At 37.8% G+C, this 72,089-nt stretch overlaps 1 protein-coding gene across 1 annotated transcript; it reads left to right on the top strand.

The window, feature by feature from the left end:
- Positions 1–50,216: 50,216 nt before the first annotated feature.
- LOC121987481 (eyes absent homolog) lies at positions 50,217–61,970 on the top strand. Its single transcript, XM_042541250.1, has 5 exons — positions 50,217–50,445; positions 55,669–55,836; positions 59,731–59,824; positions 61,008–61,202; positions 61,477–61,970. Exons 1-5 carry the CDS (start codon positions 50,233–50,235, stop codon positions 61,770–61,772), a joined length of 966 nt encoding a protein of 321 aa, XP_042397184.1. The 5' UTR covers positions 50,217–50,232; the 3' UTR covers positions 61,773–61,970.
- Positions 61,971–72,089: the final 10,119 nt, after the last annotated feature.

Here is a 72,089-nt window from a genome sequence, read left to right as displayed (position 1 = left end):
CATGATAATTTTAGCATAAAAAATATCTAGATTTTCTATCTAAGTATCACTAACTAATCGCTAAATTAAAATTAAATCTAAGTTTACCCTTATCTCCCTAAAAAATTGTCAAAATTCTAACTTGACATTTCTTTGACTTTAATCCTAATTGTACCAATTTGATCAAGTTAAATTCTTCAACTTTTATTGGTACATTCTTACTCTTTCAAGAGTAAAAATCAACTCTTCATTTTCAAGGTTGACCACTACCTTAAAAATATCCCAAAAGTGTCAACTATATCACAGTTGGATTAACCAATTAGAATTGATACTCTTTAAACTCATCTAGGGTGTAGATAACACACTCTTAAGAACCCAAAAATTATTGGTACTCCTTGAGTGTTCTAGGTACTCATTAGGGATACCTTCCTAGTGACTTTCCTAGGCTTCTTAGAAGTCCTAGTCACAATAGTCTCCTCAAGGTCAACTCTAGGGATAACTTTTCTTGTAACCTTGGCTTGACTCCTTGACACCTCAAGACTTGACTTTCTATCTTTGAATTCTCAAATTTTAATTTTCTATTATTGCCTTGGATATTCTTATTTTTAGGCACATATCTAATTTCTTTTGGTTTATTGCCTAAATTATTTTCTACCTTCCTATCCTTAGGTAACATAGTCTTAGTATGAAAGGACTTATATTTTTTCTTAGGGTTTTCATGTTTTTTATTTTCATAATAAATAGAATTAAAATGATGGAAATTATTTCTGGCTTGCATTTTATCATGATTTAAATAAGTACCATTAACTAATGGTACCTTAGTTTTGTCCTCGAAAACTTTCCTTTAATTTAAGCTTCTTTTTTGTTAAGCTTTTCCTTTAGACATTGATTCCGGTAATACCCTTTTTTATTGCATATGAAGCACATAACGTGCTCCTTGCCTTTACGTATTACGGGTAAGACCTCCTTTGACTTCTTCTTACTCTTAGGTGCACTTGAGCTTTCTTCTTAGCCAATTTTGGATGCTTGCACTTGTAGTGTCCATTCTCCTTATACTCAAAGCATATGATATGATTTTTTATTTTTATAAATTAAAATTGGTATACCTTTGTTTGTGGAGGAGACACATAATCCTTCAGTTGATCTAGATGTAGACATTTCTTCTTATTCTAGTGTCAATGAACCACACTCCCCCTCAATCCTTGAGGTGGGTGGCGCTTCAATTTCATCCTCGGATGTTGAGCATCTCTCAACTTCCGAAACCTCTTGTTCTTGATCTTATGAGTTTTCCTATTTAGATTTTGCTTCACTTTGCATTGAGGTTGGATCTTCATGAAGGATTGTTAACTTGCTCCATAGCTCATTGGCATCTTGATATTCTCTGATTTTACACGAGATGATGCTTGGCAATAAATTAACCAATAATTTGATTAGCTTGTCATTTACCTTGCATCTCTTGATTTGCTCCTCAGTCCATTTCTTCTTCTTGAGGATATTCCCTTTGCTATTCGTTGGAGCTTGAAATCCCTCCATTAGAGTAAATCAGTGTTCTATCTCCATCATAAAAAAAAATTGACCTTTGATTTCCAAAGATTGAAGCTTCCCAATTTGAATGGTGGAGGTGCTCAGATATCAAAAGTATGGAATAGGATTTTTCAATGAAAATATGAGTGAGAGAAATTTTTTCAAAGAAAATATGAGTTGAGAGAAATCCAGTGTTGATTCAATAATTAATAAATAAATAAGTCTTTTTTTAATCCATATATCTAGTTCTTCGAATCGATAAATTTTAGAGGTGATTGGTCTAGCCTCACAACTCACTTCTCATTAGAGGAAAAATCCCCTATAGTATGTTGTAGTTAAGACTTAAATCTTAGATCCCTTGATGGCGGAGATTAGTGTTGCAGACGATATAGTCATGGCTCAGCCCACTGCATGAAGCATTTATTGCATTAAATTAATTTTATTTATTTATTTTTTACAAAAATATTGAGCATTTTCTAACCCTAGAAATTATTTTTCTTAAAAATACTTGCAGCCCTAGCATTTGATGTGATAAAAAATATTAAATCAGGTAACATTAAACTTGGGGTGATCGGTCTAGCCCCATAAAAGTTTTCCACTAGCCACTAGAGTAAATCAGAAAGCGCTTGTGACGGATGGCCCAGAAACCCAGCATTTGATCCATTCAAGGATTATATTTAAATGGTGAGAAGAGAAAATTTTTGCCCTTATTATACGTAAATGAATATATGTATATGTTTTATAAAATTAAATTTCTACTTACACTAGATTTTAGAGATTTAATAGCAAGGGGCGGTATATGTTGGTGCAATTAATACCAATGGTCAAACTTAAATTTTGATGAATGACAAATGGATTAAAATTAGATATTGTGAGATCTAACATTTCTATCAAGTGTGCAGGACTTGATGAGTCTGACACAGGGCTAAAATCTAGCTAGGTCTGGAGAACCTGATGTTGGACCGCGTTGGCCGGCTAGAAGGGGGGTTGAATAGCCTGCACAAATAAAAAACTACCCTTCTCAGACTTTCAAAAGAACATTTGCATTAATTAAAGAAAGAACTAAAAAGTAGAGGCACCAGAGTTTTGACTTGGTTACAACCTAGCTGACTTTTGGTCCGGGCCATCTGCTCCGGTGCTGCTCTCCTCGATCTGGGTCTTCCGCTCCGACTCCACTCGCTTGGGTGACTTCATCCAACCGAAATAAGGCTCATCCATACCCAATTTCAACCTTCTCGAGCAACCTTCCGCTCCGGCTTCTCGTCCCTCAGAAACGCCGCGTGCCTCCTGTAACGACCCGGCCCTTTGGCCTCTTGGGCGGCCCTTGCGGCGGCCCACTGCCGGCCCCTTATGTCGTCGGCCCATTTGGTGACCTCTCATGTCGTCGACCGACGACCCTTGGCCGTGCCGTTACTCACTAGGACTTTCCACCCCTGACAGTGGATTTTTGCCTTCCCCAGGATTCGAACTCTAAACCTCCAGGCTAAGTAGTAGAGTTTATGAATCCTGGTAACCAAGTGAGATGGATCTCACTTGGTTACCAAGATTCATAAACTCTAATACTTAAGCCTGGAGGTTTAGAGTTCGAATCTGGGAGGCAAATCAAAGCCAGGTGGAAAGTCCTAGTGAGTAACCACAAAAAGTCATCGGTCGACGACATTAGAGGTTGTCAAATGGGCCGACTACATAAGGGGGCCGCCAGTGGGCCGCCCAAGAGGCCAAAGGGCGGTCGTTACAATAAAAGACGCTTTTTTATTGTAACGACCCGCCTCCTCCTTTTATGTCGTCGACCGACGACCCTTTGGCCGTTACTCACTAGGACTTTCCACCTGGCGTTGGATGTTTTCCTTCCCAGATTTGAACTCTAGACCTCCAGGCTAAGTAGTAGAGTTTATGAATCCTGGTAACCAAGTGAGATGGCGCTCACTTGGCTAACTCTACTACTGGAGGTCTAGAGTTCGAATCTGGGGAAGGTAAAATCCTGGAAAGTCCTAGTGAGTAACGGCCCGGCCGACGACATAAGGGCCGCCAGTTGGGCCACCACAAGGGCCGCCCAAGAGGCCAAAGGGCCGGGTCGTTACACCTCCTTCTCGTCCACCCGCGTACTCTTCCGCGGCACCTAGTACCTCAGATGCACCGAGCCCGTAAACTGTCTCCTGTGTCATCCTTCTCACTAGTTGCATCTTTTGCTCGACTTCCTGTGCTCCTAAGCTCCTGCACACTTAGACACAAGGTTAAAACATCACAAGACCAAACTTAACATGTTGATCACATCAAAACAACCTGGGGTTCTAACAATCTCCCCCTTTTTGATGTGAGCAACCTAAGTTAAGCCAGGGTAAATAAACATAAAAGTAAAACGAATAATATTGCAATAAAGTGCAAAAGAATAAAAAAAAATTGTAATCTACCTCCCCCTAGACTTAACATTTTCCTTCTCCCCCTTTGATCACATAAAAAATGGGGTACCATGAGAAAATCTAAGAGAAATAATTTTTTAAAAAAATTTTAAAAAAAAATTTCCTTTCCCCCTTTCTAATAATTTTCAAAGAAGAAATTTTTAAGTAAAAATGTTTGAGAAAATTTTCTAAGTTTTTGCAAGTAAAATTATTTTTGAGAATAGGTAAAAAATTTAAGAAAATTTTCTAAGTTAAAAATTCTACGGTTAAAAAGAATTTTAAGTATTTTTAAAAAAATATATATTTGAAAAAAAAACTTTTTAAAGCATTATTTAATTTCAATTTTAATATTTTATCAATAAGTTAATTAAATATTTTATTTCAATATTTTGGCTTCCAAGCAGTGATGAGGCACTATGCCTTCTTGGTTATTGGAGCAACAACTACTTTTTAGGCAAAACCTCATAAAGAAATTTAACGTTTAATTTTCTCGCTAAAAGCGCTAAGTCTAATTTAGAGTTTAGGTTAAACAAAACTTTGGAACCCAATATAGGTTCCAACCAACTGGATTAACTAAGAATTTTTTAGGGACATACTTTTTTGAAATATTCCTAATTTGTCCCTTGTGATATCTATAATACCAATTTAAATTAGTGAATTTTCTAAAGCTTGTATTTGATGAACAAGTATGATTTTTCAAATTATCTACTTGTCTTTTCAGATTTTCATTTTCTAGTTTTACTTTGTCTAATTCTTCTAATGGGCAAGATTTAGCTAGAATTACTTTTAAATTTGTAATCTCTTTTTCTAACTTACAGCAATCCTTAGTTAATAATTTAACAAATTTAAATAATTTATCAAGAGAAAGGGATCATACTTGACTTACCTTGTCGATCTCATTGTCCGTGTCTCTCCTTGAATTGTTGCTTTCTTCCGACGTAGCTCTCCCTTCATCAATGCTCTCGATAGTCATTTCAGACGAACTTGAATCGTAGTCCTCGTCTTGATGACTTGCCATTAATGCAAGTCTGGAGAAGGCCTCGACTTCCAATTCGGACGACGTATCGTCCCACGTCGCTTTTAGTGTCTTGAATTTCTTTGTTTGGACAGGCTTCTTTCCTTTGTACTTGTCCTTGTTTCTTAGCTTGGGGTAGTTGTCCTTGACGTGTCCTTCTTCATTGTAGTGGTAATATCAGATTGTCCTTTTCTTTCTACCCTGCAGATTATTAGTTTTCCTAGATTTGCATAATTTCTTAAATTACCTTACCATCATTACCATTTCTTCATCGTCGAGAGAGGATTCTGACTCCTGTTCGTCTCTCGATGCCTTTAGGGTGATGTTGTGCTTCGTCTCCTTCGTACCTGCAAATTTCAATTCATGCACTTCAAATGTGGAAAATAATTCTTCTAAAAAACTAGTTTCTAAGTCCTTAGATATATAAAAGACATCTACTAGTGATGTCCATTTAGTATTTCTAGGAAATGAATTGAGTGCGTACCTTAGCGAATCTCGGTTACTTACCTTTTCTCTGAGATTCAACAGTCCGGTGATAAGCTCCTTAATTCTCGAGTGCAGATGTGCAACTGTTTCATCTTCATCAAGTCTCAGGCTGGTGAGCTGGTTGCAAAGCAAATCCCGTCTTGCGAGCTTCGCTTCGGACGTCCCTTCGTGCAACTTAAGGAACTTTTCCCATAGTTCCTTTGCTGAGTCATAGTTGCTGATCTAGTTGACATCTTGTGGCGGAAGGATGCTCAGCAGATGAATTCTGCTTTACCGTTTGCCACATAGTCGGCCTGCTCCTTTTTCGTCCACTGGTATTTTTCTTTGCCCTCCGGTACTACAAAACCAAATTTCATAATTAAAAATAAATCAAAGTTAGTTTTGAAAAATATCTACATTCACTTTTTCTAGCTGGCGAACTCCCTCTCGAACTTCAGTGAGTATATGCTTGGTCCGACCATTTGTTTGGTGCTTCGATCTGCGGTTATTCCTCTTGAAACATCCTGGCTCTGATACCACTTGTTGAACCGCGTTGGCCGACTAGAAGGAGGGTTGAATTGCCTATACAAATAAAAAATTACCCTTCTCGGACTTTCAAAAGAACACTTACATTAATTAAAGAAAGAACTAAAAAGTAGAGGCACCAGAGTTTTGACTTGGTTACAACCAGGGAGGTTGTTAATATAAGGAATGAACCACACTAGTATCTCCTTCAGGCGGAGAAGTCTCTTACAACAATGACGTACAAAAAATAGAAGCTAAACTAAAATTGGAAGCACCCAAGTGTTAGTTTGCTAATTGCTTGAATGAATAAATAGCTTATGGACCAAGACTGTATTTATAGCCATAGTCGGGGCGCTTGGAGGGTTCCAGGCACCTGGGAGGGGATAAAATTTTATCCCCTTCGCAATGGATCACGGTCAAACGTGATCCGGTCAAAATCGAGTTCCGGACACCCGGAATCGCTCCAGGAGCCCAGACTGGTCCGAGCGCCCGTCTAGGCCCTCTGCTCCTGTACAGTTCACCGCGGTCTGGGTCTTCCGCTCCGGCTCCGCTCGCTTGGGTGACTTCATCCAACCGAAATAAGGCTCACCTGAACCCAATTTCGGCCTTCTCGAGTAACCTTCCGCTCCGGCTTCTCGTCCCTCGGAAACGCCGCGCGCCTCCTTCTCGTCCGCCCACGTACTCTTCCGCAGCACCTCGTACCTCAGATGCACCGAGCCCGCCAACTCTCTCCCGTGTCATCTTTCTCACTAGCTACGTCTTTTGCTCGACTCTCTGTGCTCCTAAGCTCCTGCACACTTAGACACAAGGTTAAAACACCACATGACCTAACTTAACTTGTTGATCACATCAAAATAACCTTGACATTCCAACACCTGATAGCTGGTGTAGAAGTTCTGATAGGTCAAAAAATGATCCGATATTTGGCGGGAAGTCTGGTTAGGTCCGTGGGACCTGACAGTTCACCGAAATCAAGTTAGGTCTGTGGACTTAACAACTAGTGGAAAGACCTGGTGGATCGAAAGGGAGTTAAGCTATTATGCGTGGTAAGTAAGGTAAGTCACTGGAGGAGAGTGTTGAGTGAGGACGAGTCCCATTTAGGGACTTTAGGCACAAGTCCAGTTTAGGTCCATTTTAGAAACTTATATTGAGGCCATGACTAGATCCTGGTCTCAGGAAGACATGATATAATTAATAACGCTTATAAATTATGTTAACTTTGTTTTATAGGTTAAATATTTTTTTGTTAACTTAACATGTTTTTGCAGGAGCAAAAACTAAGTTAAGCCTCAGATGAACAGTGTCTGAGGCGCCTCAAAGGATCATGGAGCCTCCTCGGAGTGGCATGGAGGCGCCCTGGATCCAACGGAGGCACCCTCGCACGGATGAAGTTTAAGGATAAACTTCTTGCGAAGGGGAGGCGCCCTGGAGAGTGCTGTAGTGCCCTAGAGAGAACTAGAGGTGCCTCAGAATGCTTCGGAGGCGCCTCATAGAGCATGGAAGATGCCCTCCAATGGATAGAAGTCGAAGTTCACACTGTTTATCATGACCAAAATTTATGGAATTAAACTTCGCGTTGGAGGCGCCTCCTACGAGCTTGGAGACACCATCAACACTCTTTAAAAGAGCAGTTCGAGCAACATAAAGCATCAACTCAATTACAAGCTTCAAATGACTCTTCTGCTACTTCGACTTCACTCTGCCGGTGTACTACTACTCCGAGGACATTTGACCGTTGTCGGTAGATCAACACTGACACACGAGTCCATTCAAATTCTCTATCTTTGAAGTGTTGGTAATAATTTAATATTCTTGTATTTTTTTTATACTTACAAAAAGGGAAATGTAGGCTGTTACACTTTCTCATTTTCCATACTTATATTCGATTCCTTTTCCAGGGGTTCCAAAAAAGGTTTTTAGTGGATTGCCTATCAATACGGTCTGAGGGATCATAGGTCTTGGAGTATGAGTCGCTAAAGGCTCCGAACCAACTAACTCCTTATGTTCGCGTTCTGCTTTTCTCTACTTAACTGTTTTTAATTTTTTTGCTGCACTTTGATTTCAAAACGTTAAAAAGATAAGTTTTTAAAAGTCACGTGATTCATCCCCCCTCTCACATGCGCACCGATCCTACAAGTGGTATTAGAGCGAGGTTCACTTTGAATTGGTGCAACTAATAATTGAGCAAGGGGATTCTTTTTGTTTTCTTTCATTTCAACTTTAAGTTTTTTCGAGTCTATCTAAATTGGTATAATTACCTTTTCAGAAAATGTTCTCATTGTAATTTATTTGAATTGCTCGACTAGTGCAACACCAATTGAGTTTTCTTATTTTTATCATTTCTCACACTACTAATCCAAGACATAATCTTGAGATTTCTTTATTGTTTTTTTTGTGTGCAAGGTTCTAATAGCCCAAAGCGAAGGCTTCAACATCGCGCGCCCTCCACTCTTCATCGAGGATGACTTCCCGTATTGAAAGAAGAGAATGGATAGGGATGGCAATAGGACAAAGTGGGGACGGGTTTGTCATCACCGTCCCTGAATTTCATTCCCACCCTCATCCCCGCCCTTATCCCTACTTTTTCGGGTTCGGGAAATCCATAAACCCAAACCAACGGGGATCAAATCTCCATCCCTGTTTTCATCCCCAAAATTAATTTTATAATATTAATATTAATTTTATTATTACTATTTTAAAATTTTTTAATATTAATATTATTATAATATTATTTAATGCCACTATTATTAATATTTTTAAAAAATAATATAATAATAATAATATTATTATTATTATTATTATTATTATTATTATTATTTTCGGGATGAGTTCAGGGATGGGGACAGTATCCTCGTACCCGTCCCAACTCGCCCCCATCACGGAAAAAATCCCCGAATCCACCCTATCCCCGAATAAATCAAGGATCCCCGTCTCCGTTTCGGGTTTTTCCTATGGGCATCGAACTTGTGGGAAAAATTATCATCCCTAGAATTAAGGTGTACCTCAAGACGGATATTGGCCAGTGGTTCTCAATCCGACGCGGGTACTAGGCACCAGTTGATGAAGTAACCAAAGTACCTATTGATCCAGAGAATTGAAACCCGGACATGAAGAAGAAAGCCTAGGTTGAATCCAAAGCACTAAACACTCTCCAGTGCTAACTGACCAAGGAGCAACTCAACTAGGTCGACCCATTTGAAAATGCAAAGGAGCTCTGGGATAAGCTAATCGAACTGCACGAGGGCACCGACGACGTGAAGGTAACAAAAATGAGATCTGTTATTAAAATACAGGATGGAGAAATGATAACACAACTTCACGCAATGATTAAAGACATCCTCAACGGGTTGCACCTCATCGACCACGAACTTTAAAATTGTGATGTCATAAGGTATGCTCTAAATTCGTTTCCCTGAAATGCACTGTGGACATCTATAATAGATGTTTATAAAGTTTGAGGAATTTAAATAAACTTCAATTAGATGAATTATTTTGTGAACTAGAACTGTATGAACAAACTAACACCCAAAGGACCGAGAAAGGTATAGCTTTCCTTGCAGGTCTACAAAGCAGACAAAGAACAAGATCAAGCAAAAGGAAGAATCTGAATCTAACTTAGACTCAGATGCAGAAGAGCAATTGGTGAACATGGTAAGGATAATATTACCAAGAAGAAGAACTTCAGCACAAAGGACCTTCAAAAGATGATCAAGCCCAGCAAGTCAAGCATCACCTGCTTCGGATGCAACAAAAAGGGTCACTACAATTACGAGTATCCAAACATCAAGGAAGAGAAACCCAAGAACTTCAAGAAAAAGAAGGCACTCAACAAATCGAAGAAACACAACTATCTTGCACTAATGGCAACCGAACTAAAATCAGAACAAGATGAAGAGTCAAAATATGAGTCAAGTCACGAGTCCATACTCATTTCTGAAGATTCTACTGAGGTAAAAACTACTCTCAGTTCTAAATTTTATAAAATTATGGCATATCTAGATAGAAAATTAACTGCTACTGAAAATCAAGTAAACATATTTAGTAAAGCAAATAAGGAACTAACAAAACAACTTAAGTCAAATCCTGAACCAAGTCAACTTGAAAATTCAACTCAAAATATTAAACTTGAAGAAGAAAATTCTACACTAAAATATGAAATTATAAATTTTAAAAGCTTACTAGAAAAATTTACAACAAGATCCAAAAACCTTGACTTAATACTTGGATCTCATAGAGTTGTTTATAACAAATCTAGACTCGGATACAAAAATAGCTCAAATAAAATATTTACCTTATTTTTTAGTCAGAACAAAAACCAAATAAAAGCTTGGGTTCTAAAAGCTTGTCTAATTAAGCAAGTAGGACACAACCAATATTATATACTCAAAAATAAAATTTACTACCTAAAAACAAAATGAAATAATCCTAACAAATCAAAACCAAAGTACAACAAATCAAATCAAAACTTAAACCATAAAACCAATAAATCAAACTCAAATATAAACTATAAACTTCATTCTAACAAATCAAATTCAAACTCAAGGTATCATCAAGTTTACTACAATTATAAAATAAATTGACACAAGTCCAATTCAAAATTCTATAATTCAAGGGAGGCTCTAAATTAGTTGACATCTCAATAACATGAACCTTACCCAGTAAGGATAATTAGGACTAGAACAATTAAGATTAATTTAACTTGGCAAACAATACTAGAAAAGTTTGGGATGATAGTAGGTTAGGGAAGCTTTGTCTATGCATGTCTAGGAAGAATGATGTGTTTGACCTGATACATTTGACTTAGTAAAACTAACTAAAGCTACCCATTACCAATCTAAACTGGTTAGACCAAAGTTTTGTGTTAAGTTCTTTGGGTAGAACTATTTGAAAAATCTCGAAGCATGTGGTTACTTTAATGATATCCAGGTGACTCACTTTCACAGCCTAGAAATTTATTCAAAGAATGCTTGCTTGATGGACCTAAGGCTAAACTTGAATCTAGCACAAGTTAAACCAACCCCTAAAAATCAACTTAACTCATCTCACAAAATGATAGGATGCCTTTGTCTAAAAACTTAGATTGAGTGAGATGATTAGATCAATAGAATTTAAATTTAACCTAAACCTAACTTAATTTAAATTAAATCCAGATATAAAATTCAAATTCAAATTAAACTTAAAATTAAAAATAAAGTACATTTAAATTAAATTAAAATCAAATTAACATTTAAATAAAATTAAAATTAATTAACAACCTAAGTAATAAAATAAAATTTGAACTAGCTAGATAAAATTGAGTTAACAACTCTAATCAGACCTAACTTAAGCTTAATCATAATTCAAAATTAATAATGACTCATACTTTTTGTAGGAATCCAAGTGGATATTAGATAGTAGTTGTTCCAGACACATGACTGAGGATCACACCAAATTTACTCAATTAAAATTCAAGAGCTTAGGAACTATTACCTTTGGAAACAACAACAAACTTAAGGTAATTGGGGCAGGTAATATTGAGCTTGAATATGATTTTGTTATTAAGAAGGTATTACTTGTTAATGATTTTAAATTTAACTTAATTAACATTAGTCAATTGTGTGATTCTGGTATAAGGTTAAGTTCTTATCCTTTGAATGCTTGATTAAGCACACAGACAATCCTAATATAAGACTTAAAGGGTTTAGAAAAGATAATATCTATACAATCAACTTAACCAACTCTCCACTTAAGTGTCATTTGACACAAAAAGAGGAAATCTAGTTATGGTATAGGAAACTGTCCCACACTCACTTTAGAAACTTCACCAAACTAAATAACTTAGTTAGAGGTCTATCAAAATTATCTAATTTAGATGCAATATATAATTTGTAATGCTTGTCAACAAGGAAAACAATCTAATTCAACCCACAAACTAACAATCAAACTCAAACCAACTTTATACTAGAGTTATCACATTTAGACTTATTTGACTCACATGAAGTGAACTCAATTAATGGTAACCTATATTGCCTAGTAATAATCGATGATTATTCAAGATTCATTTGGGTAAAATTCTTAAGAAACAAAAATCAAATCTTTAAAATATTCAATAATTTTTGTAAACAAACTAAAAATGAAAAATAAAATAAAAATAAAAAGAATTAGGAGCGATAATGGTGAGAAATTTAAAAATCATAAGTTTATAAAATTTTGTCTAGAAAATGGCTATCACAAAAAAATTTCATGCCCAAAAACACCCCCATAAAATGGAGTAGTGGAAAGAAAATATAGGATCCTATAAGAAGCCACTAGGATAATGATTAATGAATATCAACTACCTAAATACCTTTGGGTTGAAGCTGTAAATACAACCTGTTATGTTCAGAATAGAACAATAATTCATAAAATATATAATAAAACCTCCTATGAAATTTATAATAATAAAAAACCTAACATTAATTATTTTAAAGTATTTGGATGTAATGTCTACATCTTAAATATAAGAGAACATTTAAGAAAATTTACATCAAAAATTGAAACTAGGATATTTGTAGGGTACTCACTAAATAGTTGAGTCTACCAAGTTTACAACAAAAGTACCTTAAAAATTAAAGAAACAATAAATGTAAAATTTAATAAAACTAATAATTCTAAAGAACTTAACCAAAGTTAAACCTAGTTTGAACCAATCGACTTTGTTAGATCTAGCTTTGATCAAGGGGGAGATAGTGAAACCCTAAACCAATTAGAAGAACAAGAAAATGAACTAACTCACCCAGAAGAATATCAACCAACACAAACTGAATCTAGAACAATTAGAATTATCTTAGATCATCTAGTGGATAAAATAATAGGAGACTCGGATCTAAGGGTTCAAACTAGGTCAGCCTTTAGAAATCTAAGTCAAATTTCCTTAATTTCTAACATTGAACCCAAAACTATTGAAGAATCTTTACTTAACCCAGATTAGATCTTAGCTATTCAAGAAGAATTGACTCAATTTGAAGGAAGTAAAGTCTGAGACTTAGTTCCATTACCCAAAGGTAAAAAGTCTATAGAAACAAAATGAGCTTTTAGAAACAAACTAAATGAAAAAGAAGAAATTGTAAGGAATAAAACTAGGTTAGTAGCCAAAGGGTTTAGTCAAATAGAAGGACTCAACTATGATGAAACATATGCCCCGATAGCTAGACTTGAGTCTATCATAATGCTACTAAGTTATGCAGCCCATAAAAAATTTAAACTTTACCAAATAGATATAAAGTCAGCCTTTTTAAATGGGCAAATCAAGGAAGAAGCCTACGTAGGTCAACCGCCGAGGTTTAAAAATTTAGACCATCCTGACCATGTGTTTAAGCTAAAGAAAGCACTATATGGTCTCAAACAAGCTCCTAGGGCCTGATATGAACGATTATCCAACTACTTAATCTCTAAGGGTTTTAATCTGTTAGGATGTATACTATAAGCCTAGCTTTTGTATGAACATCTTTTTTGAAATATTTTGAAATGAGAATCACTTTGGTCAAATGTTTGCATTTTATATTTATATATATGTCAATGCAGTTGTCTATTTAATTTATATTGTAGATAACATGGTGTGTGGTGCCACACAGAAGATCATGTTATCGATTCCTTATAAATTATAAATAGTAGCTCACAACCAAGATGGATTGGGGCAAACCATTGGAACGGTTGTAGTGTAATTTGGTATTAGTCTGTCTTGACTATAAAATTACACTAATACACTATGTGTGTATTGAGTAGGACCGTTTGAGGTTGTTCGATTTGTACTAACTACATAAAAGAACATAACCTCTGCTATTATGGATGTGCGTCCTCTTAATCCCTATATAATAACAATCACGTATACTTAGTATTTATTTCTTTAACTTATCAATGGGTGAGATTTATTCGTTAAATCAATATGTCCGATGAGTTGGGAAATAGTACTATTTATATGGTGTATTGTTGATTATAGAAGGAATTTGTGTCCTAATTATTTAGGCTGATGATGTCCCCTTGAGGAGCTCATAAGGATTATCATGCAAACCCTGCAGGTGGATTTAGTCCGGCATGATAATAAAGTTGAGTGGTACTAATCTTGGAATCAGATATTAATTAATTGAGTTGTTCGTAACTCATTTAATTAACGAGCATACGATAGCTTAAATACAGGAAGATTAACGTACTCATGATAAGAAGGAGCTCATATTGTAATATGGGATTGGTGCGGTAGTTCAATAATAACCCTTTAGTGATATGGGTTATTATTGATGGACTTGAGTTGAGTGTTCGGGTCAAACACAGGAAGCCCAAGCCCATTAGGAGGCCTAAACCAATTCCTCCTCTAGTTCCCTATTGTAGCCTCTATATAAAGTCTCACATCCACCCATCCATGTTATGTTTTTGGGTTCGGTTTTCTCTTACCTTCCTAGGGTCGGCGGCTTCTCTTCCTTGCTAGGGTCGGCGGCTTCTCTTCCTTGCTAGGGCCGACGGCTGCTCTTCCTTGCTAGGGCCGGCAGCTCCTCTTCCTTGCTAGGGGTCGGCACCTCTTGCTTAGATTCCTTGGTGAGCAGTGGCTTGGAGAAGAGGAAGAAGCGGAGAAGGAAGAAGAGGAGAAGGCGCCCCATCCTAGGCCTTCTCTTGGTGGTCGGCGATTTGGGAGAAAAGAAGGGAAGGGTCTTTGTTGTCTTGGTAGATCGTCGCCCACACGACGTCCAAGAAGAGGAGAGGAATACAGTAGAAGATCAAGAAGTCTTTAGCTACAAAGGAAAGGTACAACTAGTTCTTTGATTCCGCTACGTAATTAGTTTAGTTTTCTTTGTATCGATTTTGGATACCAACACAAGACGCCAGTGATCTTGTACTTCAATCAAGGTGTGCTTTGATCCGTCAAAAACTTGCTTGATTGATCAAACACATGTCTGATCAAACATATGGGTTGCTAAGAAAAGTTCTGTACTTGTACAATTTTTGTACAGGGAAATTGAAACAGAACAGAATTCCAACGCCTTCATAATTAAGGTCGAGTTGACTCAACCCTATTTGTTAAAACTCTTAAAATGGACATTTTTATAGCTCAAATATATGTAGATGATATAATTTTTGAATCAACAAATTCTGAATTTCTACAAGAATTTATTACCTTAATAGAATAAAAATTTGAAATGAGTCTAGTAGGTAAACTAACATATTTCTTAGGTCTACAAGTTAAACAAACAAATGAAGAAAATTACATCTATCAACAAAAATACACAAATGAATTACTTAAAAAGTTTGGAATGAAAAATTCTAAAGAAATAAAAACACCAATGGCCACTAATATAACTCTAGATAGTGATCTAAATAGAAAACAGTAGATCCAAAATATTATAGAAGTGTCATAGGTAGTCTATTATACTTAACTGCAAGCCGACCTGATATTTTATTTACAGATAGTATGCATGCTAGATTCCAAACTTGTGCTAAGGAGTCTCACCTAACTATGGTAAAAAGAATCTTTAGATACTTAAAAGGTGTACCCAATATAGGAATTTGATACCCTAGAACAACTAGTTTTGAACTTATAGGTTACTCTAACTTAGATTATGTCGGTTGTCAATTAGATAAAACAAAAATACAAGTGGTGGATGCCAACACCTTGGACCATCACTTGTCAGCCAATTTAGTAGAAAATAATATTATATTTCTCTATCTACTACTGAAGTAGAGTACATAACCATGGGGAATGTGTAGCACAGTTACTATATATGATGCACACTTTAAAAGATTTTAACCTAAACTATAAAAATGTAAAAATATTTATTGATAATATCAGTTCAATCAATTTAACTAAAAATTCAGTGCATCATTCAAGAACCAAATATATTGAAATCAAACACCACTTTATCAGGGATCATGTAGCTAAAGGAGATATTGAACTCAACTACGTTGAGTCCAAATCAAATCTATCTGACATCTTCACCAAACCTCTCCCTAAATCAGAATTTAGTAACTTACGTTGACAGTTAGGAATGTGCATGATAGGTTAGGACTCAAACTCTTATTCTGCTCTTTACTTGCAAGCAATCTTCAACTTCTAGGTCACTCCTATTTTTACTTTTCTAAAATCCCCATTTTTCTAGTATTTCAAAATCTGTTATGGACTTAGCCTTGGTTTTCCCTTAGACAATATGTTCCTATAGCTTTAGCAGCCAACATCTCACAAGCACATTATGTTTACTTTGCTTGTGTATTCAAAAACATAGAATGGTATGAGGTGCTTAGAACTTTGTTTGGACTTTAGATGCTTATTGTTAGAGTCGATTTGTAGCTAGGGGGGTGAATAGCTCATCACGTTCATTTTCTTGATACTTCATGATGATGTGCAGTGGAAAAGAAACACGAAACACACTTACAACGCTAACACGAAGGATTTACTTGGTATTCACCTCAAGATGAGGTGACTAATCCAAAGATCCACACATGCAAGCACTCTCCACTAAGAAAGAAATACTCCTTCTCGGTAACTACTGGAGGTGGAGAAACCTTGTACAATACTCACACAACATACAACACAACGCAAGAAGAAAAATACAAGTACATAAAGGAAAAATCTCTTCTTGCTTGACCTTGTTCTAGTTGATCGCCTCTTGAACCTTGGAAATGCAGCAACACTTGTCCCTAAGAGCTTCCAAGAGCTGGCAGTGAGTGTCAAAGAAGATCGCGTGAGCTGGAGAAGAAAGATTTTTGCGTTTTAACGCTTCATCGCCTTTATATCTGTTCTTCTAGGACTTCCAATCGATTGGGGCTCCTCCCAATCGATTGCCACGTCAAATCCCAGCGATCTCGGCCATCCAAAACCTACATCCTATGCAACGATTGTATCCCAATCGATTGGGGAGGTTTGAATCGATTGGTTGATTGATTCAAAGCACCTTTGTGCTCTTTGTTGGAAAAACCTAAATCGATCGACGGATCGATTGAGTTTCCCCGTGTCACACGTGATTTCCAGTCCACAATCGATCAGTTGATCGATTGGTGATGCCCAATCGATCAACTGATCGATTGGGGAGGCTTCTGTTTGCGCGATAAGCACCCCCAATTGATCAATCGATCAATTGGGTTGTTGTTTATCGCAGCATTCTCCCAATCGATCGGCTAATCGATTGGACTTTGGTCCAATCGATCGGCTGATCGATTGACTTGCTTAACCCAAGATCAAGGGTACCCAAATCCAACATCTAGTCAACCGTGACCTATTGAAACTCCTAGTGCCTTAACCTATTGAGACTTCTTCACCAAGTGTCCGGTCAATCCTTTGACCCACTTGGACTTTTCTCCTTGTGCCAAGTGTTCGATCAACCATGACCCACTTGGACTTACCATCTCGTGCTGAGTGTCCGGTCCTCCATGACCCACTTGGACTTCCACCAGATGTTCGGTCACCCTTGACCCATCTAGATTTCCTCATGTCTAGCTTCACTTGCTAGGACTTTCCATCTGCCTAGCTTTACTCACTAGGACTTTCCATCTTCTTGGCTTCACTCACCAGGACTTTCCATCTGCCTGGCTTCACTCACCAGGACTTTTACCTAGCTTCACTCATTATAATTTTGTCACTGCCCGGCTTCACTCACCGGGACTTTCACCTACCTAGCTTCACTCTCTAGGTCTTTCACCTGGCTTCACTCACCAGGATTTCCAATTGTCTGACTTCATTCACCAGGACTTCCCCTTACCTAACCTCCAGTTAGAACTTTCCCAGTCAAGTATCCGGTCAACTCTTTGACCTACTTGACTCTTCTTCACATCAGACTGGCCAAACCATAACCAGAGGAAAATTACTCTAATAATCGCCCCAATCAGATGATTGCTCTTGTAATCTCCATGTATTGTCAAACATCGAAACTCAAACATTAAAACTCAAGCTTGAGACAATTCAAGCTCAGTCAACCTAGTCAATCTTGACCCAAGGATATTGCACCAACAATCTTCCCCTTTTTGATGTTTGACAATACCTTTAAGTTAGGCTAATCCCGTAGCCTTAACTTTTTCTTCATGTCAATGTATGAATGAGTGTTTCCTTTATTTTCTCCCTTTCCAAGAGGGCAAACTCCCCCGTTGGATAATGAAGGCATAATCTAGACCCTACATTCTCACCCAAACTTTCCTAAAGGGAAAATGCCTAACTTAAACCCTATATTCTCCCCCTATTAGCACACATCAAAAACTCTCCCCCTGAAGAGTTACTCATACGTTGTTCACAACTTTACTCGTTGTTCACAACACCACAATGAAGGTCTCATACCCTTCATTATATCCAATGCTCACCCTTAAGCATTAAACTTCTTTACAATGCTCATCCTAGAGCATTCATCATTCTAACAATGAAGGTCTCATACCCTTTATTGTAGTCAATGTTCATCCTTGAGTATTCACAACTTAACAATGAAGATATCCACTCTCCATTATTTTTCAATGCTCAACCTTGAGCATTTACTCTAAAGAAGGTTAACCACCTTCCAATGTGTTTAAAAAATAATTTTTATGTCCTTAAAGAGTAACTTCCCCTAAAGATATGTTCCAAAATTCCGTCATTGCACCAACAATGACTTGGAATCCCTAAACCTTTAGGAGACCCAAAAACTTAAAGTTTTGAGGGTTAAGTATCAATATTTGAATGCAAACCTCAACCTAACTTCAATCTAGTGGTCCTTAACCATTTCTCCTTGTTTTCATCATGAAAACTACCCTTAAATTTATATAAATATATTCCAAGGGCTTTAGGAGTGGTTAAAGGGACTAAAATTGACTTAAAGTGCTGAAATCATGTTTTCTCAGCTAAAATCTGCCTTTCAATCGATTGAGCTAGGACTCAATCGATCAATCGATCTACTGATCGATTCCGCGAGCTTCTGTTCACTGAGAAAATACTTGAATCGATCCATTAATCGATCCAAGCAGAAATGAATCGATCGGCTGATCGATTCAGTGAGCTTCTTCTCATAGGAACCCCATCTCAATCGATTGGCTGATCGATTGAGCCTGTCCAATCAATTGAGTTTCTGAATTTCTGAAATCCAATTTCAGCCGAAATTCAAAAATACCCTAAAAATTATATAAAATTTTAAAAATAATAAAAATTCTTGTAGACATTATTTAGGGTATATACTACCATGGAAAAATAATTTTCTAAGAAATTACTTCCTATTTTCAAATATTGACACAAATTTGGAAACTTGTAAAAACTTCAATGTTTCTTCCAAGTTTGTGTTTAACTTTTCAATGATGATTACTATCAAAAAATAGTCTTCACTAAGATTTTCCAAAGTATATTTAAAATATTTTTCAAAACCAATTTCCAACCATGTTCTTTGGGTTCAATGCACATGCCTTGTACATTAGCTTTCCCAATGATTGGAGTACACATAACTATGTGTTTTGATGAAATAAAAACTTAAATAGATATACTAAATCAACATCTTGAGTCTTGTTCATTATCCTAGCATCTCACTTGTATTTAATATGTACTAAAACACATACAAGTCACCTTATAGTCTTTGTGAGATGTAGATTTTAGTTTTACCCTAAACTAGAGATCATGCATATCTATCTAGGCATTTTAGAAATTATGAACATCACCTAGAATGTCACTTATTAGTAAATGTCATTGTCTTTAATTACAAGGAAATTAAAATAATACATGATGAGTTATGGTATACATAAAAAAGAAATAATTTTCAAAAGAAAATATACTATAGCTATATAATGTATGTATGACATGACATGATATTTTTGTTTATTTTTCATAATAAACATGAATGCAAAATATGATGTCGTGACATAAGATGGGAAAACAATCATGGCAAATTAGCATAAATAAAATATACCTAGATAATATATCTAAGTATCCTTAATCCTTGCTAAATCTAAAATTGATCCTAGATTTTCCCTCATTTTCTCAAGAAAATGTCAAACCCCAACTTGGCATTATTTTTACTCTTGATTTGTTGTGCCAAATAAAATTAAATCCAATTCCTCAAATTTTGGCATATTTTACTCTTCCAAAAAATAATTAATATATCCTTTTCATTTTTAAAGGTTAACAAAAACTTTGAAAATGTCTCCAAGTGTTAACTTTATCAAGGTTGGGTTAACCACCCTTTCCATTTGGAGTTGACACTCTCTAAACTCATCTAGGGTGTAGAGAATATGCTCCTTGGACCCCAAAATCTATTGATGCTCCTTGGATATTCTACGTATTCACTAGGGATAACTTCCCTAGATACCTTCCTAATGACCTTTCTAGACTTCTTAGGAGCCTTGGTCACTTTCTCTAGGTCAACTCTAGGGATAGCTTCCCTTGTGACCTTCTTGGTGATTTTCTTTGACTTCTTAGAAGTCTTAGTCATATTTGTTGTTGCAAAGATACTCCTAGGGATAACTTCCCTTATATCCTTGACTTGACTCCTAGACCTAGGATTGGTTCCATAGGTATATGGACCTATGATATGAAGCTACATCCTTCTTAGTCTTAGGTTTGTATCTCAAACCTCTATGGTCATTGGATGACCCTTGTTGTCCTAAACCTAGGTTATGCTATTTTTGCCCCTTAAAGATACTTTTCATCATTTTTAGGGTCTTTTCAATTTTGTCAAGCCTTGACCTCAAGACTTGATTTTCTTTCCATAAATTCCTAGATTTTGATTTATCATTAAACTCTTGAGCATTTCTATTTCTAGGCTTATAACTAAGGTCCTTAGTGTTCTTTCCTCATTTATCTACCTTCCTGACCTTAGGTGAGATAATCTTGGCATGAATAGCTACATATTTTTATTTAATCCTATCATGCCTTCTATTATTATGATAAATAGTATTAAAATGATATAAAGTTGAACTAGCATGTTTTTACCATGATTTAAAGAAATTGGCTCAACAAATGATATCTTGGGGTTGCTCTTACAAGCTCCCCCTTGACTCTTGCTTCCTTCTTTGAGCTTGGTTGGTTTTTTCCCCTTTGGACATTGGCTTCGATAATGTCCATTATGCTTGCACAAGAAACACACATTGTGTTCCTTGCTCTTCCTTATCACGGGGCCAACCTTCTTAGGCTTCTCCTTAGCCTTGGGTGCTACTTGACCCTTCTTCTTGGTCAATTTGGGGAACTTACTCTTGTAGTGCCCATATTCTCTACACTCAAAGTAAATAATATGATTTTTATTATTAATTAAACTACTTATACCTTCACGTGTAAGGATGACACTTGATCCTCCATTGATGTCTCTTAATTTTTGGAGGATGCCCCATCTAATTCTTCTTCACTTGACTCGGAAGTAGAAACTTCTCCTTCTTCTTGATCCAGAGTCACCGAATGTCACTCCCCCTCAATCCTAGAGGTGGAGACTTCTTCACCTTCATCTTGTATATGAAACAAAGAATATGCTCCCTCTTTTCCCTTTTCATTGCATTCCATTGAGGATGAAGCTTCTTGTTCTTCTTCTTCCGATGTTGAGCATCTCTCAACCTCGGAGTCCTCTTCCTCTTGATCTTGATCCAATGAGTAACCCTCTTTAGATTCTTCTTGGTTTAGTACAATGGAGGAGACCTCATAGAGTTTAGCCAATTTACTCCATAGCTCCTTGGAATCTTCAAATTCTTCCACTTGCTTCAAAATGTTGCTAGGTAATAAATTGACCAATAGCTTCATCATTTTATCATTGGCCTCATATCTTTGAATTTGTTCTTAGCTCCACTTGCTCTTCTTGAGAATTTTGCCTTTACTATTTGTTGGAGCTTGGAAACCTTCCATTAGAGCAAACCATTGCTATATGTCTATCATAAAAAAATTTTGATCCTTGATTTACAAGAATCGATGCTCATTGATGTGAATGGTGGAAGTACTCTTGTGTCAAAACCGAGCCCATCTCGGAATTCCATTTGAAGTTGAGCCTTTTGATGAAGTCTTTGACTTTTGAAATTTGCTTCAACTTTTTCTCCCTCTAGCTCGTTGCCCTTTCCGGTGGTGATTCAGGTGAAGAGCGACCTTGCTTTGATACTATTTGTTAGGGTCGATTTGTAGCTAAAGGGGGGATAGCTCATCGCATTCGTTGTCTTGATGCTTTGTGATTATGTGCAGCGGAAAAGAAACACGAAACACACTTACAATGCTAACGTGAAGGATTTCCTTGGTATCCACCTTAAGATGAGGTGACTAGTCCAATGATCCACACACGCAAGTACTCTCCACTAAGAAAGAAATACTCTTTCTCGGTAACTACTGGAGATGGAGAAACCTTGTACAATACTCACACAACATACAACACAATGCAAGAAGAAAAATACAAATACACAAAGGAAAAACCTCTTCTTGCTTGACCTTGTTGTAGTTGATTGCCTCTTAAACCTTGGAAGTGCAGCAGCACTTGTCCCCAAGAGCTTCCAAGAACTAGCGGTGAGTGTCGGAGAAGATCGCATGAGCTAGAGAAGAAAGGTTTTTGCTAGGGGTGTAAATGAGTCAAGCCGCTCATGAGCTATTCGAAGCTCGATTCGATAAAATCTCGTTTGAGCTTGTTTAATTAGGCTCGTTAAGATAAACAAACCAAGCTCAAGCTTCACAATATTCAGCTCGTTAGCTCGTGAACATATTCGTTAAGCTCATGAATCAATTTTTAAATAAAAATAATAATAATTTTGATATTGAATTTATAGATTTTACACTCTACTTATGAAAAATATAGACAAATATATTAAATTTATTGATTAGAATAAAATTATAAATTTTAACAAGAATATTATAATTTTTAAAAATATATATAATTTAGTTTTTAATGAATATTTAAATTTATAATTTATATTTATTAAGCTCGTTTAAGCTTGATAAAAGCTTGAATAAGCTCGTGAGCCATGAATATATTCGTTAAATAAAGCTCGAGCTCGGCTAGATTATAAACGAGTCAAACTCAAACATCCAAGAGTTCGGCTCGGCTCGGCTCGATTACACCCCTAGTTTTTGCATTTGAACGCTTCGTCACCTTTATATCAGCACTTCTAGGGCTTCCAATCAATTGGGGCTCCTCCCAATCGATTGCCACGTCAGATCCCTGCGATCTCGACCGTCCAAAACCTGCATCCTGCTTAACGGTCATATCCCAATCAATTGGGGAGGTTTGAATCGATTGGTTAATTGATTCAGAGCGCCTCTGTACTTTTTGCTGGAAAAGCCTGAATCGATCGACGGATCGATTCATCTTCCTCGCGCCACACGAGATTTCCAACCCCAATCGATCGGATGATCAATTGGTGGTGCCCAATCGATCGGCTGATCAATTAAGGAGGCTTCTGTTTGCGCGATCAACACCCCCAATCGATCGACCGATCGATTGGGCTGCTGTTTATCACAACATTCTCCCAATCAATCGGCTGATCAATTAGGCTTTGGTCTAATCGATCGGCTGATCAATTGACCACCCTTGACTTGCTTAACTAAGCTTAAGGGTCCCCAAATCCAACATCTGGTCAACCATGACCTGTTGGAACTCCTCGTGGTAAGTATCCGATCAACCTTGACCTGCTAGGACTTCTTCACCAAGTATCTGGTCAATCCTTTGACCCACTTGGACTTTTCTCCTTGTGCCAAGTGTCCGGTCAACCTTGACCCACTTGGACCTACTGTCTCGTGCCGAGTGTCCAGTCCTCTATGACCCACTTGGACTTCCACCAAATGTCCGATCACCCTTGACTCATTTAGATTTCCTCATGTCTGGCTTCACTCACCAAGTCTTTTCATCTGCCTAGTTTCACTGACTAGGACTTTCCATCTGCTTGGCTTCACTCACCGGGACTTTCCATCTGCTTGGCTTCACTCACCAGGACTTTCCATCTGCCTGGCTTCACTCACCAGGACTTTCATCTAGCTTCACTCACTAGGATTTTCTCATTGCCCGGCTTCACTCACTGGGACTTTCACCTACCTAGCTTCACTCACTAGGTCTTTCACCTGGCTTCACTCACTAGGATTTCCAACTGTCTGGCTTCACTCACCAGGACTTCCCCTTGCCTAACCTCCAGTTAGGACTCTCCCAGTCAAGTATCCGGTCATCCCTTTGACCTACTTGACTGTTCTTCACATCAGACTGGTCAAACCTTGACCAGAGGAAAATTGCTCCAACCATCTCCCCAATCGGACGATTGCTCCTACAATCTCCTTATATTGTTAAACATCGAAACTCAAACATCAAGACTCAAGCTTGAGCCAACTCAAGCTCAGTCAACCTGGTCACGTTGACCTAGGGATATTGCACCAACACTTATATCAATGCATCAACATAAGTTTGGGCATTAAATATCAAAAATACATTAATCAAGTTAAGTCTTCCGTTTTTAACTGCATACTTGGCTAGATTGACATACTTAATTTGATAAACAAAGTGAACGCTACTATCTTCTGGTAGTTAATTAGTAACTAAAGGTTAGGCATTTAAGAACTATTTTTGAATGAATAATATTTTTAAAGTAATATCAAGTTATGGGGGAGGATCTGTTTGGACAACTTAAGAATAGTTTGAAAGATACTTTTAAACTTTGCTTGAAAAATATTTTCAAAAATATTTTGCTTAATTTATTTGAAAATATTTTGTAGAATTCTTGCAAAGTTTTAAAAAAATATTTTGAAAATTACCTTGAAAATATTTTGAAAATATCTTGCAAAATGCTTTTAGAACTAGCTTTCAAAACATATTTTGAAAATACTCTTATACTTTTTAAATATCAGTTTTGAAAATTACTTTGCAACACTATTTTGAAAGTCCTTTAAAATACTTCCTTAATAATTTAAATCTTATACTTTAAAAAATTACCTTTCAAAATACTTGCGAAAGTTTATACTATAAAGATTATCTTGGAAAAAACTATTTAAAAATAGTTTAATTTAAAAAGTGACTTTGAAAAATCTTAGCATTTATTTCAGGACTTTTTTTATAACAAATTTTAAATTACGCAAAACAAAACTCCTCTCTAAAATAAACCTGTAATTTTTCTTATGAAAAATATTACCTTTGAAGGGTTTATTACTTGATGTGCTTACTTTATCTATTTACCTGTAACAAACGGAGTCTTCGATAACTCCTACTCCAAGTAACTCCTTGTGTTCGTGTTCTACTTTTCTCTACTTAACTATTTTTAATTTTTTTTTCCATTGCACTTTGATTTCAAAATGTTAAAAAGATAAGTTTTTAAAAGTCACGTGATCCACCCCTCCCCTCTCATGTGTGCACCGATCCTACAGTACACAGTCCGAGGGGGTATAAGGCAATGTGTAATATACTATCACCACCAGAAAACCAATCAAATTATTCATTGAGAGCATGGTGGAAGTTCATATGGAGCCTAAACATACCTCCTAATATTCAGATTTTTTTGGTGATGCCTATCGAATGATATTATCCCTACTTCATCTAACTTGAAACAATGTCATGTGTCATGCTTGGAATCATGCTTGCTGTGTGATTTTCATCAAGACAGTACATTTCATGCACTATTCCTCTATGCTTCCATAAAGAAATGTTGGAAGAAAACCAACCACTGGAATATTGTGTCAACCCTCCAAGGCACGAACACCTTAGATGGCTGCCTCTATATCCAAGCCAATATACACAAAGTGACTTTTGAGAGGCTAGCCACTTGTGCATGGGGCATCTGGCAGTATAGAATGGAAACCATATTTGGGAATGATGGGAAAGAGCTAAGATACAACTTGAGTTAGTGTGATAGACTGTTGTGTGATTACCAGGAGTATCTAGAATGAAAATATAATCTAAGCCCACTATCTCAAACCAACCAGAGTCTCCACTTGGGATGACCCTGTTGGATAAACAATCTGTTGCCGGAGATTTTGGGGACTTAACTGAATTTAAAATTACACAGAATTTAAATTTAACTTACAATAGAGATGACCTAAGTGGATAATCTCAGGCTGCCAGCAGGGGTTGGTTTCTGCTATGTGTCGAAGAGTAGCAGATCAGACTCAGTCATTGAGCGGGTAGATATGCTGAGTAGCAGGTCTGTGTTGCCGAGACGAGCAGTTGAGAGCACAGAGTCCGATCGGACTGAGTAGCCATCTAACCAGAGAGATCGATCGAGCAATATGGTCAGGCGGGCAGTAAGGCCGATAGGGCAGTAAGCCTGGTGGGAGGCAGGCCAGGCGGGCAAACAGGCTAGATGAACAGACTGGCTGACTTGGCAAGCAGACAGGTCAGGTGAACAGATTGGCTGACCGGGTGAGCAGACAGGTCAGGCGAATAGACTGGTCGGGCGGGCGAGCAGACAAGTCGGCCGAATAGACTGGCCGACCGGGCAAGCAGATAGTGTTGGTCCAAGAAGCATCCGACGATCGAACCCGAGTTTTGATAATGGCAAAGGTTCAAAGTTACGATTAATTGTTGTCTAACGTACTTGAATAAGTGTTTTAGGAAAGTCCTAACTGCGGTTAGGCAGGTGAAAATCCTAAGGGGTGGCAACCTTAGGTCCTAGAGGCGGTAACCCTAGGTGAAGGAAAACCCTAAGGAGCGGCAACCTTAGGTCCTAGGGGGTGGTAACCCTAGGTGGAGGAAAACCCTAAGGGGCGGCAACCTTAGGTCCTAGGGGGTGGTAACACTAGGTGGAGGAAAATCCTAAGGGGGGGGGGGGGGTAACCTTAGGTACTAGGGAGTGGTAACCCTAGGTGGAGAAAAACCCTAGGGGGTGGTAACCCTAGGAAGAAAGTCCAGTCGGTCTGGAGGACCAGACTGGCATCAGGTAATCTCTCCCGAGGGGAGTAGGTGAGGACGCGTTCCCCGTAGAGGGAACAGTAGGCGTCGGGTTGACCTACAGTTTCCGGTTAGATATCCGAAGTCAGACCCGGAGAGTCCGACGATTGTCAAATACTACTTTTACTATATTTTATGTGTGTTAACTTTGTCTTGCAGGGTATGTGTATGTTTTGTGAACTAACATGCTTTGCAGGGACAAATGAGCAAGGCCAACCTCGGATGAACAGTGTCCAAGGCGGCTCCATGGAGCTTGGAGGCGCCTCGGGTGCAAATGAGCTGAAGTCTGCGCGGCAGAGCTGGAGGCGCCTTGGACTGAGCTGGAGGCGCCTTAGACCGTAGCTTGGAGGCGCCTTGGACCATCTTGGAGGCGCCTTCAAGTGGATCAGAGGAGAAGATTTCAGCGCTGATCGACACGATTGACTCGGCTGCTTTGAGGCACCTCGGAAAGACTTTGAGGCACCTCCAGCACTGTTTAAAAGGGGTATTCGAGCAGCAAGTTTAAACAATGAATTCCAAAGCAATCTTCTCCTATGTGCTGAGAACAAGACGACCCAGAAGTGCTGCTACAAGTGCCCGACGACCCAGAGCTTCAAATCTTCAATTTTAGTTGTCGGTACAATGTTTAATACTGTTAATCTATAATACTTTTGTAACTGAATTTGCGCGATATAGTTGTTGCCCACAGAAAGCGATCAGCGATCGCGGGCCTTGGAGTAGAAGTCGTCACATGCTCCAAACCAAGTAAATAGCTTGTGTTCGTGTGTTGTTTTTCTATTTCCGCTGCATTTATTAGAATGATTTTCGAATCTGAAACGCGTGAAAGACACTAGCGCTATTCCCCCCCCCCCCCCCCCCCCCCTCTAGCGCTTCTCGATCCAATAATTGGTATCAGAGCGGGTAGCTTTGATTTGGTGCAACCACCAATCAAGCATTTTTCGTGGTATTTTCTATTTTTCGGAGTCGATCGGAATCGGTATTCTTGTCGTTTTCTGATCCAATTTTTCGTAATCGGATTTTTTTCTCGAGGTTGGTGCAACACCACCCAAGCTCGTTTCTTTATACATCCCGCAGTACTAATCCAGGATTAAGTCCTGGGATATTCTTTGTGTCTATTTTTTTTGTGTGTGCATATCATCTAAATGGCCCAACAAGAAGTCTACAACACTGTCCGTCCCCCGCTCTTCACCGGAGAGGATCTCAGACACCAAGGTAAGTAAGAGAGACTTAATTTTTAATAAATTATACAATATTAAATTGCAGGAAGGTGAGACGGCAATCCAACTCCACGCCCAGATACAAGATCTACTCAACGATCTTCATGCGATCAGACAGAAGGTGGAGAACCGGGACATAATCAGGTACTCTCTGAACGTTTTTCCGAGGAACACCTTTTGGGCATCAATGGTAGATGCTTACAAGGTTTCTAAGGATCTTTCTTGTATTAAATTAGACGAATTATTCTCCGAATTTGAGTTGCATGAGCAGATTAATGCACGCCCTGTCGAGAAAGGGTTGGCTTTGGTTGCAAGTATAGGAAGAGCACGTGAATCGAAAACAAAATGTAGAATCGAACCAGAGACAGAAGAAGAACCAGATTCGGTGATGATAACGACGATGACGAGCTCACAACCAAAATAGTCAACCTGGTAAAGAAACTCTACAAAAAGAAGGGCTTCAACAAAAAGGATGTCAGAAAGGTCATCCAATCCAAAGAAGCCCAACCAAGCTCAAAGGTCAAATTCGAGGTAACGTGCTACTGGTGCAATCAGAAGGGGCACATCAAGGCGAACTGCCCGTACCAGAAGGATCTGAAGAAACCAAGGAGAAAGAAGGCCTGAAGGCAACGTGAGACGAGTCCTCTTCCGAGGAAGACGACGACGAAGAACTCGAGCAAACGAGTTTTCTCGCGTTGACGGCCCGAGACCACACCAACGAATCCGGAAGCGAGGACAAATCGGAAGCCGAGTCCGAGAGAAGCCACAGATCCGTATCCGTTTCCGAAGGGCCAAACCCCTCTGTAAGTACAAATCATCTTTACAGTCTAATTAATTACTTAATGTGTAAAGTAGCTAAGTCCAAGGTTCGGATCAAGTTGCTTCTGAAGGAAGTAACATCCCATAAAGAAGCGACTAATAATGAATCGTTGACTGAATCTATTCAGACTGGAACCTCAACTCAAGTCAAAATGCTTGAGGAAGAGAATTCCAGCCTGAAAATTCAAATCAAAGACTTGAAAATTACATTGGAACGGTTTACACTGGGTTCCAAGAATCTCGACTTGATTCTTGGAAAACAGAAAGTCGTTTACAATCGATCTGGACTAGGATTCAAAGCAAATAGAAAATTTCGATCTTATTTATCGTTAGTGAACATACCAAATAGTAAAATAGTCCAAGCATGGGTACATAAGTCCAACTTAGTTAATTAAGTTGGACTTAGTCAATATTGGATCCCTAAAGATCAAGTACACTATCTTGATAGACCATATCGAGGCTATGATCCAGGGGGAGGCAAAAGAAAAATTGTATTAATAAAAAGATAAATCATCAAAAGAAATATAAATTTAATGTATAAATAAAAATACATAAAGTTATCAATAACGTAGGGGGAGGCTTCAGAATAGCTGACACCTCCAAAAATAACCTACCTGGCAGGGTAAATATGATTAGAATAAAGAAGGACAACAGTTTAACTTGACCAATGATACTGGTGAAGTTTTGGATGATAGTACGTTAGGGAAGCTTAATCTATGCATGTCTAGGAAGATATGGCTTCGACCTGGTGCATTTGGCTAAGTGGAACTGACCGAAGCTACCCCTTACGGATCCTAACTAGTTAGACCAAGATTTTGTACTAAGTTCAGTAGATAGAACTATTTGGAAAACCTCGAAGGCATGGTTACTCTAATGATGTCCAAGTGACTCACCATAGCCCAGAAGTTTATCCAAAGAATGTCTATTTGTTGAGCCCAAAACTAAACCTGAATCTAACACAAAGTTAAACCTAACCCTATAAATGAACCTAATTCATCTCACAAAATTATAGGATTCCCTGATTTGAAATTTAGATTGGGTGAGATGACTAAGGATTAAATTAAATTAATAATTAATGATTCAAATCAAATTAATAATTCAAATCAAGTCAATAATTCAAACTAATTAATAATTCAAATTAAATTAATAATTAATAATCAAATCAAATTCAAATAATATTAAAATCTTTTAAAAACTTATTTAAAAATTCTTTAAAAACTTATTAAAAAATACTTTTAAAAACTTATTTAAAAATTCTTCAAAAACTTATTTAAAAATTCTTTTAAAAACTTATTTAAATTTTTTTTGAAAACTCATTTAAAATTCTTTTAAAAATTTATTTAAAAATTCTTCAAAAACTTATTTAAAATTTTTTTAAAAAATTTATTCAAAAATTCTTTTAAAAAACTTATTTAAAAATTCTTTAAAAACTTATTTAAATTTTGTTTAAAAAACTTATTTAAAAATTCTTTAAAAACTTATTTAAAAATTCTTTAAAAACTTATTCAAAAATTCTTTTAAAAACTTATTTAAAAATTCTTTGAAAACTTATTTAAAAATTCTTTTAAAACTTATTTAAAAATTCTTTAAAAACTTATTTAAAAATTATTTTAAAACTTATTTAAAAATTATTTTAAAACTTATTTAAAAATTCTTTAAAAACTTATTTAAAAATTCTTTTAAAAATTATTTTAAAATTTTATTTAAAAATTCTTTAAAAACTTATTTAAAAATTCTTTTAAAAACTTATTTAAAAATTCTTTTAAAAACTTATTTAAAAATTCTTTAAAAATTTATTTAAAATTTCTTTTAAAAACTTATTTTTAATTTCTTTTAAAAACTTATTTAAAAATTATTTTTTAAAAAAAATTCTAAAAGCGACGAATGAAGGCGCCTCTGCTATGGCAGGAAAATTCCCGCCAAAAACAACTAAGGCGCCTCGGACCGGGTCCGAGGCGCCCTGAACACTTCGTTAGAGGCGCCTTCAATGAGATTGAAGGTGCCTTCAATACCCAAATTTGCAGCGAACAGAGAGCTCACTGCAAGTTTTTCTTCTCGCGAAACCAGCGATCCAAGGCGCCTTAAACTCAGATTTCCACCCTTCAACTCCTTCAAATACCCTACAATGCCTCCTAGGTATACTCCAAACTATCCTAAATCATCCTTTACATGGTTCTAGTACTTTTTTTGCAAATTTTTATGTATATGGTTAAAATTAGGAAACGATACAATGTTGCATCCACCTCAGGCACGACCCCGTCCACTGACGCTAGATTTCCCACTGAGCAGCATAGGCTTAGTTTTTCTCAGCATTCATACTCTGTCATTAAATGTAGATACCTAAGTAGACCCTGTTTCACAAGTTACTGTCCGTCTGTCGTAGAGATGATTGCCCATGATTAGTTGGACAGACTGGTTTACTACAGTCATGTAGTAAATCGAGATCTATGTGCCCAGTTTTTCAACAACCTTGAAAGGGTTGATAATTTGGTATATTCCACTAGAGTTGGTGGAAAGGACATCCAGTTTACACCTGCTTTATTACGCACCAGTTTAGAGCTTAGACAGTCAGCCTGTCCTTACCTGTGCTACCCTAGTAGGGATCTGCCATTTGGTGACCCCTACTCCCACATTACTCTAGATACACTCTATGAGTATTTTTTTGGTGGGGAGAGACCACTTGGAGTCTCTGATTTCAGGTTGATGTCTCTCAGGGTGTAGGATTACATCATGTATAGAGTCCTCACTCATGCATTCTACCCATCACATCTCAGGACGTCCCGAAGATGCGTTCGTCCCATTCTTTCTTTTTGTATGCATTATGTCATCATCTGGATATATAGACATTGCATTATACATGTTCTTTAACATAGTTCATGCGACTAGTCTCGTCACATCCCGAGTAGTTCACATGCCCTACTGCCATGTACTGACGTCCATCTTTTCGACAATAGAGGGAATATATGTGACTCAGGGGACGATCATTCCTCTTACTCGTTATGATGAGTTTGGGATGGGTTCTCTTAGGTTAGCGCATATAGATGTCACTGCTCAGGGGGTCCTAGCATGGGTGGGTAGGCCTCCGCCAGCCGACCCAGCCGAGGATGAGTCAGTTGCTCCGAGAGGGCCCGAGGTAGACGACGAGTTTTTTGCCTTCTTTGCTCCAGCTGAGGGAGAGGACTGGTTAGAGTTTACAACTGATGATATTCATGGACAGCCCTCCACTTTGGCAGGTCCCTCGACCTCGACACGGCCATCCACCTCCTTATCGATCGAGAACCGACTTACACGTCTCGAGGTTCAGTCAGCACAGTCATGACAGCTTATCCTGGATGAACTTCGCTTACTTCGCACAGAGATAGCCTCCGGCTTTACCTTCCTCCGAGACGAGATGCGTCAGGGGCAGTGTGCACCCGAGCAGCCCCCACCTCCAGCTGACGATCCTCCAGTTGATGATCCTTCTTCCTGACTCTATGCATTGTATTTGATCCTAGACACTCATGCATTGTATATTGGATCTGGACAACCCCTTAATACTTTCGTTGCTTAGATGTTTGATTAGTTGGACTATCGTCTATGTTAGCACTTATATGATTTTGCTTACTTGGCTTTCAAAATTGTAGGAAAAATAATGTTTTCAAAATCTCAATTTTACTAGACTTTCAAAAAATTTGAACTTAGCCTAGGCATTTCCCTTAGAAATCATGTACCCCTAGTTTTCAGCCAGAGCATCTCACAAACACACTAGGTCTAACTTACTTGTGTTTGAAAGAAACTTAGAACGGTGTGAGATGTATCGGGTACAGTCTAGACTTCAGAATACTTATTTCAGTGCATCACAGTAAGTCTGGGCGTTAAAAACCAACAATACATTAATCAAATTAAGTCATCCAGACCTAGTCAAATCAAACTGGATCAATTGACTTAACTTGACTAACCAAGTGAAAGTTGTTGCTCTATAAGTAATCAGCTAGTAGCTAACTGGTTAGACATGCGGGTAAGAAAATTAAGTGTTTAATTTTAATATTTGTAAGTTACTCATGCTTGGACTTTAGGGCTTCTTGAAATTATGTGAACATGGCCTTAGTTACAACTTTACAAATCTGTCTCTTCTTAAAGCACTTTTTAAAATTCAGCATTTTTTCAGTTCAAAATCAAAGTACTTTTCAACTTTAGCTATATTTTCTAATAACATTTCCAAAGTTATTTCAACTTTTGCTAAAGCATCTTTTTGAATTTAAACTATCTGTTAAAGGATTTTTTTCAATGTTTTCAACTAAGTGTTTTTCAAAAAGCTTGCTAACATTTTAGCTAAGTGACTTCTATAACCGTGTCCAAAATTAGCTAAGCTAAATATTTTTCTCAAAAGTCTTTTTCGAATTGAATTAAGTACTTTTTAGAAAATGCCTTCAAACTTAGCCAATTTTGATCTCAAATGGAATTAAGCATTTTTTGAAAGAGTTTCTCAAAGTTTAGCTAAACTCTTTTCAAAATAATTTACCTAAGTACTTTGAATCTACAAGATCTAGGTTTTCAAATCTAGCTAACTTGTCAAACTTAATCTTTTAAAGCTATCTTAAAAGATCTCTTGTGAATCCTTAAACATTTACTTAGCTAAACGTTTTACAAGACTATTAATTTCAAAAAGCTAAGTCTTTATCCCTCTATTTTAAGGTCGTTATCTTTTCTAAACATTTTTTGAAAAGTCAAAGCTAAGACCATTAATCACAAATTCCCTGTTACCCCCTTATTTATTTTGATGTATGGCAAAGGGGGAGAGTAGGAAAATTCAAAGCAACTTAAAATTCAAATTATTGAAATTAAAGAGCTCTTATAATAGGAAAATTCAAAGCAACTTAAAATTCATATTATTCAAATTAAAGGGCTCTTATTAAGGGGGAGCCTTACATCGTTAAAGACTTAAGTTTGTTTCATTTATTTACTTAAGTCTTCTTATGCATCTTACTTAAACTTTGAAGTTCATTATTGTAATTTTTTTCTTAAATTTGAATTTCGGTTGCCATAATCAAAAAGGGGGAGATTGTTGGTGCAGGAAGCATTCGACGATCGAATCCGAGTTTTGATAATGGCAAAGGGTTCAAAGTTAAAATTAATTGTTGTCTAACGTACTTGAATAAGTGTTTCAGGAAAGTCCTAACTGCGGTTAGGCAGGTAAAAATCCTAAGGGGTGGCAACTTTAGGTCCTAGGGGGCGGTAACCCTAGGTGAAGGAAACCCCTAAGGGGCAGCAATCTTAGGTCCTAGGGGGTGGTAACCCTAGGTGGAGGAAAACCCTAAGGGGTGGCAACCTTAGGTCCTAGGGGGTGGCAACCTTAGGTCCTAGGGGTGGTAACCCTAGGTAGAGGAAAATCCTAAGGGGGATAATCTTAGGTCCTAGGGGATGGTAACCCTAGGTCATAGGGGGTGGTAACCCTAGGCAGAAAGTCCAGTCGGTCTGGAGGACCGGACAGGCATCAGGTGAGGACGCGTTCCCCGTAGAGGGAACAGTATGCGTCGGGTCGACCTAGGGTTTCCAGTCAGAGATCCAAAGTCAGACCCTCCATGGAGCTTGGAGGCGCCTCGGGTGCAAAGGAGCTGAAGTCTGCGCGGCAGAGCTGGAGGCGCCTTGGACTGCAGCTTAGAGGCGCCTTGTACCAGTTTGGAGGTGCCTTCAAGTGGATCAGAGGAGAAGATTTCAGCGTTGATCGAAGCGGCTGACTCGGCTGCTTTGAGGCGCCTCGAAAGGGATTGAGGAACCTCTAGCACTGTTTAAAAGGGGTATTCGAGCAGCAGGTTTAAACAACGAATTCCAAAGCAATCTTCTCCTATGTGCTGTGAACAAGATGACCCATAAGTGCTGCTACAAGTGTCCGACGACCCAGAGCTTCAAATCTTCAATTTTAGTTGTCGGTACAACGTTTAATACTGTTAATCTGTAATACTTTTGTAACTGAATTTGCGCGATATAGTTGTTGCCCATAGAAAGCGATCAACGATCGTGAACCTTGGAGTAGGAGTCATCACAGGCTCCGAACCAAGTAAATAGCTTGTGTTCATGTGTTGTTTTTCTATTTCCGCTGCATTTACTCGAACGATTTTCGAATCCGAAACGTGTGAAAGCCACGAGCGCTATTCACCCCCCCCTCTAGCGCTTCTCGATCCAACAGATAGGTCGTCCAAGCAAATAGGTCGGGCGAGCAGACTGCTAGGTGGGCAAGCAGACAGGTCGGGCGAACAGACTGACCGACCGGGTGAGCAAATCGAGGCATGTGATTGACGTAGTTTCCTTAAAACAGATTCGCCCCACTTCCGATTGTGCTTCAAGGCTTACTAGGGTCATTTGTTTCCAAGGATACAACGGTTGACCATGAATCCCACCAAGCACTGGTGGTCACGGCGAACTGAGAGGCACCTGATTGCTACCACGGGCACTCTGGCGAGCAGGAATTGCACGATAGAGGAGGAGGGAACACAGGTGGAGAGTTTTTGTTACTTTTTGTGTGTCTTCTGCCTGTGATCGCAGTCTCCTCTGCCTGTGATCGCAGTCTCCTCATATAGGAGCTCATATCAACGACAACGTTAATGGTCGATTAATGACCATTACTCACCGAGCAATGAAACATCCACCGTTTCACTCATCATCACTTGACCGTTTTGATTCTACATTAATCTCGAATTTAATACATCTGTTACATAGCAGTAAAAGGTTTACGTGGCAAAATATTGATTTTTCCACTTGGGCAAATTTTGCCCCTACCGATCCGGTGGGTCAGTCATGCCCGCACACAAGTCAACATGGTTCAGTACAATTCGAGCCTTGGATTTGCACCCCCCCCCCCCCCCCCCCTGCGCACCCACATGTGAGAGAAAGCCTCTCTCCATGCATTTGTTCATATCCTCAATGCATGTAAATCAATATAAACCAACCAACATGCCATGAAACTCTCAATGTGGAACTAAAGTCTCATTCACAATGGAGCTTCTATCCTCTTCTCCATTTACACATATTCAACAACCTCGCCATTGAGCACTCTACAAGTGGAAGTTGATGTGTGTGTAAACAAAAAGTTGAACAAATATGGAGTGGGAGGGGTGGTGAGAGACTCCTAAGGAAGTAAACTTTATACTTTTGGGAGCAGAGCCGTACCGGTATTTGACGAGGCTCGAAGCGAAAATAAAAAGTGACCCTTTTATCGATAAATAATTGTAATGTTCAGTTTGCAAATAATAAATACATACAATACACAAATAAACCAAAAATAATATATTAAATCAATAAAAAGTTAATAAACATTTGAAATAATTACATAAACAGTACTCGTCTAGCTGTTTTAGAGGTAAAAATATTTATCAAATCTGCATAATCTAATTGTCGGACTATTTCCTTCTCAATCGATAACATTGCTAGCTCATTCAGTCTATCTTGTGACATTGTTGATCGAAGATAATTCTTGATTAACTTCAACTTCGAGAAACTTCTTTCTGCCGATGCAACTGTTACTGGTATGGTTAACAAAATCTTATAGGCAATGCAAGTATTTGGGAATAAACCATTTAGTTTTGCTAGACATTGTAGCATATTAATTGCTCTTTTTTCATTTGTTAAATAGCATCTCACGACCATCAACTCTGAACACAACTCATCACCGTTAATGTTAGAATGTCCATCGTGACTCAAAAATTGTTGAAACTTCATACAAGATTTCATCAAGCTAGTTAAAGGCTCACTCTTTAACTTCTCCAAATTCAATAAAAACCCAAAAATCTCTTGATATTGTTTGAATTGTTCAAATCGAACTTGAAGAGAAGATCGAGCTTGATCAATTATAAATAGAAAATATTCAACTCTGAAAGACTCTTCACCTGATCGTGTCACATTATCATTGTCACTTTCATCAAATTGTTTCTTTCTTCGAATGATGTGTTTTTCTCGAAATTTAGGTTAAATCCCCATTTCACTTGCCATTTGTATAGCTTCATTCATGGAACTAGCAAACCCTTCTTCTCTAAACTCATCAAGAAATGATCAAGCCCTTGTAATAGATTGATCGCAATATCAATATCCATATCTTCAGATTAAATAAACTTACTCATGGTATTTATTGCTCGTAACAAGTTATACCAGATTATTATTCCAAGCAAGAACTCAAAACTCTCAAGATCATATAGGGCTAAGGTCTCATCATCACTCTTTGTTTTAGAATCTTCAGCAACTTCTGCCAAGTCAAGTAAAGCATCTCTTATATGTACAATTTGCTCTTTTATGGCTTTCACACTTTCAACATGACTTTCCCAACGGGTATGTGACAATGGCTTAACAGTCAAACCAGACACCTTATCTTTAAAAACTTTCCATCTCTTTGTAGAGGAAGAAAACAATGTGTAGATGTGTTGTACCACTCCAAAGAATAACTTGGCTTTAGGACAACATTCCACCATATCAACTAAGGTCAAATTAAGACTATGACAACCACATGGTATATAAAAAGCTCTAGGATTTATTTCAAGCAATCTTTTTTGTACACCTTTGTGTCTTCCACTCATGTTAGATCCATTATCATACCCCTGTCCTCTTATGTCATCAATGTCAAGCCCAACTCTAGTTAACGCATTCATAAGTTCACTTGATAACCCAAAACCTGATGTGTCATCCACCTTCAAAAACTCAACCCAATATTCTTCTACTTTTGGTGTGCCTGTTGAACCATCCAAGCATCGTAGCACTAGAGACATTTGTTCTTGATGACTTGCATCTGGAGTACAATCAAGTATTACTGAAAAATATTTTGCATGTTTAACTTTTGCAATGATTGACCTTTCCACTTCATTTGCCAAAGTTTTTATCAATTCATTCTGAATTTTGAGACTAAAATATGTATATTGAGATTCCCTTGCTTCACAACGTCGAACATGCTCTTCCATCATTGGATCAAACTCAACAATCATTTCTATCATTTGCAAAAATAACTCATTATTCTCGACATAAAGTTTCTCATCATCCCCTCAAAAGGCCAAAGTATTTTTAGCAAGTGTTTTCACAATGGAGATTATTCTTGTTAACACTTGCCTCCAATGTTGTCTTTCTTTGTTGATTTGAAGTTGCATACTGTAATCAATTGTTTGATTTTTCTTAAGCCTCTTTTCTGATTCAACCCAAGCAATCATGCAATCCATATGATCTCTACTAGCTTCATGTTGTTTAAGACTTCTATGCATATTACGCTAGTCTTTGTATCCATCATTACCCAAATTCCCCATTCTACTCATCATTTGTTCAGTCTTCAACAACTTGCAACAGAAACAAAATATTTTATCCAATGAAGTAGAATATACAAGTCATTTTCTATCTATTATTTGTCCATTTGTCATTACCCGTGTATAATGCGATGAATCAAAATGTCTATTGTTACTATCCTTAGGAAACAAAAAATCATTCACTCTTTTTGGACCCATTTCTATTAAGTAATCTCTCAATTTTTGACTGATGTTATTCCAATTTTCAGGATCCTGCAAATTCAGAGTTGAATCTAATTTTTCATGTTGAGAGTCTTCTTCTAAGTTTTCATTCGACTCGATCAAATTGACAGCCTCAACCAATTCCTCATTTTCATTGTGACTTTGTTCTTCAATCACCAAATTATCCCCTAATTCCTCTCTTTCTATTCTGCTACTTCTAATAAATTATTTGTTAATATCACTGGCTTGACTTTGAATTAATGTCTTCTCCCTTTGTTTCATTTTTTTCTTTTGAGCTCTAGACATATATTTAAGAGGCATTTTCAATATTCTTTTATTATACCTGAAAGGTATTAAAATTGAATATTAACTCAATAATTCGCGTCTACATTCAAGAGTAACAATATATTATGTTAGATTTTTTTTTTGGATAGTTTTATGATAAAAAATTGATTAATCCAAACAACATTTAATAAGAAGAGGCAGTTATAATTAACTGACAATGTATGTAAGAATACTATTAAACTAATTTCAAATTTTCAATCAATAAGAAAACACATTATCTTACAATTTACATAATATATTTATATAAGCTAATTGCAAGTTCAAAAGATTCGATGACCTAACTAATTTTCTAATAGGTGATAGATACAAACTACAAAGTAAAAGACATAGCATGGAAAATCATCAAAAATGAAAAGGAGTTTAACCTTTTCTAGAAAATCATCAAAGTAAGCTAATTGCAGGTTCAATTATGAATTAACAAGCCTGAAACTAAAACTGATAAAAGAAAAAAAAAATTATGTGAAAATGATAACACAAAAAGTAAAGCAGAGATCAAGAACTGATAAAAGAATGCTGGAGAAAAGAAATATCATCTAATGACCTAACTAACCTTTTTCTATGAACTAATAAGAGAAATATCATCCAATTATCCAATACAAAAAGTAAAGCAGAGAAAGTCTAAAGAAAGATTAAAATTTAAACATTTAAACTTAATATTCAGAAAATGATGCAAAAAATAAAATCTAACCAAATTGTCCGATGTCCAAATCCCACTGCTGACGGATCAAGATTCAAGAATGTCAGAAAATTGGAGAAGAAATTGGAAAGAACACTGAACGCCGGAAAAAAATAGTGTGATGTTAGCAGCGTTGGTGTGATGCAACGCTATGCCTATGTGCATAGGCTTAAAATGCCTTCTCGCCTCTCTAGGGATGCCCTGCAAAAGGGATTAGCAAATGCGTTAGAGAGATCTAAAAACCAAGTTTTTACCTTAACTTTTTAGAAGATCATTAGAAAAGTAAGAGCGGAGAGGGAAATTATAGGGGTTTTTTTCTAAAAAAAACTTGGGTAAAAAGAATCTTTATTAGACTTTAGACACGATTGTATTTGAGAAATTAGGGCAAAACTCTGGTTTTCTTGATGCAATTTAGTCAGCTATAGTTAGGTTAAAAGAATCAAAAGCTTGAGAAATCTTGAGTTCTTGACCAAACAAATCAATAAATCATGAAAAGTTGATCTCGGTAGTCGGCAAAATACTGATCTCAAAAGAAAAACAAAGAAGTGAGAGGAAGAGGAACTTGCTCAATTAGGATGGAAGTTTGAATGATACTAACTCAGAATTTGCTCGACGGAGAACCTTCTGGAGATATCCTTATAGAGCATCCGACGGATAAGATCTTTGGTCGCCCGTCGCCGGAGACACCGAGCGGAATATCCTCGGTGGGAACCTTAGATGGCGCCTTGAAGGTTTTTGTCGCAGTCGGGTGCGTGCAGCGTGCCTCGGAGCCAGGAGAAAAAAGAAAAGGATTTAGGGAATTAATCTTTTACCATTCGTATTTTTTGTACAATAAAAAAAATTGGGCCCCTTCCTGGGTCGGGCCTGAGGCGGTCGCCTCTCTCGCCTCATGAAAGGTCCGGGCCTATTTGGGATGAGCATTCTAGCATCATCATCAGTGACAGAGGTAAACTCATAGTCATCCATGAAAGGGTGAGGTTTGCTTACTAATGAGGGCTGCAAAGATTTCAAGTTGTTTTTGACTCATTAATTGTCGTGCAAGTAGTCAAGGGGTTGATGAGAAAAATGATATGCTTAAGAAAAAAATTCAAGGAAAAGCTCAAGGATAGACACATAAAGTGATGGGACCCACAAAAAGTGAAATGGTGGACCATGACTTTATGTGTCTATTCTTGAGCTTTCCTTTGATTTTTTTTTCCTTGAGCATATCATTGCTCGGGTTGATGAGTGTTGGGATCGAAAAGTAGCTAGAGGGGGGGTGAATAGCTCGTCGCGTGCTCGTTGCTCGTTGTTGCTTGTTTCTTCAAAGATGTGCAGCGGAAATATACAAGAAACAAACTCACACAACGCTAACAAGGATGGTTTACTTGGTATCCACCTCACAAGAGGTGACTAGTCCAAGGATCCACACCTACTCATGCACCATCCACTATGAATGACACTCCTTTATGGTAACTACCAAAGGCGGAGAAGCCCTACAACACTCTCAATACAAGAAGAAGAAAGGGAAATACAAGATAAGCAAAAGCTTACAAGATGTACAATAAAAACCCTAACCCTAACTTCTTCTTCTTGCTTTCGATCCGCCTCTTGACTTGGAAGAGCCTCCAAGAATCTTCAAGAACTGGCGATCTGGAGCTTGGAGAGCGCTGTGGAGTTGCTGGTGATGAATCGTGTATGCACTCATTTTTTTTTTTTAGGAATCGAGCGCCTGCAGCTAAATACGACGCTAACGGTCGGATTCCGATCGATTGGATTGCTCTCAATCGATCGGGGAGGCTTTGGATCGATCCACTGATCGATCCAGAGCGCCTCTGTGCTCTCGGAAAATGCCTGGATCGATCAATGGATCGATCCAGGGCTTACCGCGACAAGTCGCAGCTTCCCAATCGATCCACTGATCGATTGGGACCTCTGAATCGATTAACTGATCGATCCAGCAGGCTACTGTGTGCTCGCGATTGCCTCCCGATCAATCCACTTATCGATCGAGACGAAGGCTTCTCGCGGGGACACCCCAATCGATCCAACGATCGATTGGGCTCCAGCCAATCGATCGGCTGATCGATCCAGCTGCTGATTTTTTCCCAAAAGCAAGTCCCAAAGCCCCCAAACCAACATCCGGTCAATCCATGACCTGTTGGTTCATCATGCCTAGCATCCGGTCACCCTTGACCTACTAGGACTCCCTCACCAAGTGTCCGGTCAATCCCTTTGACCCACTTGGACTTTTTTTCATCGTGCCAAGTATCCGGTCACTCCCTTGACCTACTTGGACTTTTCCCTTCTTGCCAAGTATCTGGTCAATTCCTTTGACCTACTTGGAATTTCACCAAATATCTGGTCAACCTTGACCCATCTGGATTTTCCCCGTGCCTGGCTTCACTCACCAGGAGTTTCCTTCTGCCTAGTTTCACTCACTAGGACTTCTATTCTACCTGGCTTCACTCACCATGTCTTTCACCTAGCTTCACTCACTAGGATTTTCACCTGGCTTCACTCACCAGGATTTTCCTCAGCCTAGCTTCACTCACCAGGACTTTCCTTCTGCCTAGCTTCACTCACTAGGACTTTCATCTGGCTTCACTCACCAGGATTTCTCATCTGCCTGGATTCACTCACCAGGACTTCCAATTGCCTAGCTTCACTCACTAAGACTTTCACCTGGCTTCACTCACCAGGATTTTCCTTCTACCTAGCTTCACTCACTAGGTCTTTCACTTGGCTTCACTCACCAAGATTTTCTTCTGCCTAACATCCCAGTTAGGACTTCCCAGTCAAGTATCTGGTCAACCTTGACCTACTTGACTCTTCTTCAACCAACCTGATCAGACCCTTATCAGAGAGGAATTACACCAAACAATCTTCCCAAATGAACAACTGCCTTGTCAAACATCGAAACTCAAACCAAGACTCAAGCTTGGTCAACCAAGTCAGCCTTGACCTGAGGGATATTGCACGAACAATCTCCCCCTTTTTGATGTTTGACAATACCACATTTAGGTTAGGCTAATCTCATAGTCTCAACCTCCTTCATGCCACTAGGTAATGAAGACATAAGTTAAACCCTTCATTCTCCTCCTAAGAGGGCAAACTCCCTCTAGGTAATAAAGTCCTAACTTAAACCCTTCATTCTCCCCCTATTGACACACATCAATAAATGCCCCATCTTTAGGCACACATCAACAAATTCACTTGTTGAAAACTCTCCCCTTTTAGACTCTCCCCCTGAAGAGTTGCTCATCGTTGTTCACAACTTCACTCGTTGTGATCAACACGATAATGAAAGTCTCATACCCTTCATTATCCTTAATCCTACATTCTCCCCCTAATGTAATCAAATGCCCATCCTTGAGCATTTTTAACTTAAACCACTTGAACAATGAGGATATCCACTCCCCATTAAAGTTCAAACGCTCAACCTTGAGCATGTTCTGAAAAAAAAGGTTAACCACCTTCCAAGGTTCATGAAAAAAATAGTTTTCATGTCTTTAAAGAGTCTCTCCCCCTAAAGACATGGTGGTAACTTCTGTCATTGCACCAACAATGGCTTGGAATCCCTAAACCTTTAGGAACCCAAATTTAGAAGTTTTGAGGTTCAAATATTCAATATTTGAAGCAAACCTCACTTAAACTTCAATTTCATCTTCCTTAACCAATCCATCCTTATTTTCAACATGAAAACACTCTTTTTATGTATACAAATGTATTTTGAGGGTTTGGAATGGTTACCTAGACTAACCATGGTTCAAAAATGTTGAAATCAGGCTTTACCAGCCAAAATCAGCATCTTGAATCGATTGGAGTTGGGTTCCAATCGATCGGACCATGCTGAATCGATCCACTGATCGATTCAGGAGGGCTAGATCGATCGGTGGATCGATCCAGACGGCTTCTGTTCGTGAGAAGCCTGTTCTCAATTGATCGCCCGATCGATTGAGACCCTTCAATCGATCGGGTGATCGATTGAGGTCTGATAGTTGCTGAAATTTCATTTCAGTCAACTTCAGAAACCCCTAGAAAATTCTACAAAATTCTAAAAATCGTGAAAATTTGTGTAGACATTATTTAGGGTATACTTTATCATGGAAAAATAGTTTTCTATGAAAATACATCATATTTTCAAAGATAGACACAAACTCGAAAACTTGCAAAAGCTTTAGTGTTTTCTTCAAATTTGTGTCTAACTATTCAATGACGATTACTATCAAAAGATAGCCTTCACCAAGGTTTTCCAAAAGTATTTTAAAAATATTTTCAAAACCAATATCCCACCATATTCCTTGGGCATAATGCACATGACTTGTACATTAGCTTTCCCAATGATGGGAAAACACATAATTATGTGTTTTGATGAATTTAAAACTCAAGGAAATGCACTAAATCAACATATTGAGTTTTGTTCATCATCCTAACATCTCACTTGTATCTATTATGCACAAAACACATACAAGTCATCCTATAGGTCTTTGTGAGATGTAAAAGTTTAGTTTTGCCCTAATCTAGGGATCATGCATATCTACCTAGGCATTTTGTGGATATTGAACATCCACCTAGGATGTCACTTGTTGATACACTTGTACCACTTGTTAGTGAATTTGTACCACTTGTTACAAAGACCACTTGTTGATACAAGTTGATACATGTCATTTGTCCTTAATTTTAAGGAATTAAAAATAATGCATGATATGTTATGGCATACATCAAAATAAAATAGTTTTTAAAGGAAAGATTCCTATAACTACATGATGTATGAATGCATAACATGGTATTTTTGTATTTTCATAATAAGTCCTAAATGCAAGATACAAATAAATAAGTATGATGTCATGGCATATCATAGGCAAACAATCATGGCAAGGTTTAGCATAAATAAAATACCTAGATTACCTATCTAGGTGTCCTTAAACCTTAGCTAAATTACAGATTAAACCTAGATTACCCTCTAAACGCTCCAAGAATATGCCAAAACCTAAATTTGCATTTGTAGTTCTCTTGATTAACTTATGCCAATTGAAATTTAAACTTATTCCTCAAATGTTGGCATATTTTGTTCTTTCACAAGAGTAACACTAAGAATATACCAAAATCCCAACTTGGTATTTCTTAGATTTTCCCAAATTGTGTCATTTTAAAATAAAATCAATACTTCTCAAATTTTGCACATTTTACTCTTTCAAAGAGTAAATCATAAATCCATTTCATTTTCAAAGGTTAATAATAGTCTTGAAAATGCTCCTTGAATGTCAATTTCTTCAAAGTTGGGTTAACTACCCTTCTTCTTAGAGTTGACACTCTCTAACCCATCTATGGGGTAGAGAAAATGCTCCTAGGAACCCAAACCCTATTGGTGCTCCTTGGATGCTCTAGGTATTCACTAGGGATAACTTCCCTAGATACCTTCCTAGTGACCTTGTTTGGCTTCTTAGAAGCCTTGGTCACATTTTCTAGGTCAACCCTAGGGATTTATTCCCTTGTGACCTTCTTAGTGACTTTCTTAGACTTCTTAGAAGTTTTAGTCACATTTGTTGCAAAAATACTCTTAGGGATGACTTCCCTAGTATTTTTGGCTTGCCCACTAGGCCTAGGGTTAGTTCCATAGCTATATGGAACCTTATGGTAAGAAATTACATCCTTCTTGGTTTTAGGTTTGTATTCCAAACCCTTATGACCATTGGATAACTTTGATACTTCTAGACCTAGGTTTTGACTCTTGGACCCTTGTGTCATATTTGTGATTTTTCTAAAGGTCCTCTCTAATTTATCAAGTCTTGACCTCAAGACTTGATTTTCCTTCCATAATTCTTCAACCTTGGGTTTTTTACTAAAACTTTGATTTTTCTTCTTCTTAGGCACATACCTAGAATCCTTAGGGATCTTGCCTAAGTTCCTATCTACCTTTCTAAACCTAGGTTGAGAGGTCTTAGCATGATAAGCTACATGATTTTCTTTAATTTTATCATGCCTCCTATTTTCATGATAAATAGCATTAAAATGATATAGGTTAGTACTAGCATGCTTTTTACCATAATTTAAAGGGGTAGACTCAATAAAAGTTATCTTTTTTTTCACCTTGGAGGCTCCCCCTTGAATTGAGCTTCCTCCTTGAGCCTTGACCACCTTCTTCCCCTTGGGACATTGACTCCGGTAATGTCCCTTTTTATTGCACAAAAAGCACACAATGTGCTCCTTGCTTCTTTTTGTTCCGGGGATGGTCTCCTTGGGCTTCTCCTTGCCCTTGGGTGCCACTTGGCCCTTCTTCTTGGCCAAGTTGGAACACTTGCTCTTGTAGTGCCCATTCTTCCTACACTCAAAACATATAATATAATTTTTATTATTAATTGAACTATTTATACCTTCTTGTGTAGGGGTGGCACTTTCTCCTTTGGATCCGGAGGTAGAGGCTTCCTCTTGATCCGATAATGATGCTCCTCCATTAGATTTATCTTGATTTTTGGAGGTGGAAGCTTCTTCCTCCACTTCTTTTCTTGACCCGGATGTTAAAGATTCTTCTTGCTCTTGATCCGGTGTCAATGAAGATTGCTCCCCCTCAATCCTAGAGGTGGAGGCTTCATCATCTTGTACATGGAATAAGGAGTATACTCCCTTCTTGTTCCCTTCATTGCATTCCCTCGAAAATGAAGCTTCTTCTTAGACTTCTTCTTCGGAAGTTGAGCATCTCTCAACTTTGGAGTCCTCCTCTTGGTCTTGCTCCAATGAGTTGCACTCTTTGGATTCCTCTTGATTCGGTACAGTGGAGGGGATCTCATGAATTGATGCCAATTTGCTCCATAGCTCCTTGGCATCCTTGAACTCTCCAATTTGAGCCAAAATGTGGCTAGGCAATAAGTTGACCAACAGCTTGGTCACTTTATCATTTGCCTCGCTCCTTTGAATCTGCTCTTTGCTCCATTTGTTTTTCTTGAGGACTTTTCCCTTGGAGTTCTTTGGAGCTTCGAATCCTTCCATAAGAGTAAATCATTGCTCTGTCTCCACCATTAAGAAGTTTTCGATCCTTGATTTCCAAAGATCGAAGCTTGTAGATGTGTACGATGGAGCCACCCTTGTGTCAAATCCAAGTCCATCTTGGAATTGCATCTTGAAGTTGAGCTTCTTGAATTCTTTGACTTTGATGAATTTGCTCCAACTTCTTCACCCTCTAGCTTTGCTTGTTTTGTTTGCCCCTTCCGGCGATGACTCCGGTGAAGAGCGACCTCGCTCTGATACCACTTGTTGGGACCGAAAAGTAGCTAGAGGGGGTGAATAGCTTGTCGCATGCTCGTTGCTCGTTGTTGCTTGTTTCTTCAAAGATGTGCAGCGGAAATATACAAGAAACAAACTCACACAATGCTAACAAGGATGGTTTACTTGGTATCCACCTCACAAGAGGTGACTAGTCCAAGGATCCACACCTACTCATGCACCATCCACTATGAATGACACTCCTTTATGGTAACTACCAAAGGCGGAGAAGCCCTACAACACTCTCAATACAAGAAGAAGAAAGGGAAATACAAGATAAGCAAAAGCTTACAAGATGTACAATAAAAACCCTAACCCTAACTTCTTCTTCTTGCTTTCGATCCGCCTCTTGACTTGGAAGAGCCTCCAAGAATCTTCAAGAACTGGCGATCTGGAGCTTGGAGAGCGCTGTGGAGTTGCTGGTGATGAATCGTGTAAGCACTCATTTTTTTTTTTTTAGGAATCGAGCGCCTGCAGCTAAATACGACGCCAACGGTCGGATCTCGATCGATTGGATTGCTCCCAATCGATCGGGGAGGCTTTTGGATCGATCCACTGATCGATCCAGAGCGCCTCTGTGCTCTCGGAAAATGCTTGGACCGATCAATGGATCGATCCAGGGCTTATCGCGATAAGTCGCAGCTTCCCAATCGATCCACTGATCGATTGGGACCTCTGGATCGATTGACTGATCGATCCAGCAGGCTACTGTGCGCTCGCGATTGCCTCCTGATCGATCCACCTATCTATCGGGACGAAGGCTTCTCGCGGGGACACCCCAATCGATCGGACGATCGATTGGGCTCCAGGCAATCGATCGGACGATCGATTGGGCTCCAGCCAATCGATCGGCTGATCGATCCAGCTGCTGGTTTTTGCCCAAAACCAAGTCCCAAAGCCCCCAAACCAACATCCAGTCAATCCATGACCTGTTGGTTCATCATGCCTAGCATCCGGTCACCTTTGACCTGCTAGGACTCCCTCACCAAGTGTCCGGTCAATCCCTTTGACCCACTTGAACTTTTTTTCATCGTGCTAAGTATCCGGTCACTCCCTTGACCTACTTGGACTTTTCCCTTCTTGCCAAGTATCCGGTCAATCCCTTTGACCTACTTGGACTTTCACCAAATATCTGGTCAACCTTGACCCATCTGGATTTTCCCCGTGTCTGGCTTCACTCACCAGGACTTTCCTTCTGCCTAGTTTCACTCACTAGGACTTCTATTCTGCCTGGCTTCACTCACCAGGTCTTTCACCTAGCTTCACTCACTAGGATTTTCACCTCGCTTCACTCACCAGGATTTTCCTCTGCCTGGCTTCACTCACCAGGACTTTCCTTCTGCCTAGCTTCACTCACTAGGAATTTCATCTAGCTTCACTCACCAGGATTTCTCATCTGCCTGGCTTCACTCACCAGGACTTCCAATTGTCTAGCTTCACTCACTAGGACTTTCACCTGGCTTCACTCACCAGGATTTTCCTTCTGCCTAGCTTCACTCACTAGGTCTTTCACCTGGCTTCACTCACCAGGATTTCCTTCTACCTAACATCCCAGTTAGGACTTCCTAGTCAAGTATCTGGTCAACCTTGACCTACTTGACTCTTCTTCAACCAACCTGATCAGACCCTGATCAGAGGGGAATTGTACCAAACAATCTCCCCAAATGAACAACTGCCTTGTCAAACATCGAAACCCAAACCAAGACTCAAGCTTGGTCAACCAATTCAGCCTTGACCTGAGGGATATTGCACCAACAATGAGTACCTTCATTACACATGGTCTCGTATTAAATTTTATAGCAGATAATATTATTCATTTTGCTTCTTTTTCTTCCTCTCCACTTGTCTAGGACAGTGAAAATTTTCATACTTGGATAGAAATATTATAATTTAATATTTACCTCTAATAAAAATTACAATTTTCCTCACAAAAAAATTTGGATGACTAAATGAGTAACGAAGAAAGTTTTTAATGAAATGAATAACTATTAAATAAAATTAAAAAATAAGACCTTGTTTTATATGGTAACTGAAAATTTGTTTGTATTTTTTTAATTATAATTTTTAATATTTAAAAAATAATAATTCATCCATGCAATGCAATACCTAATCGTTTAACATTTATTCGGGCCGTTGCCATCCTCGCTTATCGGAATACTGGACGCTCAATCCAACGGCGAAGGCGGCCAGCCAGACGAAATGGGCGGCCAGATGCGATTGGGCGGTGGAGGATAGCAGTGGAAGTCACAGTGGGGTCCATCTCTAGGTATCTTGATATGGGCCTTTATTGGGCTCATTCATTTGCCGTCAGGCCCACTTTCTGGGATCACATGTTCTGTTGCCGCTTGACAGGATCTTGTGCGACCGCTGATGACGGGGAAAAGAACACGATGGTTTGTGCTTCAAGATTCGGATTATCACCCTTTGGACGGTCAGGATGCATGCATCGTAATCTGCGACTTCTGGGGTCTGTCCGGTGGGAATGTTCTATAGGAGCTGCCGACGATGGGACCCATTCATGCAGCTTTCTACTGCTGCCGCGTGTGACGGAATCGGTGCATGGTGTTCCGTCCATGGCAGGGGATCCCCAGAATGAGAGTGGAGAAATATCAAACGCGTATAAATCGATGCCTGTCTTTTACACCGAGGAATCCAACGCGACGAGGAGCAATCAAGGTCAAGGTGTGGATTTCTACTCTAAATTCACCATTTTGATTGATCTCTTTCTTTTTACTAAATGCTGGAACGTACGAATGCTTTTCGATTTGCTTTGTTGGATCTTGGTTACTTTGACTGTTTAACTAGTAATTGCAAATGCTTCGTAATTATCGCTTTTGTTCTTTATAGCAGTGATTTGATGCGCTCTTCGATTTTCCCCTTCGTTGATGTATTTTTAGATGAGATATATCCTGCAGACCTCCGTTACCTCTTTTATCTACTAAGAGGTAAAGATTGTTTTGATGGAATTCGAAAAAACATTGACCGGAAGCTTCTTTTCGTGTTTCTAACTTATCGATTCGGATTCAATGAACAATCTTCGTCGATGATTAAGTGAGAGGATCACTTCTAACTATAGTGGTTGATTGCACCACTTCTATAACCATTTTATGGATTCGGATTTAATAAAGATTTTTTTTTTAGCCACCACTTCTAACTATAGTGATTGATTGCGATGACGATAAAAGTTTCCGTTTTGCTATTTTAGTTAAAAAAAAAATAAAAAAAAAAGGACTTACTATGTGATGACACTTGTATAAAATGGTTTTAGCACAAGAATCACTAGCTTGCCTCCATATATTAGGTGAACAAAATCTAACTTTGGGATTTGCCTTTCATAGATGTCGGCTTTCCAAGTCAATGGAGTTAGAAAAAAAAAAAAAATCAAAAGTATAATCTGGATACTACTTGGGAATTTTATTTTCTTTTGGAAAGGAAAAAAGAAGGGAAAGGGAGATGGGAGTTAAGAGCAAAAACAACTTCAATTTAAGCATATTCAAGTTGCAGCCAAATTCTAGGAGCTCTGATTTGAATTTTAGGGTCCATTTACTCCGAAGGATAGAAGAGTGAATGGATGGAAATGTGAAAAAAAAATGAGTGGATGTAAAGACAAGCACCCAATGGAGTAAAGGGACCGTTAGTCTCAGGATAGTTATCTATTTCGCACTCCAATGCATCTTTTATTTGGAGCTTGTGTTATTTTTCTTTCTTTCTCTCTTTTTTCTTTTCGTTCTTCTTTTGCTATTTCAGAATGTTTATTCTCCAAATGCTACAACTGAATACCAATATTGATTAGGAAAACAGGTGGAATAATGGATAAGAAAGTCTGTAAGGCAGCTGTTGAGCCCATGACAATCTATGTGTGGGACATGGATGAGACTCTTATACTTCTGAAGTCCTTATTAGATGGAAAATATGCTGGGGTTTTTAATGGTGTGAAGGATGCAAGAAAGGGTGTTGAAATTGGCAAGCAATGGGAGAAACACATTCTTAACATTTGTGATGAATGCTTCTTCTACAAAGAGGTTAGTTTGCTAAAACTACTCCCACCCTTGTTTGTTATGTTCTATAGGCTTTTCTATCTTTCTGGGTGAGCTTTCAAACAGGATAGAGCCTTTTATTTTCCTTTCACCATGTTCATTTTGTTGGTGTAATTTCCTTTGCATCAAAGTTGACCAGTTTGACTAAGTTTGAGTTTGTTCAAACTTGAGTTTTGATGTTTGAAAATATATAGAGATTACTGGTGCAATTGTCCATCGGGGAGATTGACGGTCAAAAGTTGACCGGAAGAATTAAGTAGGTCAAGGTTGACAGGATACTTGACTAGAAGTCCTAACCGGAGGTTAGGCAAGGGCGAGACCAACGGAAAGATTGGCAAAAGAAGAAAATTTAAGTGGGCCAATGTTGACCGGTGCGGAAAAGTTCTAGTGAGTGAAGCCAGATAGTTGGAAAGTCCTGGTGAATAAAACCAGACAGTGAGAAAGTCCTGGTGAGTGAAACCAGACAGTGAGAAAGTCCTGGCCAGGCAGTTGGGAAGTTCTAGTGAGTGAAGTTATGCAGATGGAAATCCTGATGAGTGAAACCAGTTGGAAAAATTCTAGTGAGTAAAGTTAGGTGGTGAAAAGTCCTGGTGAGTGAAGCCAGACAGTGGAAATTTAGGTGGATCAAGGTTGACCAAATACCTGGTGTTTGGAAGTCCAAGTTGGTCGTGGAGGACCATACACTTGGCAAGAATGGAAATCCAAGTGGGTCAAAGGACTGACCGAACATTTGGTGAGTGGAAGTCCAAGTGAGTCATGGAGGGATAGACAAGGTTGATCGAATATTTGGCACGAGGAGAAAAGTCCAAGTGGGTCAAAGGATTGACCGAACACTTTGTAGCGAAATCCTAGCAGGTCAAGGTTGATTAGATGCTAGCCATGAGGAAATCCCAACAGGTCATGGTTGACTTGATATTGGGCAAGGGAACCCTAGACTTAAGTTGGGGTTGAACCAATCGATCAGTGAATCGATTGGGAGTGTCATCGCGAAGAGACACGGTGAATCGATCCACTGATCGATTCAGTCGGAACTCAATCAATCAGTTAATTGATTGGAGTTGGGTTTCTCACGATGATGCAAGGAGAGTAGAATCGATTGGTTAATCGATTCCGAGAGCCCTCGAGCGAACACAGAAGCCAGCTAGATCGATCGATCGAGCTTCTCCAATTGATTGGATTATGACCGTTGTGCAGTTTTGTACGGGAATCCGACATGGCGATCAATTAGGATTAAGCCCAATCTATTGGGAACCCTAAAGCGCACAGATAAAGAGCGTTATCACTGTAGCTCTTAGAACCTCTCTCCGAGATCATCTCCGCCATTGTCGTCAATTCTTGAAGCTTCTTGAAGACAAGTGTTGTTACACTTCCAAGGTTCAATAGGTGTTTACAAGCAAGAAGAGATTTTCCATTTGTATTACTTTTTGTTTGTATTGTATTATTGTTGAGAGCTTGTACGAGGTTTCTCTACCTCCAGAGTGTTTCTGAGAAGGAGTTATTTCATAGTGGATTTATGGATGTGTGAGAGAGGGTCGGATCCTTAGATTAGTCACCTCGCTGAGGTCACTAAGTAAATCAAGGCGTTAACTTTTGCTTCAAGTCTTCAGTTGCAAATCATCATCAACAAAGCGAACGGAGTTAATCACCCCTAGCTCTCGAGTATCCCAACAAGTGGTATCAGAGCAAGGCCTCTCTTCACCAGGCTAATCGTCGGAAAGGGCAACGAGCTAAAGGAAGAAGTTAAAGCCCTAAAGTCAACAAGTCAAAGATCTCATCTAGAGAGCTCAACTTCAAGATAGATTTCCGAGATGCATTCTAATATGATACTAGAGCACCTCCACCATTCATATCGGCAAGATTCGATCTTTGGAAATCAAGGATTGAAATTTTTTGATGATAGAGATAGAGCAATGGTTTGTTCTAATGGAAGGTTTTTGAGCTCCAACAAATGACAAAGGAAATATTCTCAAGAAGAGCAAATGAAGCGAGAAACAAATCCAAAGATGTGAGGCAAATGTTAAAGTGACCAAATTATTGGTCAATCTATTGCCTAACAACATCTTGAGCAAAATTAGAAAGTATGAAGATGCCAAGGAGCTTTGGAGAAAATCGGCAAAGGTTCATGAAGATCCATCCACTGTACCAAATCAAGACAAATCCAAAGAGGGAGACTCATTGGATCAAGAAGAAGAAGATTCGGAGGTTGAGAGATATTCAACATATGAAGAGACTGAAGAAGATCCATCCTTAAGAGAGTGCAAAGATAAAGGGGGATACCCTTTGTTTCATATGCATGAGAATTCGGAGGTTGAGGAATGCTCAACGTCTGAGGAAGAAATTGAACAGACATCCACCTCAAGAATTGAGGGGAGCATAGATCATCAACACCGGAACAAGAAAAAGCTTCAATTTCCAGATCGATTGATGAAAAACCAAGTCCCTCCCCTATAAGCAAAGCTATAAAGATTTCAATTTGTAAAAATATAAATAATATCATTTGCTTTGAGTGTAGGGTAAATAGACACTACAAGAGTAAATGTCCAAAGTTTATCAAGAAGAAAGGTCAAGTGGCACCCAAGGCTAAGGAGAAGTCAAAGAAAAGACAAGCCTTGATGCGCAAAGGTAAGGAGCATATTATATGTTTTCTTTGCAATCAAAAGGGACATTACCGGAATTAATACCCAAGGAAGAAGATTTCGGTCAAGAATCAAAAAGGAAGCTTAAATTAAGGGAAGCTTCCAAGAACAAAATTAAGGTACCACTAGTTAATGGTACTTATGTTAATCATGATAAGAAGCATGTTAGAAATAATTTTTATCATTTTAATGCTATTTATCATGAAAGTATGAAGCATGATAGAATTAAGGAAAAATATATATCATATCATCCTAGGACTACCTCACCTAAGGATAGGAAGGAAGAAAACAATTTAAGCAAAAATTATAAGGACTTTAGATATAGGCCTAGAAATAAAAGTGTCTAATGCAATCAAGAAAAATCCAAATCTAAGGATTTAAGGATGGAAAATCATGTCTTAAGGTCAAGACTTGATAAATTAGAAAAGACCCTTAGAATAATGGAAAATGTCTTTAAGGGGTCAAATGGATAAAATCTAGGAAGAGATAAATAATAGTCATTCAATGATCATAGAGGTTTAGGATACAAATCTAAAACAAGAAGGATATGGCTTCATACCATATAGTTCCATATAGTTATGAAACTAATCCTAGGTCTAGGAGTCAAATCAAGGTGACAAGTTATGTTATCCGTAGAAGTAACCTTGAAAAGACCAACGTGACCAGTGAGAAGCTTAAAAAAGTCACTAAGAAAGTCACAAGGGAAGTTATCCCTGGAGTTGACCTTAGGGAGACTAGTGTGACTGAGGCTTCTAAGAAGCCTAGGAAGGTCATTAGGAAGGTAACTAGGAAGTTATCCCTAGCGAGTACCTAGCACATCCAAGGAGCACCAATAGGTTTTGGGTTCCTATAATTGTCCATATGGGAGATTGGCGGTCAAAGGTTGATCAGAAGAGTCAAATAGGTCAAGGTTGACCGGATACTTGATCAGGAAGTCATAACTGGATGTTAGGCAAGGGATCAACCGAAAGGTTAGCAAAAGAAGAAAATCCAAGTGGGTCAGTGTTAACTGAACATTTGGTGTGGAAAAGTCCTGGTGAGTGAAGTCAGGCAGCTAAAAAATCCTAGTGAGCGAAATTAAGCAGTGAGAAAGTCCTGGTGAGTGAAGTAAGTTGGGAAGTCCAAGTGAGTGAAGTTAGGCAGATGGAAATCCTGATGAGTGAAACTAGGTGGAAAAATCCTAGTGAGTAAAGCTAAGTGGTGAAAAGTCCTAGTGAGTAAAGTCAGGCAGTAAAAATCCAGGTGGGTCAAGGTTGACTAGACACCTGGTATTTGGAAGTCCAAGTTGGTCGTGGAGGACCGGACACTTGGCATGAGTAGAAATCCAGCTAGGTCAAAGGATTGACCAGACATCTATTGAGTGGAAGTCCAAGTGGGTCATGGAGGATCGGACACTTGGCACGAGACGGTAAGTCCAAGTGGGTCAAGGTTGATCCGACACTTGGCACAAAGAGAAAAGTCCAAGTGGGTCAAAGGATTGACCGGACACTTGGTGACGGAATCCCTACAAGTCAAGGTTGGCCAGATGCTAGGCATGAGGAAGTCTCAACATATCACGATTGACCAGATGTTGGGCAAGAGAACCCTAGACGTAGAGTTAGGGTTGAACCAATCGATTAGTGGATCGATTTAAAGTGTCATCACGAAGAGGCACGGTGAATCGATCCACTGATTGATTCAGCCGGAACTCGATTGGAGCAAGGTTTCTTGCGATGACATGAGGAGAGCAGAATCGATTGGTCAATCGATTCCGAGAGCTCTCGCGTGAACACAGAAGCCAGATCGATCGAGCTTCTCCAATCTATTAGATTATGACCGTTGCGCAAGTTTGAACGGGAATCCGACATGGCAATCGATTGAGAATCCTAAAGCACGCAAATAAAGGGCGTTTTTGCCGCAGCTCTTAGAACCTCTCTCCAAGAGCATCTTTTCCATTGACGCTAGTTCTTGAAGCTTCTTGGGTACAAGTGTTGTTACACTTCCAAGGTTCAAAAGGTGTTTACAAGTTATAAGAAATTAAGCAAGAAGTGGTTTTCCATTTATATTCTTGTATTTACTTCTTATTTGTATTGTATTCTTATTGAGAGCTTGTACGAGGTTTCTGCACCTCCGGAGTATTTCCGAGGAATTATTTCATAGTGGATGTCTGAGAGAGAGATGAATCCTTGGATTAGTCACCTCGTTGAGGTGAATACCAAGTAAATCAAGGCGTTAGTGTTTTGCTTTGAGTCTTCCACTACAAATCATTATCGACGAAGCGAACAGAACTAATCATCCCCCTAGCTCCCGAGGTGTCCGAACACATTTCAGTGTGTTATTCCAATTAACTCGTTGTTCCTCCAAATGTTGTGTCGCACATTTTGATGAATGTTGGAACTGCATAAATCCAAGATAATTTAGTAATTTGAATTGCATAGCAGTCTTGCTCAATGTTATCTTCAAATTAACATGCAAGACATGTGAATCATATTTACAAGTAGATTCTTAACTAGCTGACCTGAGTTTAAATATTTCACTGTCTGAATGTCCCTTGCATTTGCTGCTATCTATTTACCCGTGCATTGCCTTGCAGATTGAAAAAAACAATGAACCATTTCTTGATTCTTTGATTGAATATGATGATGGACGGGACCTATCTGATTATGACTTCAAGAATGATGGATTTAGTTTTCCTTATGATGATTCCAATAAAAGAAAACTTGCTTATCGACATCGTTTGATTGCAGAGAAGTACTCACAGGTACAGATAGAACATAGCTGTTATGTTTCAATTTTTCCCATGTGAAGCAATATTGTGTTTCTTACAACAGCAATACCTATGTGAATGCCTAATTCCCAATATCTCTTCTTGATTGCACATATTTTTAATATTTCCATGTCTTATTTATTTACCTTTGAAAGGTCAGGATTGTCCAATCATTTGTTCATCCAACTTTTCCTCTGAATTCTTTTTGGCCCTTTAAATTGACAAATCCTGCGACGTGCATGTATCCCTTGCAAATTCTTAGAAGCCCATACCAATTTTGGCATGGAACTGTCTTTGAGATTCAACTATGCTTATATCAATTTCTAGGTTACTATGACATAAGTCGGGACCTTCATACAGCTTTGGTGTTATCATTATTTGTTCTGAAATTATAAGATCTAGTATGGTTTTCAGGATTTGTGATTCCTCTGTTGTAGTTTGTCAGCTTAGTGTAGCATTGCTGCTGCTTTAGTGACATGGCTTTTCTTAATAACCTTTCCAAATAGATACAAATAGTGGCATAGCTAGGATTTTCAATTAGGAGGGGCGATTTTAAAAATATTCAAATATAAGTCTAGATCGATTTTAACTATCCAAAAGTCTAAATTTCAAATTTAAGGAGCTGAAATAAACTTAAATTGGAAAGTTTTGACCATAGCCTTGGTTTAGTTGAAACAACAATCCATTGATCCCCAAAGTTTATCTAGGACTCAAAGTCGAAAAATCATTTGTGATCTCCAAAGCTTATCTATGGCCCAAAGTTGATGTTGCGTTTCTTGTTTGTCGGAGAAGAGAAAGGAAAAGAAAATATAACTCTTATGCTTGAGGGGAGAAGAGAAGAAAAAATTGTAGGTTTACTACCGTTGGAGAAGAGAAAGAGAAGAAACAAATGGGGAAGAAAAGGAAGAGAAAAATAAAAAAGAGGGATAGGCAAAGGGGTGGCATATGGTACAACGGGGTGGCAACGTGCGTACAGAGAAGGGAGAGAAAAAATGAAATAGAAGGTTTATTGAAAAAAAATATCTTAATTCATTTTAAATCGATTGAACTCATTGAAACCTTAAACTTAGTTCGGCCATAACTTGACCAAATCAACTTCAAATCAATCTCGATTTGAATCAACATAATCTTTATCTCTGCGTCTATCCGTTGGATTTAATTCTAACCAGATTCAATTTTAATTTAGTGATCTCATTTCGCGTCCTACAATTTAATTCATCCGTTTATTATTATATATATTTTTTTTAAAAATTCAATACTTAATATTTCAAGTCGCGATATTTCTTAATAAAAATAGTACCAATGGATAACTTAGGTTGTGGGCTTTCCAAATATGTAATCAATTTCAATTCCGACAACGAATAGTGGTGAATAAGCCAATCAAAAAGACAATGAGGGTTTTCAAATGTATAGTATTATTTTTTTTAACAAAACATGAGAGGGGGTGGTCACACCCCTCTCCTCCACATGGCTATGCCGCTGGATACAAGTATATATATATATGTTTGCAGTTCAAGTAGCCCTATTTTGAGCCATGTGGATGGGTGTTGTTAAAAGGAAAACAAAATCTCGTGTCTTGGATACCACGAGTTAGATTTTTTATAGGAAAGAAGATATACAACATAATTACAAAAATACCTTTATATATTTACATATTCTAACATTCCCCCTCAAGCTGGAGAATATAGATCATATGCACCAAGCTTGTTACATATGTAGTCAATTCGAGGACCTCTCAATGACTTAGTGAATATATTTGCTAGCTGATCATGTGAGTTGACAAAACTAGTAGATATTTCTCCAGATATGACTTCGTCTCTGACAAAGTGCCAGTCAACTTCAATATGCTTTATCCTCTCATGGAAAACTGAATTTGAGGCAATATGCATGACGGCCTGGTTGTCACATATGAGTGGCATTTGTGTAACCTCTCTAAACATTAGTTCCTGAAGCAATTGTTTTAGCCATATAAGTTCTTGACTGGCTATAGCCATAGCTCGATATTCTGCCTCTGCACTGGATCTTGCCATAACATTCTGCTTTTTGCTTTTCCAAGAAACAAGGTTACTTCCGATAAATATACAAAACCCAGAAGTAGATCTTCTATCAGAAGGAGATCCTGCTCAATCTGCATCAGAATATCCCACAACTCGAGTATGTCCTTTATCTTCATATAGAAGACCCTTTCCTAGTGCACCCCTGATATATCGAATAATGCGAGTCACGACATCCCAATGTTCTTTGCATAGAGAGTTGAGAAACTGATTTACTATACTTACTGCAAATGAGATATCCGAACGAGTGACAGTAAGGTAGCTTAGTTTTCCTACTAATCATCTATATCGTTCAGGATCTGAAAGAGGCTCCTCATGATTTGGCAGGAGCTTGACATTAGGATCCATGGGATTGTCGACTGTCTTTGAGCATTCATGTTTCTTCCAGAATATTCATTGCATACTTCCTTTGGGATATGATGATCCCATATTTAGACTGTGCTACTTCTATCCCTAGGAAATATTTGAGTTTGCCTAAATCCTTTGTCTGGAAATGTTTGAAAAGATGTTTCACTTATGAAATCCCGAGATGATCACTTCATCACAACATAAATCACTACGTAGATGCAACCAGTAGATGAGTGGCGATAAAAGACAAAATGATCAGCCTTACTCCGAGTCATGCTAAACTGTTGAATTACAGTACCAAATCTACTAAACCATGCTCTGGGTGACTGTTTGAGGCCATATAAAGATTTCCGCAAATGACATACAAGACCAAAAGACTCCTCCTAAGCAACAAAACACGGAGGTTGCTCCATGTAGACTTCCTCAAGCAGGTCACCATGTAAGAATGCATTTTTGATATCCAACTGATAAAGGGGCTAATGGCGAATTGCAGTAATGGACAGGAATAAATGCACAGAAGACCTCTTGGCAACAGGAGAAAAAGTGTCCCCATAATCCAATCCAAATACATGAGTATAGCCTTTAGCGACGAGACAAGCCTTAAGCCGATTAACCATGCCGTCTGTACCAACTTTCACCATAAACACTCATCGACAACCAACCATTGACTTCCCAGGTGGTAGAGGAACGATGTTCCAAGTCCCACTGCTTTGTAAGACACTCATTTCATCAAGCATAGCATGTTTCCATCCTGGATGGGCCAAGGCGTCACCTGCAGTCTTTCGAAGAGAAACAGACGACAAGGAAGAAAGACAAGAATAATAGGAAGGAGAAAGACGATGATAGCTCAAAGAAACATAATAAGGAGAAGGATTACGAGTGGAACGCATACCTTTTCGAAGTGCAATGGGAATATTAGACTCAGGAGACAGGACGGGAGGAAGAGGCGAAGAACTTGGCTCCAAAGATATGTCTTCGGCAGTGGCATTGCAGGGCGGAGGCAAAATAGGACGAGGACGACGCTGATAAACCTACATAGGAGGAGACAAGGCTGGGGCTAATAGAGACTCCTCCGGAGGATAAAAGATAGTCACTGGTGCAATTGGAGAAAAAGAAAACTCAGATGGAGATGCGTGAGGCCCAAAAACTGCAGGTGTTATTTGGTTTATTCAGGATTTTACCTTCTGACAACCAGACTATAACTTGTTCAGGATTCATGATAGAAATGGGGAAAAGATGAAAAAATCAATTGCACCTGCTGAATAATGTGATTAAGTTTTCCTATCTTTTCTATATGAATGGTTAAGCTTTTCGGCAGTGGAATTACATGAGTTATACCGCATTGACTTTCTCTTATCAGTTTTAGATGCATAATGATTTTCCTCCCTTTTTTTAAGTGACATGTTTAAATTTGTAATCCTGGATTTTGGTTTGGACTTACAATTGTTGTTAAATATTAATCTTTGTTTATTTGTTAATGCTTCAGGGTTTACCTAAGTTACTTGACCAACACTTGATTAAACACTGGAATGATCTATACAACTTGACTGATTGCTATACAGATGGATGGCTTTCTTCAGGTAAATGCATTGACTAATACTTATTCACTTGGTCTTGGTTTTAAGATTCTCTTATGATAGATCATCTATAATATTAGGCCTACATCCTTCTTCCATGACGCGGTAGTAATATTTGTTTCTGAGGCCTTCTACTCATTTGCATTTTAACTAGATTTGTACTTAGTGTTGTATTAGTACTTTTTCATAATAATCATTATCTACTGGAATCAAACATAAACTTAAATCTTGGACTTGACGCCATTAGGGGATATGTGTCTTTGCTTTGCTATTGCTATTGCTCAAATAACTCATAGAGGACAAATAACTTTGCTATTTGCATTAGGGGACTTGTTGAATCCCACATTGTAAAAGAAATTCTCCTAACATTTAAACATTTAAGAAAAATCACTTAAGATTTTGTTGTTACATCCTTAATAGTAAACTCATAAGCTTAGCATGATGGAAGAAGGTGAGTAGCATTGCACTTTCTTGAACTATATAGAAAATGTTGGACACTTCAATGTAGAGTCCTAGAATTTATTGTTAAAGTTCTTTTTACATTGAGCAATATTAGCTGAGCTTTATAACCATGTGCTATAACTAAGTTATGCACAATAGATTTACCAGTATTCTAGTTGCCTTTAGGAATTTATATGAAATCTCGGTGATTGAGGTGTAGTATATCTTTTGCAACACTAATTATTTCTCCTAGCTTCGATTTTAAGGACTTGGGTAAATCAGTATGTTTTAAGGTCATCTAAAAATGGATAAGAAAAATATATTGCTGTTGGATTAGTTATTTCCTATTGATTAACTGCTGAATTTGTAACTTACATGCTCCAATATAAACATTTTTCAAGTATATACTGCAGGCCCTTAGACCATTAAATATCTCCTTATATGTAGTATATCTTTTGCAACACTAATTATTTCTCCTAGCTTCGAGTTTAAGGACTTGGGTAAATCAGTATATTTTAAGGTCGTCTAAAAATTGATAAGAAAAAAATATTGCTGTTGGATAAGCTATTTCCTATTGATTGACTGCTGAATTTCTAACTTACATGCTCCAATATAAACATTTTTCAAGTATTTAGTGCAGGCCCTTAACCATTAAGATCTCCTTATATATCATGCGGTTCTATTCCCTGATGTCTTCTCTTTGCTGTGTTTTTTGATTGCTTGGTAAATTTCAATTTTGTTGCAGCACATTCTCTCTTGGAACAAAGTATGGGAAAAACTAACTCAGCAGAAACTGACATTCAAACCGACTTGAATCCAGCTGGCCCCAGTACTAACAAAGGCAAAAGTGTGAATGTCCTCGTCACTTCAGGATCGCTGGTTCCTAGTCTTGCCAAATGTTTGCTTTACAGATTGGATGATGTTATCCCTGCTAAAAATGGTTTGTCTTTTCTCATCATTAGTTCTTATTTATTGCCTTTTTAAGGCAGTCTTGAATCAATCCATGCCATAGATCTATTTTGAAGCTTTGAAGCAAGCAATGTGTATGCTAGATATGTCAATGCAGATTCTTATTCTAATCTAAATAGCCATTCTTTTAGTCATGCAATTTGTTTAATTACTGTATTTGTGTTCCTAGCTAATTCCTCTTTTATACAACGAGCAGGACAAATATTTTCTTGCCGATGACTGATGAAACTATTTTTTCACTCCAGTTTACAGCTCATGGGAAGTAGGGAAGCTTCAGTGCTTTTCATGGATCAAGGAGCGGTTTAGGGGCCTGAATGTCCGCTTCTGCGCCATCGGAGACGGGCCAGAAGAATGTGCAGCTGCAGAAACAATGAGATGGCCATTTATCAAAATAGAACTGCGACCTAGTTGCCCTTATAGGTTCCCAGGTCTTACTATGAAAATCGTTCAGAGTCGAATCGATGCAATTTACGGCCTTCCTGATGACGAAGTGGAGGATATTTTTGCTGTAGAAGATGAAGTGGAAGACATGACAGACTGAAGTGGCGGTGCATTAATTATGCCAGATCACTCCTTGCAGCCCGAGAGCTAGTAAAAAATCTTGTGATCCTTTCAGTTGTTAATTCTCTTGAAGAATCAGGCCATCCGACTATCCATTGTCATTGTCGACTTGAATGAATGAATGAACGAACGGCAGAATTACAAGCTTCTTCGTGCAGGAATTGTGTTGGAGTGCTTCTTGTATATAGATATCATGCCATTGTGCTCAGAGCATATTTGTACTCGATTTTTCATGCTTTGGTGAATGATGCATATGGTCACTTCTACTTCTGTATTTGTGATCGAGTTAAATTATAAAAAATATAAAATTTAATAGGCAAAAATTAAAAGGACGCTTTAAATTATACAAATATTAAAAATGATATCTCTTAAAACAAAAAAACCGAAAAAAAAAAAACAGAGTGCTCCATCTAATATTTTATCCCCAAAATACCTCTTATCTAATATTATTGTAGCAACTATCAGTAATTGTTACAACATATATTAACTACTTGGTAGTTAATGTATATAGTAGTTATGATTAGTTGCTATTGCTATTGTTGGATGCACAACATATGATCCAGAGTTTTGATGATTAAAGGTAAAGTTATGTTAGTTGTGATATAAATAAAGTTAGGCAACTAAAATTTTGATTGGAGACCAAGCAGATAAATTCCTTACCGGATGCTAGGTAACTCAAGTATAAGGGATTAAGGCTTGATTTACAAATTTCTAACCGTAGGCTAAGTTATTGAAATCCAAGTGACAAATAAATTTCTAGCTGGGTGTTAGGTGAATCAAGTCCAAGTGTGTTGATTGCTCGGCAAAACCGAACTAGTCAAGTGAGTGCGAGTAACTTTACATTTTATATCATCCTCATTACATGTAACAATTGGAGGGAATCATGTTTGATGGTTCCAAACAACCGAATGGAGTCTGAGGTGACTAACTGGTGATAACTCTCGACAAAAGGATTTCAGAGAGTCCAAGCAATCATAGTTGGGTTAAGGCGACTAGAGTGTGTTAGAGATCGAAGCGGCTTCTAGGTGATCGGGATATGACATTATCAATAATCTGAGCAAAGCGGTCAAGATGAAGTTTGAGCTCTACCCAAACGACTAGAGGATATATAGGCAATCAGAAAGTTTCATTAACCTTATCTTATGGATAGACATTATAGCCATGCCAGCACCTCTACAGGTAACCGGGAAGACTCCAGGCGACAGGAGGAGTCCTATATAAAGAGTTTCGAGACAGAGCTTGAAAATCACTCAAACAGAAATCGTCATCCTTATTCTCGTGCTCTAAAGTGCTCTTTCACCTTTGGTGTTGTGACACACTATGACACACGCTTCATTTTTGATCAGCAACATCTTGGATAATAGTTTCATTTATTTTTGTATTGCCTTATTCGTTTTATTGTGCTTAACCTTTTTAGAATTTTTTTCTGTAAGGTTTCTCCACTTAGGAGAAATTAAAAATAAGAATCATATTTTATAACTGTTGCATGTCTATACTTCTAGCTTGGTTAATCAACTTACATACTTAAATTGTTAGCTAAATTTATTGCCTTTGTCTTACTTAATTAAATCGATCTAAATTAATTTTATTTCCAATATGCTAACTCTGATTGATTCAACTACTTTATTTACTATCTGCTCATTCGAAAAAAAAACTTAAAGGCTATTTACACCCCCCCCCCCCCGGTATTGAGATCAATCCTATAATTTAATATCAGAGCGGGTTGAGCTGATAGAAACTAGAAAAACTTGGATAGTTGCATGTCTAGGCTGTATTTTCCTACCCGGTGCATCTAATCAAGTGGAACTAGCAGAAGTTATCTCATGCCTCATTCTAAACCAGTTAGACCAAGACATTGTAGTAAAGTTGATTTAGCTCATGTTTCTTAAAAAGGCTTTGTCTAAGAAAGCTATCATTGTTCTGATAATCAAAAAGACCCTGTGTCTCGCCATGACTTAGAAGTTGATTTCAAAAACTCTCGCAAAATTTGTTCAAAGCAAAACTTAAATCTAACATAGGACAAACTTTGTACTTTGAGAAAGGAATAAACAATTAATTGATTAATAATCCAAGTCTAGTTGAATCCAAATCGAAACTTTAATTACAACCATACCAAACTCATACCCTATCCTAGACCTGTTGTATCTTTGAGAACATGAAACGAAGAACAAAATTAAACTGTAAATAACTCACAGTGATCTCCCGAAGAAATCGGAGAAGTCGTCGGACGTCGCTGTTGTCAGAAGTTCGATCACGGGTAACCGGAAAGTGCTTCAAGGTTCACGAGCCAAATCCCCAACCTCTCGGACGTTCTCCTTTGCTCGACCAACACTGATCACCGTCGCCTCTCCCCTTATCCTCTTGCCCACTTCCTCGATTGCTCTTGGACGCCATTTTAAATAGGAAGCAAAACATTGGTTACCAACCGATGCTTTGATGGCTTCCAATAGAGGAAGATGAAGGTGAATGGGCACCCCTTCATCTTCTTGACATTGCAACTGATGCAACGTCCAACATCTCCCACTCGTCCAAATCAATCCATAAGATTATATGATCACATAGATCATGTCAGTCACATAGACTACAAGGTGATCATGTCATAATGCCAAAGTCAAACATTAATTGGTCACATAAACCAAATAAGTCACATAGATTATTTGATGATCAAGTCACGAAGAATAGAGCAAAATTAATTAGTCACACAGACCAAATAAGAACATCCATTTCATACATTAGGGAAAATGGTTCGTACAACAGCAAGCATACTGAACATTTATTGCTAAGAAGATTGTTACACCTTACATAGCTGCTCTTTAGAATGAATTAGAGACATCAATGACTTGTCTTTACCCCAAATTAAATTATTTACATCATTATGAACATCTCTAATCCCTCATATTGAATATATGTCAAGAGCATGTTTAACATCTCCAATTAAACAAATTATTCACAATTACATTTTATGTACTGAACTAAAAATATAACTGGTATCAGTGAATAAATATCACAGATGTAAATCAATCATAATCTTCCTTTTTAGCTAGAATCTATTCATTCAAATCAGTCGCTTTCCTAGTTATGCTCCATAGACCGAAACATCCATAGTCAATAGGAAACATGCTAAAGTAGCAGATACTGATCAGAACTTCAAGTAGACAACTAAATAGTCATTTAAGGTAAGATTGAAATTAACTTATAATCTCAAGGGTCTTATATAGTAAAAAAAAACATGGATACATTCTCCTACTATCCTTCTTGTCGTCATAACACGTGGTATGAATCACATGCTACGATGTTATTCTCTTTACTAAAAAGAGCGTATGTTTTTTCCAAAATTTAACATCGTACAGATTTCGATCTAGACATACCTAATGTTTAATTTTAAATTCAACATATGAATTCCAATCTGGCTTTAAGCAGATTCAGTAAATGGTGGGTGCATTTACTCTGATCATTACATAAATGATCTCATCTTGACATAATTATCAAGGTGACCTTAACTTACGGGTATGTCTCTATTCATAGCTACATAAGCTATCCCATAAGCAACGGTCTTACCTCTATTTGTACTTAACAAATAGAGATGATTATCCATGTGAGTGGACCAATCTTAATCTGCCAACATGCTTATCGAGACTTTTATTCGAATGTAACAAAGACATATACACTAAATAGATCATGACATTTTTCATTTATCAAAATGTCTTTACAATAAGTTACATTCTTCGAAGTCCCAAAGACTTTATATGTCCATGAAATGACTCTTTAGTCAATGGCTTAGTAAAAGTATCAGCAAGCATATTTCGTGTAGGGATGTACTCAAGAATTACCTTTTTCTTGTCAACAATATCCTTTACATAATTATACTTAATTTCTATATGCTTACCTTTGCTGTGATATTTGGGATCCTTGGAAAAAGCTATTGCAGCTTGACTGTCACAGTACAATGTAACAGAACTCCCACTGTCCTCAACAATCTTCAGATGCTTCAGAAACCTTCTTAGCCAGACAGCCTCTTGCACAGTCATTGCATAAGCCACATACTCAGCTTCCATTGTCGACAAGGCTACACAAGTCTGCTTCTTGTTGTTCCAAGAGATGGCGCCACCATTCAGCAAGAAGATATAGCCAGATGTTGATTTTCTATCATCAATATCCCCTACCCAATCTGCATCTGTGTAGTCACTTAGGCTCATATCTGATCCTTGGAAACAAAGGCAATAATCCGCTGTTCTTTTGAGATATTTGAATATCCTCTTTACCACTTTTCAGTGTCTCGATTCTGAATTTGACTGGAAATGACTAACTAAGCCAACAACATAGCTTATAACAGGACGAGTACACAACATAGTGTACATTAAACTATCAATAGCACTGGTATATGATTTTTCCTTCATTTCGACAATTCTTCAAGAGTCTTGGGATACATACTTTTGCTCAAAACAGTACCACTCACTATAGGTGTCTGTTCAATGTTGTAATCTGACATATTGAAGTGTTGTATCATCTTAGTGATATAAGCTTCTTGAGACAAACCCAAAAGTATTTTTAATCGATCTCTAATGATCTTCACTCCTAAGATGTACTCTGTTTCTCGCATATCTATTATGTCAAATTGCGATGAAAGCCAAGATTTGACTTCTATCACACACTTTATATCACTTCTAGCTATTAGCATATCATCAACATATAATGATAAAATGATAAACTTTCCTTTTTCCTTTCTAAGGTAAACACAATGATCCTCATTGATCATTTCGAAACCATAAAATAAAATGACTTCATTAAATCTCATGTTCCATTATCTTGACACTTATTTTAGCACATATATAGACTTCCTAAGTATACATACTATATTCTATTAGCCTTCAGCAACATAACCTTCTGGTTGTACCATATAGATTTCTTCGTCAAAATTATCATTAAGGAAAGTCATTTTTACATCCATCTGATGTGATTCCATGTCAAATTGTGCTACTATAGCTAGGATGACATGTATTGATACAAACTTTATAATTAGGGAAAATGTCTCTTCAAAGTCAATATCTTCCATTTGGGTATATCCTTTTGCAACTAATCGAGCTTTGTATCGATTAATCATTCCATCTTCTTTCCTCTTTATTTTGATAATCCACTTATTCCCAATAGCCCTTCGGCCCGGAGGAAGATTGACTAAATCCCAAACTTGATTCTTTCTCATTGACTTCATTTCCTCATTCATTGCAATTTTCTATTTTTCTCTTATTGAGCTTCTCAAAGCTTCCTCAACTGTTCGAGGTTCCTCATCATCAACTGGGAGAATCATCAATACCTCATTCTCAATATCAAACCTTCTCCGAGGAATAATCTGACGACTACTTCTTCGTAGGTTAGACTATTGAGAAATTGACTCATTTAGTGGCAAATTACTCCCACTAGGTTGACTAGATTCAGGCATCTCCTGATTTGTTGATAAAGGAACATTATCCTCCTCGTCTATCTTATATAGAGGAATTGTTTTATCAACTTCACCTCGTGTTGGGAACTCAGTTTCAAGAAAAGTAGCATCTCTTGACTCTATTTCAGAGATAGTTCCATCTTGTCGCTCACCAATAAAAACATAACCCTTGGAAGTCTCAGAATACCTTATAAAGATACACTTCTTACCTCTGGATCCTAATTTTTCATGTTCGTGAGTCTTATCATGAACGTAGGCAGCTGACCCCCAAGGTCTTAGATTACTCAAATCTGATTTTCTGCATGTCCAACGTTCATGTGGGGTAGATGGAATTGACTTTGAAGGCACTTTGTTAAGTTTATAGACTGCAACTAATAATACATCTCCCCAATAGGAGATTGGCAAATTAGCCTGCGTCATCATAGACCTAACCATTTCAAGAAGAGTCCTATTTCTTCTTTCAGCAACCCCATTTTACTGTGGAGTTCCAGGGATAGTTAGCTGTCTGATAATTCCTTTCTCATTACACATTGTCTTGAACTGATCAGACAAATATTCACCTCCACGGTCAGTGCGCAAGGTTTTAACCTTACGTTCCAATTGATTCTCAACTTCGTTCAAGTAACGAATAAAGCAATCTAATGCTTCAGATTTGTGAGAAATCAAATACACATGACCAAAACGTGTGAAGTCATCAATAAATGTAATGGAATAAGAATTCTCATTTCTAGCCTTCTTATTCATTAGACCACAAATATCCGAATGAATTAATTGCAATAGTGATTTAGCCCTAATAGTCTTACCAAATGGTTTCCTAGTCATCTTTCCAGCAAGACAATGCTCACATATAGACAAGTTAATCTTGGCATGAGTGTCTAAAAGGCCCTCCTTAGCTGATCTATTCATTCATTCTTGTCCTATATGTCATAATCTAGCATGCCAAATTTCATCATTAATATCAGCATTACTAGTAAGAGCAATGTTTGAAAAACAACCATCATTATTATTTGGTTTTACATCAAGAACCATAAAACCATTTATTACATAATCATGCCCAATTAACACATAGTTAATTCGAAGTTTCACACAACGGCTATAAAAATTTACACAATAACCTAAATCAAGAAGACAAATGACGGAAACCAGATTATGTCGAATCTCATGAGCATACAGGATATCATGTAGAAACAGGGTACGCCCACCACGTAGGTTGAGCTTGCAAGTGTCAATTCCTTTTACTTTAATTCTTGCATTGTTTCCTACATATATCTATTTGTTATCAGCTGGTACCCGACGATACTCCACATATGTAGCTCGATCACGTTGCTCCTGAATCTATAATCCACAAAGGATACGAATCAACTAACAACATTGTACTTGCAACATGATGCTCATGGAAAGAAGATAGAGATGGATCTACCTTTTTAGGCTCAGTACAATCCCGAGCAAAATGACTCTTCTTGCCACAGTTGAAGCAGGTCAACTTGCTCCTAGGTTTTTGTCCATCTTTCTTTCCTTTCTTCTTAATATGATTTCTAACAGCAACAACACTTGCCTCCTTTCCTTTTCCCTTTCCTTTCGTAAACCATCTTTTCTTATTCTTAGAACCAGAACCTTCAGCTACAAAAGCTTGACCAAAAATTCTTGCGGATTCAATCCTCTCCATCTCAAGTTCAACAAGGCGTGAGACCCATCGGTGAAAGTCATGATACTCTCACCATGGGTCAGATTCTATTTCATCGTTTCCCAAGAATCAGGAAGGGAACGGATAACTGCTTGAACCTGTTATTCATCGGTCAACACATGACCAGCAGTCTTAAGCTCTCGAATCATGTTACTCATCTCCCTGATATGTTGGGTCATGGTAACATTCGAGTGTTTTTTACCGCTATCAAACTTAATTGTTAGCTAACGGAGCTTACTGAGACTTATTCCACTATACTTCTCTCTAAGGGTTACCTAGACAACATGAGCCGATGATAATGGTTCATACTCAAATACCAGGTCATCCACCATTGAACTAATAAATATTCCCTTAGCAATGGAGTCCTTCTTTTTCCATGCCTTATAGGCATCAAGGTCACGTCTGTGCTATGTTGTAGAACCATCAGCTGGTTCTTCCATGAATTGATTTACAGCCTCTATAACTTCTTATTCCTCAAGAACATATTATATCTTGATGTGCCAGATTTTGTAGTTATCCCCATATAATTTCTCTCCCTTATTGAGTGCAACTATGATGTTTTTAGTTGTCATGATCTACATAAATAAACACATTATATATTATTTTAGTGTAATTCATATATGTGCAATTAATTATTGACTCAGTGTAAATTAGAATTAATTTACAAAATCAAGTGATAACTTTATTTTCACTTATCATTTGCATGTTCTAATTTAATCAACATTGATCAATTATATTACACATATTCCATCTAATAAACCAATCATTTAATATGAGCGAATCATAATTAAAATGAACTAATCATTTTATTGAACATGAACGAATCATGTATATATGAACTAATCATATCATGAAATAAACTAATCATTTTCAAGTTTGTTAACATATAACATAACTTTTCATTATATAATTCTGTTCGTACATAATGACAGAAATTATTATATGACTCAAAAACTAAATGAGCTAATATTGTTCGTACATAATGACAGTAAATAGAACACTAATAAATTAGATAAGTCAACACCGCTCCCACTAGGACAAATACTAGTACAGCGGTCAACATTATCTCTATTAACCTGGACTCATTTAGGATAATCTCGGATGGGGCAACTTCAGGATTCTTCATCAAATCCATTTCTGGATCTTCCTTGAACATTTCCTGGTTCTCTTCAGACACTTCAACCTCTTCTTCACCCATACAGTGAAGTAATTCCTCATACAATTCTGAATATGTGACACGTCCTTCATGATGTCCCCATACATAGTCTGCTATCACCCTAGGATACTCTGACAATGAATGCATCAATGCCCAGATCCTATAACTATCCAAGACTGAAAACTCTTCTTGCTCAAGTTTTCAGAATAGTCTATCAAGCCTTCTAACATGTCCGTCGACTCCATAAGCAGACTTATACTCTCTCTCCTGAATCTCCTCCCAGAGTTGATTTCGTCGCACTTCGTGACGAGTCAATGTGGTAATCGTTTGTGCCATCTGAAAAATTGAATTTAAATAAGTCAGTACAAAACTAACTAACCGGTACAAAACTAGTTTAATTCAATTTATATAGATATAGAACCATCATTATAAATGAAGAAAAACAAATCTTCTTGATTTTCAGGAGTTTAAGTCGACTGACTTATTAGACCGGTCGATTAGGAATCTGGATCTTAAGCTTAGTCTATTGTCCTCATTAGAACTAATCTAATTGGACAGAGATTTCTGACCTATGTTCTGTTATTGTTTAAGCCCATTTGAGTCAATCTCAAACTTATTGATCAAATTCATGTCTATTTAATCAATCCAATGCCCAATGGATTAAATCTGATCCATTAGAACATATCTAATCTTTTTATCAATTCTGACACAATAGAACTAATCTGGTCATATTTGATCAATCCACCTTGTGTAATCAAAATGATCCAAATTAATTCAATAATAAAATGAACTAGTTTAAACCAACAAATAATTTGAACCAGATCTAGGTATTATTGAATCAATCTGGTCTGCTTAAATTAACTAATAATTTAAGCAAGACCAGGGTTTGATTAGACAAGTTGGTCTCGTTCAATTTTTAACTAATTGAACCCTAAATTTATTAAATATATTAATTAATTAATATATTTAATTAAATTTTAAACCACTGTTCATGCATATTGAAAAAACAAAGCAACGAACATGATTTTTTTTTCATTGTGCTTCATCAAAATACTATTCATTATATTTTTTTTCAATCGATTGAAGAATCGATTAAACACATGATTCACTGTGCCATGAATTGAATCGATTCAATTCCTTAACAATCGATTCAAATAATTGAATCGATTGAGCAATCAATTAAAAAAAATGTGCACTGTTCATCTTCTTCTAGCGATAAACGCAAGCTTCCTGCGGCCGACTTTCACCAGTATTTGAACACGGTTGCCGACGCTCCTCTGCCACAATTTATGTCGCCGAGGACTACACGATTTCCATGTAGTCGGGTGGTAATCGCGACTTCGGGATGCCGATTCTTGCAGAAATTGAGTGAAATCGCAATGTCGCGATTTTTCAGTTCCGCGCATTGAATTTCATGCTTTCAAAAAATGATATGATACCATTGTTGTATCTTTGAGAGCATGAAACGAAGAATAAAATTAAACTGTAAATAACTCACAGTGATTTCCCGAAGAAATCGGAGAAGTCATCGGGCGTCGCTGCTGTCGGAAGCACGATCACGGGTAACCAGAAAGTGCTTCAAGGTTCACGAGTCAAATCCTCAGCCTCTCGGACGTTCTCCTTTGGTCGACCAACACTGATCACCATCGCCTCTCCCCTTATCCTCTTGCCCACTTCCCCGATTGCTCTTGGACGCCATTTTAAATAGAAAGCAAAACATCGATTACCAATTGATGTTTTGATGGCTTTCAATGGAGGAAGATAAAGGTGAATGGGCACCCTTTCATCTTCCTAACGTTGCATATGATGCAACGTCCAACAAGACCTTAATACAATTCAAACAAATAATTGTTTGTAGTTATGTTTTTGCAAGAAGAATTCAGCACAATCTGCTCTCCTTTAATAATCACAAAATTTTTGCCAATTGGAGGAGGAAATTAGAAGATATTCTTAAAACCAACTCAGAATACTGGGAAAGTACTTAAAATTGGAATCAATTTACCAAGAGACAGAAAGTAAG

The sequence above is a fragment of the Zingiber officinale genome, chromosome 5B (genome assembly GCF_018446385.1).
Source record: "Zingiber officinale cultivar Zhangliang chromosome 5B, Zo_v1.1, whole genome shotgun sequence".
NCBI lineage: Eukaryota > Viridiplantae > Streptophyta > Magnoliopsida > Zingiberales > Zingiberaceae > Zingiber > Zingiber officinale.
This window is presented reverse-complemented; position numbering and strand designations above follow the sequence as displayed.

Coding starts and splice junctions, on each gene's coding strand:
- LOC121987481 (XM_042541250.1), top strand. CDS start 50,233: ATGGATAAGAAAGTCTGTAAGGCAGCTGTTGAGCCCATGACAATCTAT. Junction 50,446..55,668: donor AATGCTTCTTCTACAAAGAG/GTTAGTTTGCTA, acceptor ATTGCCTTGCAG/ATTGAAAAAAACAATGAACC. Junction 55,837..59,730: donor TTGCAGAGAAGTACTCACAG/GTACAGATAGAA, acceptor TTAATGCTTCAG/GGTTTACCTAAGTTACTTGA.